At 42.1% G+C, this 69,509-nt stretch overlaps 4 protein-coding genes across 10 annotated transcripts in view; 3 read left to right on the top strand and 1 right to left on the bottom strand.

Moving 5' to 3' along the window:
• Positions 1-13,064: 13,064 nt before the first annotated feature.
• LOC121924243 (oocyte zinc finger protein XlCOF6-like) lies at positions 13,065-26,342 on the bottom strand. Of its 5 annotated transcripts, none has more exons than XM_042455516.1 (6): positions 25,422-26,342; positions 22,861-23,384; positions 19,999-20,092; positions 17,456-17,538; positions 15,748-15,868; positions 13,065-15,266 (listed from the first exon to the last, which is right to left on the bottom strand). In XM_042455516.1, exons 2-6 carry the CDS (start codon positions 23,305-23,307, stop codon positions 13,468-13,470), a joined length of 2,544 nt encoding a protein of 847 aa, XP_042311450.1. In that variant the 5' UTR covers positions 23,308-23,384; positions 25,422-26,342; the 3' UTR covers positions 13,065-13,467. The 5 variants fall into 5 exon arrangements, with proteins under 5 accessions (XP_042311450.1, XP_042311452.1, XP_042311449.1 ...); XM_042455518.1 differs by having other exon boundaries at positions 22,861-23,346; XM_042455515.1 differs by having other exon boundaries at positions 22,861-23,346; positions 25,340-25,435.
• On the top strand, positions 23,174-36,484 carry LOC121924247 (oocyte zinc finger protein XlCOF6-like). Of its 2 annotated transcripts, none has more exons than XM_042455523.1 (6): positions 23,174-23,293; positions 29,744-29,889; positions 30,932-31,460; positions 31,613-31,747; positions 32,410-32,530; positions 33,762-36,484. In XM_042455523.1, exons 2-6 carry the CDS (start codon positions 29,855-29,857, stop codon positions 35,516-35,518), a joined length of 2,577 nt encoding a protein of 858 aa, XP_042311457.1. In that variant the 5' UTR covers positions 23,174-23,293; positions 29,744-29,854; the 3' UTR covers positions 35,519-36,484. The 2 variants fall into 2 exon arrangements, with proteins under 2 accessions (XP_042311457.1, XP_042311456.1); XM_042455522.1 differs by lacking the exon at positions 23,174-23,293 and adding an exon at positions 27,257-27,367.
• Positions 36,485-38,684: 2,200 nt separating this feature from the next.
• LOC121924254 (oocyte zinc finger protein XlCOF6-like) lies at positions 38,685-56,338 on the top strand. 2 transcript variants are annotated; one of them, XM_042455547.1, is made up of 8 exons: positions 38,685-38,812; positions 39,460-39,579; positions 47,532-47,687; positions 48,577-49,608; positions 49,763-49,865; positions 50,969-51,093; positions 51,624-51,744; positions 54,354-56,338. In XM_042455547.1, the coding sequence occupies exons 4-8, from the start codon at positions 49,285-49,287 to the stop codon at positions 55,901-55,903; spliced, it is 2,223 nt and encodes a 740-aa protein (XP_042311481.1). In that variant the 5' UTR covers positions 38,685-38,812; positions 39,460-39,579; positions 47,532-47,687; positions 48,577-49,284; the 3' UTR covers positions 55,904-56,338. The 2 variants fall into 2 exon arrangements, with proteins under 2 accessions (XP_042311481.1, XP_042311482.1); XM_042455548.1 differs by lacking the exons at positions 38,685-38,812; positions 39,460-39,579; positions 47,532-47,687 and adding an exon at positions 48,034-48,064.
• Positions 56,339-56,697: 359 nt separating this feature from the next.
• LOC121923428 (zinc finger protein 420-like) overlaps positions 56,698-69,509 on the top strand; it is a 20,941-nt gene continuing 8,129 nt past the window's right edge. Inside the window, exons 1-5 of the mRNA XM_042453840.1 lie at positions 56,698-59,133; positions 59,287-59,407; positions 62,739-62,824; positions 62,944-63,064; positions 64,396-65,711. Of these exons, the coding sequence (XP_042309774.1) occupies positions 58,810-59,133; positions 59,287-59,407; positions 62,739-62,824; positions 62,944-63,064; positions 64,396-65,711 (1,968 nt within the window). The 5' untranslated portion in view covers positions 56,698-58,809. The remainder of the gene's footprint in view (positions 59,134-59,286; positions 59,408-62,738; positions 62,825-62,943; positions 63,065-64,395; positions 65,712-69,509) is intronic.

The raw sequence follows: 69,509 nt of genomic DNA, 5'->3' as shown, positions 1-69,509 counted from the left end.
GATAAAGCCACAAAAAACTATGGATGCCGGCCATGAAAGCCTTCGATCTCACCATCAAGTAACCCACACAGGAGAAAATAGTGGTTTCATTCACACTGCAGAATTAATGAAGTTTGACACCATTTTAATTGTTGCAGCTCATTGCTATGTAATTCTGGGAATTTGAGTTTGTTGTGATCCCATATCTCTCTGACAAAGAAGGCTAAATGTCCCACCAAACTTCAATTCCCAGAATTCCTTCGCATTGAGCTATGGCGATCAAAGCAGGGTGAAACCAAATTATTTCTGCGTTGCGGATGCAGCCAATTTAAATGTTTAGAATGTGGAAAGAGATTCACTCAGAAGAGAGGTCTTAATTCTCATCAAGCAGCTCACATATTGGAAACACCATTTAAATGTTTGTTGTGTGGAAAGACTTTCAACAGGAAGGTAATCCTCACTTGTCATCACACAATGTACACATGGGAGAAACCCTTTAAATGTTTAGAGAGTGAAAAGAGATTTAGTCAGAAAACAAATCTCCCTCATCATCAGGCAACTCACACGGGGGAGAAACCGTTTAAACGTGTGGAGTGTGGAAACAGCTTCATAGAATCATACAATCATAGAGTTGGAAGAGACCTCAAGGGCCATCCAGTCCAACCCCCTGCCATGCAGGAAATCACAATCAAAGCATCCCCGATAGATGGCCATCCAGCCTCTACTTGAAGACCTCCAAGGAAGGATACTCCACCACACTCCGGGGGAGTTTGTTCCACTGTCGAACAGCCCTTACTGTCAGGAGGTTCCTCCTAATGTTGAGGTGGAATCTCTTTTCCTGTAGTTTACATCCATTGCTTCAGGTCCTAGTCTCTGGAGCATCAGAAAACAAGCTTGCTCCCTCCTCAATATGACATCCCTTCAAATATTTAAACAGAGCTATCATATCACCTCTTAATCTTCTCTTCTCCAGGCTAAACATCCCCAGCTTCCTAAGTCGTTCCTCATAAGGTATGGTTTCCAGACCCTTCACCATTTTAGTCGCCCTCCTTTGGACACGCTCCAGTTTCTCAATGTCCTTTCTGAATTGTGGTGCCCAGAACTGGACACAATATTCCAGGTGGGGCCTGACCAGAGCAGAATATAGTGGCACTATGACTTCCCTTGATCTAGACACTATACTTCTATTGATGCAGCCTAAAATCTCATTCGCCTTGTTAGCTGCCGCATCGCATTGTTGACTCATGTTCAACTTATGGTCTACTTGGACTCCTAGATCCCTTTCACACGTAGTTTCATTCAGCCAGATGTCCTCCATCCTATATCTGTGCTTTTCATTTTTCCGCCCTAAATGCAGTACCTTACATTTCTCCCTGTTGAAGTTCATTTTGTTAGCTATGGCCCAGTTTTCTAGTCTATTCAGATCATTTTGAATCTTGATCCTGTCCTCTCGGGTATTAGCTACTCCCCCTAATTTGGTGTCATCTGCAAATTTGATAAGTATTCCCCCAATTTTGTCCTCCAAGTCATTGATAAAGATGTTGAATAGCACTGGGCCGAGGATAGAGCCCTGTGGGACCCCACTGGTCACTTCTCTCCAGGATGAAAAAGAGCCATTGTTGAGCACTCTTTGGCTTCGGCCAGTCAACCAATTACAAATCCATGTAATAGTTGCCTTGTCTAGCCCACATTTTACAAGCTTGTTTGCAAGAATGTCATGGGGAACTTTGTCAAAGGCCTTACTGAAATCAAGATATACTCTATCCACAGCATTCCCTTCATCTAACAAGTTCGTAATTTTATCAAAAAAAGAGATCAGGTTTGTCTGGCATGACTTCTTTCTTTGAAACCCATGTTGACTTTTTGTGATTATGGAATTGCTTTCTAGATGTTCACAGACTCTCTGTTTAATGATCTGCTCCAGAATCTTTCCTGGTATTGATGTCAGACTAAGTGGACAATAATTGTTGGGATCCTCTTTTTTCCCCTTTTTGAAGATGGGGACAACATTTGCCCTCCTCCAATCTGCTGGCACTTCTCCTGTTCTCCAGGAGTTTTCAAAGATTATTGCCAATGGCTCCGATATTACATTTGCCAGTTCTTTTAATACCCTTGGATGTAGCTCATCTGGTCCTGGAGACTTACATTCATTTAGGTTAAACAGATATTCCTGTACTATCTCTTTGCTTATTCTGTGCTGAAATTCCTCTTTTCTGTCCTCTGCTCCATTATCCTCAGGTTGAGTTCCCTTTGCCTTTTCTGAGAAGACTGAGGCAAAGAAGGTGTTGAGTAATTCTGCCTTTTCTCTGTCCTCTGTTAGCATTTTGCCATCTTCTGCATGCAGTGGCCCTACCGTTTCCATCTTCCTTTTGCTGCGGACAGTCGAAAGATGAGCCTCATTCATCATAAAGTAACATACACAGGGGAGAAGCTGTTCAAAATGCTTGGAGCATAGAAAGAATTTCTGTTGGAAGATGTGCCTCACCCATCACCAAGCAATTAATACAGGAAAATCCCTGTGAGCGTCAGCGAAGCCAGAGATAACCTGTTTGTTAGAGTCATTTAGTAGTGAGCCATCTCAGATAGATGCGATGGCCAGGAGCGCTTGCTATCAGCTTCGGATGATATACCAGCTGCAACCCTACCTGGAGCCGGGGGACCTAGAAGCAGTGGTAAATCACTGGTAACCTCTTGTCTTGATTTCTGCAACACGCTCTATATGGGGCTACCCTTGTGCCCAATCTGGAAGCGTCAATTAGTGCAAAATATGGCAGCAAAATTGGTCGCTGGTAAATCCAGATTTGACCACGTAACACCTATTCTAAAATCCCTCCACTGGCTGCCATTTAGCTTCTGGGCGCTAATTGGTGTTGGTTATCACCTTTAAAGCCCTACATGGCTTGGGCCCAGCTTACTTGCGGGAACGCCTCTCCATATACAATCCACCCCGCACACTCGGATCCTCTGGGAAGAACTTACTGCGGCCACAGAAGATCAGATTGGCTGCAGTTTCCCAGAGGACTTTCTCTGCTGTCATTCCGAAAGTGTGAAGTGACCTGCCAAACGAGATCCATCTTATTACCATCCTTGACGCATTTAAAAAGGCAGTCAAGATGGATCTCTTTCAGCAGGCCTTCTCAGACTGACCTCCCAGAAGAGGGATAGCTCTGTTCGCCTCCAGCTGTGCTCAGCTGTTCTATCTCGTTTCTCCTTGTTTTAAATTGTTTAAATGATTTAACTATTTTAATTGTTACTATGTTTTATTATTATGGAATGGTGGGAAAGTGTAAGGTAATAGTATAATATATTATTGTTTTGTAATCTGTATTTTTATTGTATTATGTATAATGTATTAGTATAATGTATTATTGTTTCCCTGCGGATCAAGGTGGGAAATATAAATAAATCATATTATTATTATTTATGTTGGTGTGTTAAAGAACCCTTTTATTAAATAAACCCTTCTGCTGTTATTTTAAAAATCTCTGCCTAGGTATTATTCATTTATGGTATTTCGTTTCTATATTGGTGGTGCACCCAAACCCACAAGAAACATGCACACATTGGCCCATAGGTATAGTTATCCTAGGGGTCTAAGGCTGCAAACCCAAGGTGTGCCTTGAGAGAAAGAGGCAATGTAGGTCACAGGAACCCGGGTTTAGTTTTGGTGTGGATACGCTGGAAGGTGCACATGAACAGAAAACAATACAGCACACCCATGCCAACTATGAGCTTGCCATCTGCAGTTTGAGACCCCACAGAGTGCAAGCCCTGGCTGTCTTAATGGGCGCACATGCATGCAGCAACACAAGCAGGAGTGTGCATCGAATAAAAAGGGTTGGGCTTAAGGGCCGTTTTTTTTTGCTTTCGGGGGGGGGGGGGTCCAGAATGGATCCCTGCGGATAGCAAGGGCGCCCTGTAATACTTCCTTCTGGTGAAGAAAGGGTGTCATCCAAAGAGATTTGCATTGATTGTCCAGACATTTATAGACTTCCAGTTCTTATCTTGTCTCCTGGGAACTTCTCTTTAATCCCATTTTGCCCCACAATATGTTTTGTTCTGTAAATATACCTGCTCAAGCACTAGCAATTTGGTCTTGTTTTGAGGTCAGACAGACACTCAGTATCTCACCTGACTCCTGAGCAACTGCTGGCCAACTCAAATCCACAAGGAGCGGGCTGAGCCACTTGTCCTTCCTTAGAAACCCTCTATTGGAAGCCCTGCTTCTGGGATCAGGTACAGTATCACCCTCTGCAATCCTGAAAATTACTATCTGTTACCACTTTTCATATTGCTAAATACTTGTATGTGTTTTTGAGTGTATATTGACCTGGCCACCAATTTGAACCCTTTTATGCCTCTGAATTTGCTACAGTTTATTGTCCAATTGTTGATGTTGATTTGTTTTAATGTATGATTTTAAATTGTTAAGGTTTAATTGATGCTTTAAGGGGAGGGTGGGATTGGGGTATGGGATTGCATGAAAATTTTAACTTGTAAGCCACCTCGATTGTCATCGACAGGCGGGATATAAATAAAAGTTTTATTTATTATCATTTATTGCGTTGCCATTGCTGTAGATAATATCCTTTTTTGCTCCTTTGCGGACAGTACTTGAGGCATTTCAGATTTTCTGCTAGAGATCTGTAGTTCCAAAGTCCAAATCCCAGGATTGCACGGGAAATTACATGTTCACACATGGTAATTTAAGTGAGCTATAAGGAGCTATAATTGTGTAGTGTGAAAGACCTTGCTCCATATTGCTGCTAAATATAACACTTTCTTGTTATGTACCTTTGTTTTTGCTAACATGGCAATCCTAAGGTGAACCCATCATGGGTTTTTGTTGCCTTGATTTGTCTTTGCCTTCCTCTGAGGATGAGAGAGCGTGACTTGCCTAAGGGCACCCCTCAGTAGGTTTCCATGGCCAAGCAGGAATTCAAACTCTGATCTCCAGAGCCATAGTCCTACACTTTTTGAGTATGACATGCCCTGCTACTTTCCAGGTTCAGACTTGCTTATGGATGAGACCACTAGCTGTGCTGGCAGGTGCTGCCGCCAAGTCAGATTGACACCCCAAGATCCAGTGAAACAAGCATTACAACAGTCTTCTTTTTTTGGAGGGGGGAATGTCCCTGCTGCATGTCCCTCCGGAAATTCAAGTAGGTAGGAAGAAGCTGCTAGCTGAGGCCCCATTTTGGGGGGGGGTGTCCGGTTTTGGACTCTTTTGACCCAAAGAAGCAGGAAATCATATGTTCTAAAGGCACAGATGGCAAACCTCAAGCATGTGAGTTCTGTTTTAAGACTTCTGCCAATTCCTTCAGGTCTTCAAAGGATAAAGAAGCACAGACTGTTAACTCTTGCTTGAGAGACACCCACAATCCCATAGTATCGAAACCAGGGTTACATCTACACTACAATAATGCAGTTCAGCACTGCTTCTATTGCCAAGGATCAGTGCAATGGAATTCTGGGATTTGTAGTTTTGTGAGATATAAGCCTATTTTGTCAGCACACTCTGGTACCACAACAAACTACAAATCCAAGGATTCCATAGGACAGAGCCATGACAATAAAGACTGTCAGACTGCATTAATTCTGCAATGGGGTGCCAAGCCTGCCTGTCTGCGCACCAAAGCCCCCAGGCCACGCAAAGGTGAACAACGTGGTGCATAACCCGAGTAGCGCAGGCTGCTTGGAGAACAGACACTCACCTCCCTACCTCCTCCCGATTATAGCTGTCCTCCAAACGGCAGCCACAGTTGGGAGGAGGCTTGGAGGACAGGTACTCACCTTCTTTCCTCCTCCCAATCATGGCTGTCCTCCAAAAGGCAGCCAGGATTGGTAAGAGGCGTGGAGGATGGGCATTTGCCTTCTCTCCTGCTCCCCAGCCCCACTTTGCCTTCAGGAGACAGCCAGTCTGGGGAAGTTACTGTATTGACCCATGTATAAGTTGACCCAGGTGTTTTGGAACCATGTTTAGTCTGGAGAAGAGACAATTAAGAGGTGATATGATAACCCTGTTTAAATATTTGAAGGAATGTCATATTGAGAAGGGAGCTTGTTTTCTGCTGCTCCAGAGAATAGGACCTGGAACAATGGATGAAAGCTACAGGAAAGAGATTCCATAGATTTTTGTGGGTTTTTCAGGCTATGTGGCCATGTTCTAGAAGAGTTTCTTCCTGATGTTTTGCCAGCACCTGAAGAAACTCTTCTAGAACATGGCCATAGCCTGAAAAACCCACAAAAATCTATGGATGCCGGCCATGAAAGCCTTCGACTTCACAAAAGAGATTCCAGCTCAACATTAGGCAGAACTTCCTGACAGTAAGGGCTGTTCGATAGTGGAAGACACTCCCTCAGAGGATGATGGAGTTTCCTTCCTTGGAAGTCTTTAAACAGAGGCTGGACTGGGATGGTTTGATTGAGATTTCCTGCATGGCAAGGTGTTGGACTGGATTGCCCTTGTGGTCTCTTCCAACTCTGATTCCATGATTCTATGACTTATACACGAGTATATATGGTAAATGTTTGGAATGTGACAAGAGCTTCATGGGAAAGATGAGCTTTACTCATCCGTTGAGCAATTCATACAGGGAAAAAACTATTTAAATTCCTGGAACGTGGAAGGAGCTTCAGTGGAAAGACAAGCGTCACTGCTCACCAAGCCATTCACCGGGGAGAATCCTTGTGACTGGCAGGCAAGCCAGGGGCCCTGTCCAACCAGCAGAACAAAGTTTGCTCAAACACATTGAACTGCTCTTCTCTTTTGTGGTTTAGGAACCTAATTGTGTTCTTTTCACATTATTTCTGTCTATGGTAGCAAATTTTGTGCTAAAGAGCTCATGCCCAGAGAGACACATACTTCATTAACTGAGAGAGACAAAGGCTTTTGAGCATCTGTGACTACAAGCCAGCTCTTCCACTTAGTGGAAAAGAAAGGCCTCCCAGTAGCACCAGTTCACCCAGCAGGCTTGGAGTTGGAAATGGCTCCCTATCTGCGCAGAGGGAACTCTTTAGGTTTACTGGACCTTTTTTATTCCTTGAAACTGATGGCTTATGATTTTGTGTCATAACCTCAATACTGAGTATGGAAGAGTTCATTCTTTGTGAATCCCTGAACATCTTAGTGTTTTATAAGAGAAAAGATAGGGAAACAAGTCTACAAAATAACTAGCCCCCTCACACTCATACGGACTCCCTACAGCTGTAGCGTTGGACCCCTTTTTTTCACCATTATTCCTCCATCAGGCCTCCAAAAAGTCCAGTTGAATGGCCCCATGAGGTGGGTTTTTTTAATGCAAACGTTTGAAAAAAAAGTCCCCTGAAGGAGAGTGGGGGCACAGCCCTCCAGGATCCCATGGGGAGACCAATACAACCTCTTGCAAAGGTTGCCCTTATTGAAGGCCTTGTTCCTACAGCTAGTCCCAACTGGAGCAGAGCCATAGAAATAACTGGCTATTCCAGCTGGGATAAATAAAGAATCACGATTCTCTCTTTTTTAAAAAAATAAATTATTTATTGCTTAATAAAGGAGGTTTATGATGATACAAAATGTTGGAGGGCTTCTAGAGAGTGAGGTCTTGCACTGGATCCCAATGCAATGCACTGTATTTGCCTATTGTTTCCTCTGCATCTGTTCTTTCCATTTTTTTTTTTTTTTTTTTGCCTGGGAACTGTTTATTGTGATTTCTAGAGTTCTTCCAAAGGTTTTTAAAGCTGGGAGCTTGAAGGGAAAGTCTTCTAATTTACTCAAAATCCTTTATAGAATCATAGGAATTGTAGTGCAAAGTGCTATTCCAGTGATGCAATGTAACCTGAAAATGACAACAACAGATATGGCAATCTCCTGATATATCTGCCCCATCTGGAGGAATCCAAATATGTTAAGCCAATGTAACTCAAAAGTGGGGCACCGCAGACTGATGCCAGTCCAGGAGCCATGAGCTGCCAGTCTTGTCTGCTGCAAATTTCCAGGAAAGACAGTAAGGAAAGTAGCCAATGGTCCTGATCCCTGGAAGATGCAGGAGAGTTGGGGGGAGTGATGGCAATCTTCCACATCAGATAGTTTGAGAAGTACTGCTTTAAGGTGCTAGTGTAAGCATTTTTGGTGTGTCCAATAACATCCAAACAATACCTTTATTGGGCCAACCAAAATGCACAATGACATGTTGCAGGCTTTCAAAGTCACACTGGCTTCATCAGGCAAACAGGAGAAAGACATTGAAGATGTTAGTCAGAGGCCTGCATTTTCTGTTTTTGGTCTTAAACTTTGAAAGCTTGCAACATGTAATTATGCATTTTGGTTGGCCCACTAAATGTATCATTGTTTGGATGTCATTAGATTTGCTATATGGCCAACAGGGCTACTTGTGGACATTTTTGGTATGGTTTGTTTCAAAATTTTGCTTCACAACAAGACTGTCTCGGTTCTATGTAATAAAATTTTCTACAGTGCCTTTGTAGGGTGTCAGTGAGTTTCACATGGGACAGCGTTTAAACATGGCCATTTCCTTATTCCTTGCCCTGAAATACCCTTTTATTTCTCATAATACTCCCCATACTTGTATCCTCATCATAATATTCCTCATAGTCCTTCTGTCATGATGCCTTTCCCTTCCTATTTCTCCTCACTCAATACCCTTTCCATTACTTTCCCTTCACCCCAATGACACTCCAGCCTCTTTTTCCCTCACCTCTCTCATAGTTCTCTCCAGCCCACCTGTTCTGTTTCCTCACCTCATCTGCTCAGTTGGCCATTTCCACACTTCCTATCATGTTACCTTGACATTTTTCCTTCTAAATATGTCTTCACAATCTCCTCACTTCTGCTCATATTCCTTGCTAGAGTTTTCCCCCTCTTACTCTTCCCCTCCTGACAGCCTCCATACATCGTTGTGGTCATGATACCTTCTCCACCAATGGATGCCCATGGATGTTTCGTACATAGCACATTCTGACTCAGGATTTGACCCTGGGTCACTCCAGTCTTAGTGTGGTCTCCTAAGCACATTGCCTCTCAGTAGATCCACATGCAATTGAGGGATAAAACACCCTGCAGGCACTAGATCCCATCTGATCTGTGAAGTTAAGCAGCATCAGCCCTAGTTAGAACTTGATGGTGTAAGCTATATTTCAGAGAAAGGAACTGGCAAAACCATCTCTGGACATTCCTCACCTAAGAAAAATACTAGGGAATACATGACACAAGACAACAGATGATTTGAAGGCACATACACATTTTAAAAAGGTAAAGGTAAAGGACATTGACCATAGAATTGCGCTGGAGGAGCTACTAATGCCTAGTGGGGTATTCTCTTTAGGAATCTCTTGGTTCTTCAGTGCCACTTTGGGTTAAAGTTGATCACAGAGTTGTGCTGGAGGACCTAGATGTTCCTAGAGATACCATATTAATAAAATCTATGAATAATCAAGTCTGCAAAAGTCAAAGCCGTAAATGTTGCAGGAGAAGTGTAGTTGAAAGAGTTGCTTTCTCAGCCTTTACAGGGTCAGCCCAAGACATTTAGCTTGCCTGAGGCAAAAGGCAAAATAGCACACCTCTGGAATAAAGTGTGCAGTTTACACAATTCTGTCTTCTATCAAAAGAGAGGACTAGATGGAAGAAAAGCCCATGATAAATTTGCCTCAGGTGAAGTTTGCCTTCAAATGACTTGAAGGCACACAACAAACTTGAACAACTTCCTTTCATTAGAGAGGTAGATGCTCTCCACACTTAATTCTTTTGAAAATGATTGCAATGAAATATGCAATGATTGTATATTTCAAGTGGACTGAAATCTACCAAAGTTTGTGCTAAAATAAATATCAGTTTTAAATGTGCTGCTCCATTCCTTCTTTTTCCTCCCCTCTCCCCTTTCTTGTTATGTCAAAACAGATGGTCATGGCTATCAGCTTTAAAAAGTTCATAGGCAATTTGTGATTTTAAAGTACAGGATACATCCAGTCTTTGCCACTGTGATTACACTTGTCCCTCCACATTTGCAGATTCGACTTTTGCAGATTTGATTATTCAAGGGGTTTATTATGTTCTCTCTAGGAATATCTAGGCCCTCCAGAGCAACTCTATGGTCAACTTTAACCAAAAGCCAATGGCCGGCTGGCCCAAGGGGACGAGCTCCTCCATCATAGCCCCGTGTGTGGGTGGGAAAGCCCCGTCGTGGGTGGCACGGTGGCGGCGGCGGCGGCGGCAGCGCTGGCGAGGAGGAGGAAGGTGGCGCTGCCCAGGAGCAGGAGGGCAGCACTGCCCAAGAAGAGGAGGAGGAGGTGGGTTGGCGGCCAGTTGCATTAGCGGCCACGGCAATGGCCGCATGAGCGGGGCCAGCCCAGAGGCGGGACAAAGGCTGGGGTTGGGGGGAACCAGACCAGGGCAGGCAGGGGCCCCCCAAAAGCGGGATTGTCCTGGGGGCCACCGGGATATGGCATCCCTATTTAGGATGCTTTAACTGCTATTACTGATACCTACAGAACACTAGGATTTGTAGTTTGCCAGACTCCAGCACACTTTGTCAAAGAAAGCTGAAGACCTTGTAAAACTACGAATCCCAGGATTCCATAGCATGGAGCTACCACACTTGAAATTTCAGATTGCATTGTTTCTTACCCTCAAAAGCAATTTCAGAAAAGGCTCCCAAGCACAATGATCTGATATTCAAGAATTTGTACCAGAACACACCAAAGTACATGGAAAATATCTTCAGGGCATATCCATAAAGGGAAAAATATGGGAGTATCCAGACTTTCTGTTCTGATTTTACCTGCATCTTCTCCAGTTTGCATCCAAACTCAATTGAAATATTTCAAGTGTCCCTCCTTCTTCCCCTTCCCACTCATGCAATATTTCAGATGTCGATTTGAACACATTTCCATATAGCCTTCTTTAGTATAATTGTGGGATTATAGCCAAAGTCTCTTTCTGGGAGAAAAGCGGCATATTAATAAAATTATTGTTTCTATTAATAATCTAGCTAAGTATTAGAATCATTTTAGTGCAAACATTCCTTTTTCTCTTTGCTTGATCTCTGTTTAATCTCTGTCCTTAAAACAGCAGCTATGTTTTACTGGTGGCAGTTACCTTAGCTAATTCTGAAATAATGCAAACAGACTGCAAAATGAGATACATCACATTTTGGAAAATACTGGTTTAATTTAAACTGATCTGGAGTGGGAATTAAAAGTTCTTGTAAGTACTGGGAATTCCCTGAGAATATTTCAGGATGGGAAAAATGTGGTCCCATCTGGATGGACTGGAAAAACCAGAAAGTCCCTGGTATGGTTCCTGTATTTTCTGATTTTTCATTTTAAATCTACATGATGCTTTCCGCATTATGACATATTACCAGTGTGAATTGTTTATGTGAATTGTTGCTAATATGGGGGCTCAACAGACAAGCAGCTCCATGATGCCCGTCTTTGCTCCAAGTTGGTGCTGCAGCAGTTGCACGCTGCAGCACTGATAGGCTGCCAAAAAAGAAGCTGCTAGAGCAACTTCTTTTTTGCAGCACCACAAACAGGAAAGGGCACCGCCATGACATCACTTTCTGTCTGCGACGTGTGGATGCTGCGGCATCATGACAGCCCCTGTGTAGACCGGAGGCTGCCATGATGGCGCCACCATGTGCTAGGGTTCAGGAGCATGTGGTTGCTACACGCTCTCAAACCCTAGTTTTGGCCCGGTTACGGCGCTTCTCACCTATCATTACTGGGCCATGTTCACTGTGTGAGAAACATTTCTAAGTGAAACCAGGAAATTTCTCTAAAGAAAGGACTGAGGAGATCACCAACTAGAGAAGTCAGTGGAAAATAAAAGTGTAGTTCATAATACCCAAAACTCAGTCCTCATACAGCAACAAATTTGAGGCCGGAAAACTGCATCCTACCCTAGAATCTGAGATCTAAGTAGGCCTGTATTGCAGCCATTCACTCAAAACCACAAGGTTGCGAGTTCAAGACCAGCAAAAGGGCCCAAGCTCGACTCAGGCTTGCATCCTTCCGAGGTTGCTGAGTACCCAGACTATTGGGGGAAAATTAGCTTACTTGCTAATTAGCTTACTTGCTGTTCACAGCTATGATCTTTGGAATAGCGGTATATAAATAAAACAAATTATTATTATTATTATTATTATTATTATTATTATTATTATTATTATCTGATTTGTCAGACTCCATTTTACCCTTTTGGTTTGACATGACTTACCCTACCCATTTTTTTCATTTCTTGTTCAATAAATTATTGTCAGCAAATGTTTCATTTGCTTTCATTACCACTTTTATTCCATATTCATACTTTTCTAGCATTGTTTTTGACAGGTACCTGAGCTACTTAAAAGTAAAACTATAGGTAGGTAGATCAAGTAGTTTAGGCAGAACTAGTAACTTTTTTCCAGAGAGTGCAGTCCAAACGAAGCATGTCTGTGAAAATGCCAGTATTTACTTCTGAGTAAGATAGCAGACTTCTTTATGAATACTTGCTTAAATTAAAATTTCAAAAAATCTCAATTATTTATTTCTACAATTTGTTAGTAAAGAAACATGAATAGTTGAACAACAACACAAACAAGAAGGCTATGCATGAAATCAATGTAATGTAGAAGTACTGTATATAGACTGTAAGACAACCTCATGTACAAGTCGCGAGCAGGTTTTGGGACCAAAATACTGGATTTTGATATGACCTGTGGATACATCAAGGGTAAAATTTGGGATTATATAATAAAGGATGTAAAGGAAAATGATGCCAAAGAACTAATAAAATTCTGGCAGGCCTAAGTTTGTGCTCATCCTAAAAGCTGGATGGATGAGAGAGGCCTCTTTTTGGTGCACCCATGATGGACTAAGCTCTCGCCTTTTACCACCCTATTTAGAGAAAGGGGATGGCACCATATACAGTGGACCCTTGTTATATGCTAGGGTTTGGTTCCAAGATCCCCTGTATATAACAAAATCCATGTATGCTCAAGTCCCATTAAATATAATGACATAGAAAAATGGTGTCCCTTATAAAAAATGGAAAATCAAGGTTTAATATTTGAAATGTATACTTTTTTGGAACATTTTCAAACCGTGTATGCTTGAATCCATGTATAAAAAAATCTGTGTATAAGAAGGGCTGACTGTATACATACATATAGTGTATATGGATAAGTCGACCCAGGTTTTTTGGGTCAATTTTTGACTAAAATTTCTATACATGGATATGTACAGTAGATCTAAGGTGTGAACTGTGAGCATAGGTCTTTTCACACACAAAAAAAATTCACATTATTACTAGCAGAGAAGCTACACAAGGTTTAAGACCTCCCTAAAAATCCATAAATGTCCTAAACTTTTAAATGCTCCCCATGTAGAGTAACATCTTTCACATTATTTTCTTTCTTTCTTTCTTTCTTTGCCACACTCCATGAATTAATATGGTTTCTATCTTGTGTGAATATTTGGGTGTCACATAGTGTGGGAATTTAGACTGAAGCTCTATTTAATTGATTTCTCCCCTATGTGGGTTGTGAGATGACGAGTGAGGCGTATTTTCTGATTGAAACCTTTCCCACATTCCAAACATTTAAATGGCTTCTTTCCTATATGAGTTGCTTGGTGATGAGTGAGGCTCACTTTGTGTCTGTAACTCTTTCCACAGTCTGCACACTTATAAGGTTTCTCCCCAGTGTGAATTCTTTGATGTGACACAAGCACTGACTTCCAACTGAACCTGTTCCCACACTCCAAACATTGAAATGGTTTCTCCCCTGTGTGGGTTGCGTGGTGACGACTGAGGTGTGTCTTCTGAGAGAAGCTCTTTCCACAGTCCAAGCACTGGAATGGTTTCTCCCCTGTGTGAGTAGTTTGGTGACAATTGAGACTTACTTTCTGACTAAAACATTTCCCACAGATCGTACATTTAAATGGTTTCTCCCCTGTATGAGTCCTTTCATGTGATAAAAGGACTGACCTCTGCCTGAAGCTATTTCCACACTCCAAGCATTTAAATGGTTTCTCCCCTGTGTGGATTCTTTGGTGGGACATAAGGACTGACTTCTGATTAAAGCTTTTTCCACATTCCAAGCATTTAAATGGTTTCTCACCAGTGTGACTGGCTTGATGACAAGCGTGACGTCCTTTTCCAATAAAATGTTTCCCACACTCCAAGCATTTCAATGATTTCTCCCCAGTGTGAGTTGCTTGATGATATGTGAGGCTTATTTTATACCTGAAATTTTTCCCGCACTCCAAGCAGTTAAACGATTTCTCCCCTGTGTGAGTTGTTTGATGACATGTGAGGCTTATTTTATGCCTGAAACGTTTCCCACACTCCAAGCATTCAAAGGGTTTCTCTCCTGTGTGTATTCTTTGATGTGACCTAAGCGCTGATTTCCCACTGAAGCTGTTTCCACACTCCAAACATTGAAATGGTTTCTCTCCTGTGTGGATTCTGTAATGGCGAGTGAGGTGAGGCTTTTGAGAGAAGCTCTTTCCACACTCCAAGCACCGAAATGGTTTCTCTCCAGTGTGAGTTGCTTGATGAGCCGTGAGACTTATTTTATGAATGAAACTTTTCCCACACTCCAAACATCTAAATGGCTTCTCTCCAGTGTGAGTTGCCAGATGACGACTGAGGCTTATCCTTTGACCAAAACTTTTTCCACATTCCAAGCATTTATATGGTTTCTCCTCTGTGTGAGTTACTAGATGGCAGGTGAGGTATGTCTTCTGATTGAAACTTTTTCCACACTCCAGGCACTTAAAGGGTTTCTCTCCTGTGTGAGTTGCCTGATGGCGAGTGAGGTGTTTCTTCCAAGTAAAGCATTTTCCACACTCCAGACATTTGAATGGTTTCTCCCCTGTGTGAGTTCTTTGATGGGACACAAAGTGTGACCTCCACCTGAAGCTCTTTCCGCACCTCAAGCAGTTAAATGTTTTTTCCTTTGTGTGAATTCTTTCATGGCATTTCCTTACACTGGAGGTCCTTCCGCACTCAACAGCTTTGAAAGAATTCTCCTCTGTGTGAATGTTTCTATGAAGAATAAGGCTTGCTTTATACCTAAAGCTCTTCCCACACAGGAGACAAAGACATTTACTCCTTTCTTTTCCTTTCCTTGTTATTCCCTGGACTGAAATTCCAGAGATGTCACCATCCTGAGAAGTATGATGTGTGTTCTTTCTGTTGCCTTTTTGGTCAGTTTTTCTTTCATTCTCTTTCTTCTGCTTACATCTGGCACTTTGCAGCAGTGCCCTGCTAGGTTGTCCCTCATTCTCACTGTTTTGCTGATCACCACCTGAAAAGAAGAAACACAACTGTTCAGAATCCAAGAAAGAAATAGAGACTGAAGTCTAAGAGGTAACACAGTTTGTAAGCTGATATCTATTGGCATCAAGCTGAAGAAATCTTTGAAGCAAAAGAGGTGAGTCCAGTCTCTGTTGGCTCTCCTGAGAGACCAGATCCACTAAGCCCCTGTCTCATCTTCTTGAAATATTATGAGGAAGTATCTGCTTTTATTCTACCTTAACCACATCATTCCCCCCTCCCCTTTTTAATGGAAACTGGAAGAAGCCACAGCAGCTTTTGGTTGAGGCAAACCAGCCTGGGAAGAGAACAGTTCCTCAAGTGAGGCCTGAAATCCATGCTTAGCATCACCTTGGATCCTCACATTGACCACTCAGCCTGCTATAATATAGAAAGACTGAAGAAGAACACTAAAATGGATAGTTTAGGTCTTGTAAACTGATTTGATCAACCACAAGAGAAAGGAGCCTTACTCAGAGAGGACACAATCCTCAAACTCTCGTCCATAATGTCTCTATGGAGGGCCCTTTGGCCTGGATCCAGTAGGGCCCACTCCTCCTCTGTGAAATTCACAGCCACCTCTTCAAAGGTCACCTGAAGAAAAAAGGCACAATTGATACCCAAGGGTCAGGCCCCTCAATCATCCTTCTCATATTTGATATCAATTTAATATTACAAGGGACTCTGAGGTGGGTAGCCTGAGAGACACTCCCACTGCAGAGACTTGGCCTAAACCATATTTGAAAATCTGGTTGGCTCTAGCAAAGGAGGAAGCAAGAACACCCATCCACATAATGAGATCACCAGAGATATCAGCACAATCCCTTCTTCCTTGGAGGGTGATGAGGGGATTCTGACCTGAGAAGGTGGTTGTGCATACACAAAGAGCTTTTCCTCAGTAGAAGTAGTTTTCCTTTGTCTGAGATACTCACACCAACCGTCTGAACTTTTCTCCAACCTTCCAACAATTCTTACTTGGGAAAACCATTTAGCAATGAAGTAATCCATTCATGCTGATTGCTGCCCTGGAATATGATTTTGAGTATATATATCACTATCAAAGTCACTAGCGATTTAGTCTAGTCTGAAGCAGAACAGAACCTCTGTTTGGCATCTACAGTAGGACCACAGTATCCACAGACTTGCAATCTGCAGATTTGAGCATCTGCAAGCGGCAAGTCCGCGCTGTCCCCAATGGTGCGTGCATGCAGCTGTGCCATCATTGGGGACAATGGGACTGAAGCCCTCTCTCTCTCTCTGAGGTTTCTACCCTGAGCTTGGCTTCGGGGGTGGTTCAGAGGCAGAGGCTGGAGCTCCATTAGCAAGAGGGGGCTTGGGCTTTCACCCCACACACCCCACCCCCAGGCCCAACACCTGGAACAGAAACTCCAAACTCTGAGACTCAAGCCCTGGTCCCGGCTCTGGCTCCCTCTGGCCAATGGGGCTCCAACCTCTGCCCCCAAAGCCAAGCCTGAGTCAGAAGCCTTGGAGGGGGAGGAAGGAAGGAAGGAACTGGGTCAGTGGGACTTGAGCATCTGCGGATTTTGGTATCCATGGAGGGGGGATCTGGAACGGATCCCCGCAGATACCGAGGGCCAACTATATTAGATTCCTCAATAAGCTGGCTACCCCACTTATCGTGGCAGCTATTAAGTCTCCTCCATTACAGACACCCCTCAATTGGAGCAGCACTTCAGGATCAGTACAGTATCTCCATTAGCAAAGCCTCCACTTTTCACTTTCTCCCATCTTTGCTTTGTTAGTTCATGTACGTGTGTCAGAGTGTGTGTGCATGCTTGTGTTGAATCTTTTATTAATCAAGCTTCAAAACCTAATTGGAACTGCCTCTGGAGTCCTGTGTGGTTTGGAACCAGTAAACAAAGGCTGAAATTTGTCACAGCCAAAGATATATTTTAATTGAACTAAATTAATTAAATATTATCTGTGGGCATCCTCCAAGGCCCCCAGCTTTTTGGGTAACACTATCCATGAGAAGAACATGCTATAACTCCACCAGAAAAGAGTCCTTGGTGATGCTATACACATATTTGACAGGAGACAAAAAGGCACACAACAACAACAAAGACAAGACAGAGATTCTGTTAGGAGCAAGGCAGTCTGCAAGGGACATGAACACCAAGCCTACCCTCTTCTCAGCCCAGTGGAAATCCTGCTCCTTACCTGGTCCAGTCTCACAGGAGCTTTTCTGAGTGCATCACTGAGAAGATATGTGTTTGTACTTCTATGCCATCTCGTCCCATTTTCTGTGGGGAAAACAAAAAGGAACAAAGAATATTGTCTATCATACTTTCCCTTTCTGATGAAAATCAAAGTAACAGCAACATTGACAGAGATATGAAAATTATTTTAATAAAGGTATGTGAAGAAAGAACTAACTAAATAGCTACATTTAATTTCAACATACTGAGGAAAAATCACAGAAATTCTGTTGAGAAGCAAACAATACAGTTGCTGAAGTAGAAATGATCAAAGCAGTTTGTATACAGTCAGCCCTCAGTATCCGCCGGGATCCATTCTGGATCCCCCCTCAGATACCAAAACCCATGGATGCTCAAATTCTGTTGTCCATTAGAGACAATGGGGCTTCACCTTTGAAATCTGTCATGGCGGCGGGCTGGTAGGGATGGAAGAGCGGGGGCAACTTGGGTGGGATGATGGAGCAGGCAGGGTTCTAGTGGCATGGCACTTCCCTTTTCTTCCCTCTCTTTCTTCATTTTCCACCAGCCCCTCAGGATGACACTGCAACGGGGGGCCGTGTGCACGCAGCTCTAGAATGGCCACCCCCAGTGGCAGAGGAAGGGAAGGAGGGGAGGCACGTCCTCGCTTAGCTAACTGCCCATCTCAGAGAACGCAGGGCCGGAGGTCCTCATCCCAAAAGTCCCATTGTCCCTAATGGTGGTGCAGCCACATGCATGCACCGCCATAGGAGACAATGTGGGCTTGTCGTCCACGGATACTCAAATCCACAGATGGAAAGTCTGTGGATATCAAGGGCCGACTGTATAAAGAAAAAGATATAGAAAAATCTCTTGTTGGACATTTGCCCATTCACACTGAAAAAAACTATTTTTAAATATCAGAAGAGAGGAAAAGTAGAATTGCATATATCAATACAGGTTGAGTCTCCCTTATCCGGAATTCCAAAATACTCCAGAATTATCCACATGGGTGGCTGAGATAGTGACAGCTTTGCTTTCTGATGGTTCAAGGTATGCAAACTATGGTCCAAAGCACAGCACACAAATAATCCAGTTTGAGTCTACTTTAACTGCCCTGGCTCAATGCTAGGGAATTCTGAGAACTGTAGTTTTGTGAGACATTTAGCCTTCTCTATTAGAGAGTTCTAGCGCCACAATAAACTACAATTCCAGGATTCCCTAGCACTGAGCCAGGGCAGTTAAAGCAGCCTCAAACTGGATTATTTCTGCAGTATGTTTCGAACCTTTGTTTCATGCACAAAATTATTTAAAATATTGTGTATAAAATTACCTTCAGGGTATATAAATAAGGTGTATATGAAATCTAAATAAATTTCATGTTTAGACTTGGGTCCCATTTCCAAGATCTCATTATATATTTGCAAATATCCAAAATCCAAAAATAAATAAATCCAAAATCCCAAACACTTCTAGTCCCTTGCATTTTGGATAAGAGAAGCCCAACCTGTATAAGATTTCATTTTCCCTCTACAATCTATGCGGACATAAAACCCAGAATGGAGAAAATAATTGGTCTAGTCCTCTGTAAACAGGAGATGCTTGGCAGGAAAGAGATGCTCACTGATTTTTCTAGGAGGAAGTGATGGGTGTTGTGAGAGAGAGAAAGGAGAGTGGAAATGAACAGCTGGAAATCTCAACAAATCTGCACAGCCACATTTTTGTTGCAGGTCCTAGTGGCTTCTCATATTTATAGCCAAAATTTTAATCAGGGTCAGCTTTAAAGCAGCCTTCAGTTGAAGCCCACATGAGGGAACAATGCTGCTCTGCAGAAAGTTGGACTAAATGGTTCTTGGGGTCCCTTCTCAGCTCTATGATGCTATGATTCCACCATTAGAGGCCAACCAAGCCTTATGAGGAATATCCTATGCTCTGGTAACCATGCCCTATTAGGAGTGGCTTAGGGAGTTGAGCATGTTTAGCCTGCAAAATGTTAAGAGGTGACATGATAATCATGTTTAAATATTTGAAGGGATATCATAATGGAGCAAGCTTGTTTTCTGTTGCTCCAGAGACTAGGCACAGAGTAATTGATTCAAAGTACAGTACAGGAAAAGAGATTCCACCTAAACATTAGGAAGAACTTTCTGATGGCATCAGCTGTTTGGCAGTGGAACACGCTTAAAAAGAGGCTGAAGGGCCATTTGTTGGGAGTGCACTGATTGTGTATTTCTGCAGGGCAGAATGGGGTCAGACTAGCTGGCCTCTTCCAACTCTGTGATTCTATGACTTAGGGAGCTGGGTGCATTTAGCTTGGAGAAGAGAAGAATGAGAATTGACATGATAGTTTTCCTATAAGTATCATATGGGATGTCATATAATAGATAGAGCAAGCTTGTTTTCTGCTGCTCCAGAGATAAATGTATAAATACAGACTGCTACTGAGGGTCCATAAAACTGCTGAAGTGTGACAAGCCACATAACTGAAATATTTTAGGCATACTTAAGAAGAGAGGATCATGCAGAGAAATGCCTCTTATCACTTACCCATTGAGACAGATGCTTTGTCACAATCCTGCATGTTCCACTCAGTCTCAGGAAGATGCCTCTCCTTCTCATCCGTCTCTGACACAAACAAAGCCTGCACCCAAAGAGGCAGATAGGAAAAGAAAAAAAGAAAGGAAGGAAAGAAAGAAAGAAAGAAAGAATTAGACAAGAATGGAATATTGTATCATCTTGTATATTTTGATTATATGTATTTGTCAATTTGCTTTACAGTCAGTTTTCTGTATCTATGGATTCTTTATCCTCAAATTCAACCGTCCATGGCTTGAAACTATTAAAATTATATAAACACCAAAAAGCAAAGCTTGATTTTGTCCTTTATATAAGGTACACCATTTTACTATGCCATTGTATTTAATGAGCCTTGAGCATCCACAGATTTTGGTATTCACGGGGGTGTCCTGGAACCAAACCCCAGCAGATACCAAGGGCCCACTGTATTACACTGCACTTGTTTTTGTATTTCTGCCTGCTTTACAATTGCATTGCATTGGTTTTGTATTTGTATTATTCCTTCCTTCTTGTACTTGTGTATCTATTTTAGATTTCACATCTTTGGCAGGGCAGGCTGTTATTTCTTCTTGTTTTATTTTATAAATCACCACTTAGGCAGATGGTGCTAATAAATAAATAATAATAAATAAATAAAATCTTTATTTATATCCCGCCCTTCCAAGAGATCAGGGCGGCTTACAATAATGCAACGAGTGCAAACAATTACAAAGTTAAAACACATACACAGCAATAAACAACAATCTAAAAACAACAGCAATAAAAGCCCCTTAGCCCAACCTCATGGCCACGGAAGATAAATAAAGATGCTATATAAATTAATAAATGAGAAGAAGGAAGATAATTAGAATAAAGAATAAGGATAATAATTTTAAAAGTCTGGTTGGACTATTCTTTGTTTAGCATGATGTTCATGATGTTTACCTGAGAGATCACTTCTCTAGGAATCTCTAGGTCCTCCAGGGCAACTCTGTGGTCAACATCTGCCAGACATTGACCATTAAATTGCACTGGATGAGCTACAAATGTCTAGTGGAGTGCTCTCTCTAGGAGTCTCTAGGTCCTTCAGTGAGACTTTTGGTTAAAGTTGACCATATTCCTAGAGAGAACATATTAATAAAATATGCGAATAATCCGTGAAAGTCAAAGCTGCAAATGTGGAGGGATGAGTGTATATACAGCACTATATACACAACAACAGCTCTCTGACAAACCATCCACTACTCAACAATAACCCACATTGTCCATAGGTCATGCCCATATTTATGCATACTGTTCATGCCATGATCTCCCCATACAGGTGCCTGCAATTGTCCCTTGCATCAGACTGTTGAGTCATCCTGGGCATGTCCTCCAAGTGGTGTGATGATGCTACTCCACCATGGAACAACCTTTCTGAACGGTGCGTCATCCAGATGCCTGAGCCAGCTGCCATATTTTGTCCTATAAAATTCTTAATAACAGTTTTATACTGTGGGGCCTCATTATCCATGGGCTTACCATCCACGCATTTAAGCATTCACAGATGGTAAGCTCCCATTGCCCCCAGTGGCGGTGTGTGCATACAGCCATGCTGCCATTAGGAACAATGGGACTTCAGGTAACCTCCCCATTGTCTGGGGACAACGAGGGCTTGCTTGAAGTCCCGCTGTAATGGTGTGCACGCGTCATCATTGAGGACAATGTGACTTGAGGACTTGAGATTTTTTGTATCCATGGGGATAGGGTTGCCATATCCCGCCTGGGGGCGGGACTTTCCAGGTTTGGGGCGTGGCCACATGGTCCCACCCCAGTTTGGCCCCACCCCCGGGACCCCCCACCCCCCCACTGACGCCAAGCAGGGAAAAGAGCCTCGCCTCAGCAAGGCACACCATTACAGCGAGACTTCAAGCAAGCCCTCGTTCCCTGCTTGGCCTCCTCCGCCAGCCAGGGAGGCAAGCTGGGAGGGCCAGGGGAAAGGGTCTCGCCTCGGTAAGGCCCTTTCCCCCTCCCTTGCCGCTTTCCCCGCCGGCCACGGAGGCTTCAAGGCAGGGAGGAAGGGTCTCGCCTCGGGGAGACCCTTTTCTCCCTGCCTTTAACCTTCCTCCGCCAGCCAGGGAGGCTTCAAGGCAGGGGAAAGAGCCTTTCTTCTTCTTTCTCCTCCTCCTCTTCTTCTGTCTCCTCTCCTCCTCCTCTTCTTCCTCCTCTTTTTCCTCTTCTTCCTCCTCCTCCTCTTCTTCTCCACCTCTTCTTCTCCACCTCATCCTTCCCCTCTTCCTCCCCTTTTTCTTCCTCTACTTCCTCTTCTTCCTCCTCCTCCTTTCCCCCTCCTCCTCCTCTTCCTCCTTTTCTTCTTCTCTGCTTCCTCCTCCTCTGCTTCTTCCACTCTTCCTCCTCTTCTGGTTTTTGGCCAGAAAGGGATGCACATTTCTGCCATCTGTCTAGGAATAATGCCAAATGTCCTCCATTTTTATCTTGCCTAAGAAACATGCATTTATATGATTTTTTTTTAAAAAACCACTAATTTTTGAGCGTCCTCCATTTTTGTCAAAATGTGCCCTCCATTTGAAAATTTTGTCCTACGTTTGTCCTACATTTGTCCCAGTTTGGAGGTCCTGACTTATGGCAATCCTACATGGGGAGAAATCCAGAACAGATACCCCATGGATACCAAGGTCCCATTTTACATCCAGACACACACTGACATTATTTCTGCAGTGCAGATGCAACCCAAGTCTCAAGATTCAGTATTTTAACTAGACGTCTAAGATAGGATCAAAATTGAACAAACAGATATTTTATTAAAATATATATCCTGGCCCTTTTAAACGATCAGAATGAAATTTTTCACACCTGCTGCTCTTTTCCCTTTAACTCTTCTGCATGATTCAGGAGGAAGCCTTCGGCCAGGGCCACCGCCTGGGAACTGGTCTCCGCTCCACATTCACTGACCCAGTTTGCCATCTCTGGGGGCAGAACAGCCAGGAACTGCTCCAAAATCACCAAGTCCAGGATCTCAGCTTTGGTGTGTCTCTCTGGCTTCAGCCATTGGGAACAAAGGTTGTGGAGCTGGCTGCAAACGTCTCGGGGGCCTTTGGTCTTATGATAACAAAACTCTCTGAAGTGCTGGCGGCTTATATCCAGAAGGTGCCTATCCTCTCCCAGATGATTCTGGACATTTCTTCTCAAGAACTCTCCTTGGTAGTTAGCCTGAACATTATGAAACCGTCTGGTTAACCTGGAGCCCTCTGAGTCTTGCTTCTTCATTTTGGCTCTGTTCTCCAAGGTAGGTTCCATCATGGCGAAAGGAAGATCTTCCTTTATGGGCAGATTTACAGTCTGGCAAAGATTGGCAAAATGACTGGTAACACCCAAGCCTACAAATACAGTGGTGCCCCGGGTTACGAAATTAATTCGTTCCGCGGCGCCGTTCGTAACCCGAAAAGCATTCGCAAGCCGAATCTCCATAGGCGCTAATGGGGAAAAGCCGCGATTTCGTGGGAAATAGCGCCGAAAAGCACCAAAAGTTTTTTCGTAACCCGAAAAAACTTTCGTAACGCGGAACTATTTTTTTAAATTATTTTTTTTCGTAACCCGGAAATTTCGTAACGCGGCGCATTCGTATCCCAGGGTACCACTGTAAAGGAAGACGTTGTGTGAATGAATTGTACTAGAGAGACTCTGGAGGTACTCAGAGGTTTTACAATCAAAGTGGGAAACTAGCTCATTCCTCCATTAAAAAAAGTCTTTTACCATGACTGAGGCTGCATCCATGCTACAGAACTAATCCAGTTTGACACAACTTTTAACTGCCATGATTCAATGCTATGGAATTCTAGGAACTGTAGTTTATTGTGGCACCCCAGTTAAATAAAGTGGTTGGAATTCTTTGGAGCTGCTGATGTTTCTAAACAGTCTTCAAAGGTAGCCATGCTGATAGAGAAGGCTAAATGTCTCACAAAACTACAAGTCCCAGAAATCCATAGCACTGAGACATGGCAGTTAAAGTGATGTCAGACTGGATTATTTCTGCAGTGCGGATGCAGCCTGAAATAGACATATAATAGGGGGCAGGGGAATGTCTTTCCATCTGCTCTGTTCCTAACCACTGACTGTCTCCTCTCTTTACTTTTCCTTGTGTACTCCTTTCCACTCCTCTCCACACCTTTAGTAGATTTCTTAAACCCAGGGCTTGCTGCTTTAAACCAGTTTTCCAAAGGATGCCTTTTTAAAAAAAACACTCCTTTTAAAATTATTATTATTATTATTATTAAGTCTATCTATTATTACTATTTTCCTCTTACTGGAACAAAGGCTGTTTAAATGTAAACATAACTTTAACAGTCCATTGGCAGGTCTTAATTGTTAGACTGAATAATAAATGCAATTACTTTTTTTTCAGTACCAATGCTTATTTTAAATCACTTTATTTTATAGTGCAAGAAATGCCATTCAGTAACAAATCCTTATCATAAATTTCAGCAGATCAACTCTTGAGTATGTTTTGCATGTTTTATTATGTATAGTCTACATATATATTCAAATTTAATAGGAATAATAAGTGTTTTATTGAAAGATGTAAATCATATCAAAGCCTAACGACTTTGGATTGTTAATGTTAAAAAGATTACAACATGGTTGATCAAACTTTCTAATACATAAAATAATCCTTCATAGTATTAATATAATAAGCAGGATTTACTTTTTTCATTAAAACATTAATGCAACTACTTTAAACAAAACAAACAAACCTGGTGTTTGTTTTTCCAACCCTGCTTAAACCCTGTTTATCTGTAGGCAGAAATGGTCTTCCTTTCTCTTCCTTCTACAAAACCAAAAGAGCATCCACGCTGCAGAAATAATCCAGTTTGACACTGCTTTAACTGTCCTGACTCAGTGCTATGGAAATCTGGGATTCGTAGTTTGTTGTGGCACCAGAGCTTTCCAACAGAGAAAGCTAAATATCTCAAAAAACTACAATCCTCAGAATTCCATAGCACTGAGCCATGGCAGCTAAAGTGATGTCAAACTGGATTATTTCTGCAGTGTGGATGCATCTTATCTGAGGACAAAGTGGCAATCTCCTACCTATGTTTGGTAAACGACCAAGCAACTTTGTGTGTGTGTTTTATGTATATGTATACACACACAGAGAGAGCTCCTCCATGTATGTTGGGTAAACTACCAAGCAACTGTATGAATGTGCATGTGTGTGTATATGTGTGTGTGTATGCATTTGGCTAAAGTATGTTGTTGTATGTTGGGTAAACTACCAAGCAATTGATTAATATATATATTAATAAATAAGGTATAAATAAATAAGGCATGTTACCTTCTTCTCTTTCCACCTGGCACTCAACGTTTTGAAGGCAAGAGAGCATTCCCTTCCCTCCCCCATTGCACAGCAAACTCACCAGATCTGGCCCATAAAAAGATCTCCTTGCTTGTGTATTTTGTTGTGTTTCTCACCAGATCCTTTTGTACAACTATGGCCCTGCCTCCTCGACTGGAAGCAGGGGCTTCCCTAGGAAGCCATACTATCTGATTTTAACCCCTTCCAGTCAAAATCTGTAGTGGAAACTGGAGGGGGCTCTTGTACTTTGAATGGTTGTGTAGAAAAGGTTGTGTACTGCTTGCTATACACAACTTGTATTTGGTTGCAAGGCAAGTCTTGCTTGCTGAAATCCCCTCTTCCATGCAACCTTAATAAATAACCTTCAAAGGTATAGGAGCCTTCTCCAATCTTCAGCCCTGTTTCTCTTCCCCTGTCTTTCCTATAACAAGGGCTGCATTTGCACTGTAGAATTAATGTAGTTTGACACACTGCTTTAACTGCTATGGAATTCTGGGATTGGTTGTTTTGAGCTATTCGGCCTTTTGCACTGTAAATCATAGGATTTCATAGGATGGAGCCATGGTGGTTAAAGCAGTATCAAACTGCATTAATTATGCCATGTGGAAGCAGGTCTTTTAGTGATAGATTATAAGAAATCTGGTGAGACAAAGGAGGAATAACTTTGCTGCCCCAATGAATAATAAATGCAATTATTAAAATAAATTAAAGTAAATTGCATTTATTCTTCAGTGGGGCAGCAAGGGCTATCACTAGGCCTTTCCATGAGGGTATAAACAGCCAGCCTGGCATAGCGGTTTGAGTGTTGCTGCAGGAATAATCCAGTTTGGCCCTGCTTTATCTGCTATGGTTCCCTGCTATGGGATCCTGGGATTTGTAGTCTGTTGTGGCACCAGACCAGCTAAATGTCTCACAAAATTACAGTTCACAAGAGTCCGACGCATTGCACCATGGTTGTTGAAGAGGTGTCAAACAAACTGGATTATTCCTGTAGTATGGATGCAACCTATTCTGCAGACTAGATGTATAGTGATATACATACGTATATATATATATATATATATATATATATATATGGAAGTGATAGTGCCACTATATTCTGCTCTGGTTTGGACCCACCTTGAATACTACAGTATGTCCAATTTTGGGTACCACAATTAAAAAAGGATGTGGAGAAACTGGAGCGTGTCCAAAGGAGAGTGATTAAAATGGTGAAAGGTTTGGAAACCATGTCCTATCAGGAAGGACTCAGGGAGTTGGGGATGTTTAGCCTGGAAAAGAGAAGGTTAAGAGGTGATATGATAGCCCTGTTTAAATATTTGAAGGGATGCCATATTGAGAAGGGAGCAAGCTTGTTTTCTGCTGCTCCAGAGACTAGGACCCAATGGAGCAATGGATGCAAGCTCCAGGAAAAGAGATTCCACCTCAACATTAGGAGGAACTTCCTGACAGTCAGGGCTGTTCAACAGTGGAACAAACTCCCTCGAAGTGTAGTGGAGTCTCCCTCCTTGGAGGTCTTTAAGCAGAGGCTGGATGGCCATCTGTCAAAGGGGATGCTTTGATTGAGAGTTCCTGCATGGCAGAAGGGGGTTGGACTGGATGGCCCTCCTTGGGGTCTCTTCCAATTCTATGAGTCTATGATTCTATCCATCCTATTTGCAGGAAGGGCAGGCTGCCACCTAAAAGCATTTCTCAGAGGAGAACAGAAGATGTGTTAATGTGTTTTTAGTCCTCCTCAAAATGGAGGACAATTTTTGGACAGAAAGCGGGAAAGGAGGCCAGGTCCTCCTGGGAGAATGAATGGAGCTCCTTGGACCTCTAAGGGTTAAAGCCACAGAGATGGATTCCTAGAGAGGAAGGAAGGAAAATGGAGGCCTCTCCCTGTTCATCCATGGTCCCGCCCCTTCCGGCCATCTGTTTCTCCTCCTAGAGCGGCCCTTGGTCCAGAGGGAGGGCTATAAAGACCTGCCCCAGGCAAGGGATGGCAGTTGCCACCGATGGAGTCAGGTGAGTCCTCCTCAGGTGGCTGCTGCTGTTGTGTGCCTCCAAGCCATTTTTGACCATGGGGTTTTCTTGGCATGTTTCTCCAGAGGAGGGTTGCCATTGCCATCCTCTGAGGCTGAGAGAGTGTGACTTTGCCCAAGGTCACCCATTAAGGTTTCCATGGCTGAGCCAGGATTCGAACCCAGAGTCATAGGCTGCAGCCACACTGCAGGAACAATCCAGTTTGACACTGCTTTGACAACCATGGCCCCATGCTCCGGACTCCTGTGATCTGTAGTTCTGTGAGACATTTAGCCGCCACAACAGACTACAAATCCCAGGATCCCGTAGCAATTAAAGCGGGATGAGGCTGGATTAGAGCCTTGGTCTCCAGAGCCATTTTTCCAACACTCAAGACAGACCTCTGCACCATGCTTTGCTCTTTTGGACGATCATTAACTTGGCTTATTTGCTTATTTATTTATTTAGAGTATTTATACCCCACTCTTCAGCCACAAAGACTCTCAGAGCGGCATACAATTATTAATTAATTAATTAATTAATAATATAGAAGATATGCAGGGAGTGGCTGTGTTGGCCATTTAGCAAATTCATACAAAACTCCACCCAACAGTGTTACCTTTATAGGCCAAGTGAAATGCACACTATACAAGCTGCAAGCTTTTGAAAGTCCAGTGGCTTCTTCATCAGGCAAAGTGTTACAAACCAAGCAGGAGAAAACTGGAGATGTTACTCAGATGCCTGCATTTTATTCTTCCTGCCCTTAGTTAAGATGTTTGCTAAAGATACCCTCCCCATACCATCTGGGTTAATAATACAGTTGGCCCCCCACATTTGTCACTTTGATTTTTGTGGCTTTGATATGTTCTCTCTAGGAATCCATAGGTCCTCCAGAGAGATTCTGCTGGAAATTGGCCATAGAGTTACATTGCAAGAGCTAGTAATTACTAGAGAAAACACTTTTCTAGGCATTTGTAGGTCCTCCAATGTGATTCTGTGGTCAACTTTTGGGTTTAACAGTGCTAGGGAATCCTGGGAATCATTGTGGCCACAGAGCTCTCTGACAGAGAAGGCTAAATGTCTCACAGAACTACAGTTCCCAGAATTCCCTAGTACCGAGCCATGATTATTTCTGCAGTGTGTTTTGGACCATTGATAACTGTGCTTTATTTGCACAGTATTGAAAAACTATAAAATAGCGTGTTTTGGACCTGAGTCTATCCATCTGGAATGCCGTCCTCCTCTTTTCCTGTTGCCTTCTACCTTACAAAGCATTATTGCCTTTCCTAGTGAGTCCACTCTTCTCATGATATGTCTCAGTTGACTTGTCTTGGGATCTAGGAAGAGTTCAGGCTTGATTTGCTATAGGATCCATTTATTTGTCTTTTTAGCAGCCCATGATATCTGGAACACAAATGAGTTGATTTTTCCCCCTGTCAGCTTTCTTCACTGTCACCTTTCACAACCATACACAGAAATTATAAATGCATGATATATAATATATATATATATCATATATGTATGTATGTGTATTCAATTTCCCTATATTAGAAGAAAGCCGGATATAAGAAAATAATAATAATAATAATAATAATAATGATAATAATATATCTTGACAGTTCAAGAACGTGTCCGGATACTTCATAGCTTTCCTTCAAAGTCCTAATCTTCTGATTTCCTGACTGTGGTTCCCATTTTGATGAATGACTGAGCCATTTCAATGTCTTCATTTGTCTGCTTTAAAGTTATATAAATTTGAAACAATATAGTATCCATTTATCACATGTGCTTTAAAGTTATATAAATTTGAAACAATATAGTATGTATCCATTTATCACATGTGCTTTGGAAATTAACTTTGCCTGTGGACCTCCATTAAAACATACGTTTTTCCAGACTGACCTCTTGCAACTCCATCTTGATTTTTGTCATTAAATTTAATAGGATTGGCTTTGTACCCAACTGCATTATAGGTCCAAAACACACTGCAGAAATAACCCAGTTTGAGGCCACTTTAACTGCTCTGGTAAATGCTAGGAAATTCTGGGAATTGTAGTTTTGTGAGACATTGAGCTTTCTCTGTCAGAGACCTCTGGTCCCACAATAAACTACAATATCCAGGATTCCCTAGCATTCAGCCAGGGCAGTTAAAGCGGTCTCAAACTGGATTATTCCTGCAGTGTGTCTTGGACCATAGATAACTGCTTTATTTACAGTATTGAAAAACTATAAAATATTCTAAAAGACATTGATTAAAAGAAAGCCACGTAGATTGAAACAACAGGTAGAACAGTGAATAAAGATTTTGCTCTGTGGACAAGGGAAAGAACCCACTACTTATTTCTGCCTTTGATTCATGGTATTTTGTCTCCTGTGCAGGAAAGGGAAGCGTTTTCTCAGCTGAACAAAATGGCTAAACATGTCTTTGCCTCAAGAGAGGGTTCATAATCACACAGCAGGCAGGCCCTGAATGAGCTTGCTGCCTCAGCCATGCAAGAGAACACTACCCCATTTTCAACATCACAGTAAGTTTTGACTGCCAGTCCATCTGATTTCTGTTTAGGGAATGGTGTGTGTGTGTATTGGGGATCTTGTTGTCCAACTCAGGCACTAACATGCCTTGAGCTGGATCAGTAGGAACAATAGAACTTTCTACATTGTTGCTGTTAATTGCTGTCAAGTTGACTTCGACTTATGGCAACTGTACGAATGAGACATCTCTAAGGGATCGTCTGCACTGTAGAAATAATGCAATTTGACACCACTTTAACTTCCATGGCTGCATCCTACAGAATCCTGGGATTTATAGTTTCATGAGGCACCAGCACTCATTGGCAGAGAAAGCTAAAGACCTCATAAAACTACAAATCCCAGGATTCCGTAGGATGGAGCTGCAGCACTTAAAATTGTGTCAAACTGCATTTTCTCTACAGTGTAGATGCACCCCAAGTAACTGTCATCCAGCCCTCCTGAGGTCTTGCAGATCCAGGGTCCTGGCTTCTTTGATTGAGTCTATTCACCTGTAATGCCATCTTACTCTTTTCCTTCTGCCTTCCACATTTCCAAGCATCGTTGCCTTCTCAAATGAATTATGACATCTCATGGTATATTCAAAGTATGACAGTCCCAGTTTATTCATCTTGTCTTATAGGGAAAGTTCAGGTTTGATTTGCTCTAGGGCCTGTTTGTTTGTTTGTTTGGGCAGGCTGTGGTATGTGCATCCTCTTCCAGTACTGTATTGTATTTCAAATCTGAACTTTCTGTATAAAGCGACATAATTTAACATGCAGTATAAAAGGGGGCAGTGGGAGATAAGAAAAAGAGAAGGCAACAAGAGAGGATTTTTAGGGAGAATGCAAGTGGAAGAGATGTGGCATTGTGGGAAGCTTTGGGTCTGTGGCCTGTAAGGAAAGGACATCCTCTCATTCCCAAACATAGGTTCTGGCTTCTTTGGATAATTTTCTTTTGTACAGAAAAATGAGCCAGTTTCCAGCTTGAATCACAGTTTAAAGCATTTCTTTATGTAAAAAGAATGTTTCTTCACAGAAAATCTGGATTTCTTTCTAGATCTTGGTATTCACCAGTAATTTCTCCGGTCTTTTGCCTGAAGATGAATCTGGCAGGAGAGAAAGTAATTTCTTCCCCTATGACAGAATCTGCCTGGGAGCACTACTTCATGATGGAGAAGCAAAAATTAGCTGATTCTGAGCTAACAAAACCTCTTCCTATTGTTCAAGATGAGAGTAGAGGAGGTTTCTGGGAAAGAAGAAGCATGCTGAAGAGCCTGGGGAAAGCCGTGCCCTGTTCAGAGGTACAGCGCCAGCACTTCAGGCAGTTCCGCTATGAGGAAGCTGAGGGACCCCGAGAGCTTTGCAATCGACTCCATGCTCTCTGTTGCCAGTGGTTGAAGCCAGAAGAACGTACAAAGGCTCAGATCCTGGACCTAGTGATCCTGGAGCAATTCATGGCTGTCCTCCCCCCAGAAATAAAAAGCTGGTTGAGAGAATGTAGAGCAGAGAGTACTTCACAGGCAGTAGCCCTGGCAGAAGGTTTCCTCTTGAGCCAGATAGAGGAGAAGATACAGGAAGACCACAGGGTGAGGATCTTTCCTTTTGGTACTTTAAAAAACATTATAGACATCTTTTCCAATTCATTGCATTTTATTTTCTCAAAATGACCCAATCCTCTACCTGTATTATTCCTTTTTTAATAATTCCCTTTGCCATCTTTGCTATCCTTCTGTTTCAGGAGATCTTTGTGGAAGAGTCCACTGGTTTCTGTGATGTAGAGAAGGGTACCTCAGACTCTGGAGAAGGAGTACAATTCAAATGGGTCTCACAAGAACATGGCACAGATACCACCCCCAGCTCCTCTCTAGATAAGGTAGGGGGCAGGATTCCTGGACAGCCAAGAAAGGGGGTATTTGGGGTGCTCTTACCATAGCTGCATCTTCTTTGGCCTGAAATAATCTCTCTCCTCTTTTTTTCTTTTTCATCATATTTGCCTACTATGGCATCTGTAGTGCCTACTTTGTGAAAAATTAAACTGTGTATGACAATGTCAAGATACTGTATATACTCATGTATAGTCTATCCATGTATATAATACATATACATTTTAGTCCAAAAATTGACCCCAAAAACCTGAGTCGACTTACCTATGGGGCAATGTAAGTACTGTACTTAAACTCTTATTTAAAAGGAACCCTGTTAAAAGAACAAAAGTGTATTCTCCCTCGGAATAACTGACACCCCCCCTTGCTTTCTCATCCATCCAGCCTTTAGTGTGAGCATAAACAGTTATGCATGCTGGAATTTTGTTAATTCCTTGGCATTATTTTTCTTTATTTCATCCCTTAGATCCTTTGTTACATGCCCCTAGGTTTTACCCTCGACTTATCCATGGGTCAGATCAAAATCCATAATTTTGGGTCCAAAACCTGCCCTCAACCTACACATGAGGTCGACTTATAGTCAAGTATATATGGTTTTCTAATGTGACTAGGGATGGTATTTTTGGTTTACAGATACTACTTCTTCCCTTAGGTGATGCTTGAGAAGGTGACTGTGTCTTTCAGTGAAGAGGAGTGGGCCCAGCTGCATCTGGACCAAAGGGCCCTGCACAGAGAAGTCATGGAGAAGAACATGGAGATTGTGGCCTCTCTGAGTGAGTCTGTCTCTTTCTCCTGATTGATCCAGTCACGTTGCAGGTGCTCCTGAATCACTGTAACCTCTTCCTGCCATCTTGCTCTTTTTCTACTAGCTACATCATCCTCTTCCCACTGGGCTGGTTTTTGATTTACTCCTGAGGAGAAACCTCAAACATGAAAAGCTGAATTGTTTGCTAGTACAAGACAGTGCAAAGGAGATAACCTTTTCCTCCTTGAAGGAATAGTCTTGTTTCACTCCCTTTCTTCCTAAGTATAGACAAGTCCAGTTCTTCCCAATAAATTGACAATAATGCAGAAAGAGGCAGAGTGTTCCTGACAGAAAGGGGAAACAAGCAATTGGAGGGCACCATTGCCAGGATGTTCTCCATCCTTTGTGCAAAAAGAAGCCAAATGTCAGTGGTTGTATTGAGGCAAGGTACTAAAAGAGGAAACGAGGTGTGTAGCCTGATCTGCCAGCTCCACAGATACTGGGGCTTAGCTCTTTGAAATTAGATTGTATGCCAGAGCCATTAAGCAGTCAGGAACTCATTCAAGTATATCTTTTGGCAAATGTATGTCCCAGGTTTGCAGCCAGTGTTTCAGAGTGAACAGGGAAGTCACAGGGAAACAGATGGGAAGATGGGAGCATCTTCCAGCTGCTCCAGGGGCATGGTGTTTACACAATGGACTCCCCTGGAGTGCCCAAATCCTGTCCCAAAAGCTTCTGTTTGAGGCTGCAGAATGAGGCATCTTTGGGGCTGTGGCGTGTGTTCTCTGCAGCCCCGGGAGCAATCAGGCTAGGAGTGGCTTCTGGCTTCTCCTTCCTACCCATCAGCTTCACCCTACAGTTCCCAAGGGCACAGCAGAACAGGCTTCAGAGCACTGATTCTTCATGAACACTATCCAGCATCATCTGTTCAGCAGATTATTAGCTCTATTCCTCTTCCTTTAGCCTATTTTTTGTCAATAAAGATATATATTTGTTTATTGATTGTGGTATGATGTGGCTGAGAGATAGAAAAAAAACTTACCCAACTGTTCTTCTGGCTTTCAAATCCATATAGCAGCCAAATTTTACTAAAAGCATTGAGGGAGTGATGTGAAGCTGGTCTCACAGGAGAGCAAATGGAGAAGCTCTGAAGCTTCATCTCTTTCTAATCCCCTGCTCCAGATGCTGCAGTGTTGTCAATTATTTCTTTGACGCCAGACTGTTTCTCTCTAAGCCTGTGTTGTTTCTCTTCTTTCAAGGTAATTGGCAGGAGAGGCAGAACCAAGCAAAGCCAAGGATGTCTTTGCTGCAAAGCGTTGAATGTCAAGTTAAGAAAGAGAAGGAAGCCAAAACTGACATTCAGGAGAAGTGGAGGAACAAAGCATTTCCTTCTCAGAATGGAGGCATCCGTGGAATCTCCAGCCAAGAAATAATAGAAAAAAGAAATGGAAGAGGTACATGCATTTCTCCTCAATATGGATGGAACCTTGATTTTAAAGACAGCCTTAACCTTCATAGGAGCACATATGCAGAAAGAATTCTCACACGAAAGAAGAAATGTGTGTTTTCAATGTGTGGAAAGAGCTTTGGGTGGAGATCACAATTTGTGCCACTTCAGTGGTCCCACACAGGGGAGAACCCATTTAAAAGCTTAGAGTGTGCCAGAAGTTTCAGTCCGAAGGGATATTTCATCCATCATCTGGCAACTCACTTTGGGGAGAAACCATTTAATTGTTTGGAATGTGGGAAAAGATTCCGTCGGAAGTCAAACCTCACTGCTCATCAGTTAATTCACACAGAAGAGAAACCATTTAAATGCCAGGAGTGTGGAAAGAACTTTAGATCAAAGCAAAAGCTCACTCAGCATCAAGTAACTCACACAGGGGAGAAACCATTTCATTGCTTGGAGTGTGGAAGGAGTTTCAGTAGGAAGTCAACCCTCATTTCCCATCAGTTAATTCACACAGGGGAGAAACCATTTCAATGCCTGGAGTGTGGAAGGAACTTTAGACTGAAGCAAAAATTCACTCAGCATCAGGTAACTCACACAGGTGAAAAACCATTTCATTGCCTTGAATGTGGAAAGACTTTCAGTCGGAAGTCGAATCTCATTTCTCATCAATTACTTCACACGGGAGAGAAACCATTTAAGTGTCTGGAGTGTGAAAAGACTTTTAGATGGAAGACAGAACTCACTCAGCATAAATCAACTCACACCGGGGAGAAACCGTTTCAGTGCTTGCAGTGTGGAAAGAGCTTCAGTCGGAGGTCAAGCTTCATTTCCCATCAGTTAATTCACACCGGAGAGAAACCATTTCAATGCCTGGAGTGTGGAAAGAGCTTTAGATGGAAGCAAAAGCTCACTCAGCATCAATTAACTCACACAGGGGAGAAACCATTTCCTTGCTTGGAGTGTGGAAAGAGTTTTAATCGGAAGTCAAATCTCCTTTCACATCAGTTACTTCACACAGGGGAGAAACCATTTAAATGCCTGGAGTGTGGAAAGACCTTTAGATGGAAGACAGAGCTCACACAGCATAAATCAACTCACACTGGAGAGAAACCATTTCAGTGCTTGCAGTGTGGAAAAAGCTTCAGTCGGAAGTCAAGCCTCATTTCACACCACTTAATTCACACAGGGGAGAAACCATTTCAATGCCTGGAGTGTGGAAAGAAGTTTAGATGGAAGCAAAAGCTCACCCAGCATCAGTTAATTCACACAGGGGAGAAACCATATCAGTGCATGGAGTGTGGAAGGAGCTTCACTCATAAAATAAGCCTTACTCGTCATCAAGTAAATCACACATTTCAGTGCTGCCAGAAATGTGGAAAGAGCTTCACTCCAAAGATAGGCCTAACTTCCTATCAAACAACTTACACAATGGATAAAGCCTTACTGTGCTTGGAGTGTACGGAGAGTTTATCTCAGAAGCCACAAGTTAAGTCAGAAGAACAGTCTCCTTTGCCATTTAGCAACTCATACAAGGGAGAAGCAATGAAAATGGAAACAATTTGAGAGGGCCACACATCTAAAATTCATGTGTTTACATGTGTCCGTATTTCTACGCTGGAGAACTATTCAGATATTTGGGAAAGGAGCACATGATTCAGTCAAGATGAGCCGCACGTGAATAAGCACTTCATATTAATGGGGGGGGGGGGGGATTAAATAGGAAAGGTTGTCCTTTCTACTCCAGAGCACTTACCGAAGGCCTGAATGTTTGTTGAAGAGAAAATTAACACTGTTTTTAAATTTACACTCAATCTAAGCTTTATGGGATTGTTGTGGTTGCTGACCTCCCAATTTAAAACAATCTTAAGATGTCTTGTGATGAAATGTCAAATTGTAACGGGAAATATTTGCTGTTTTTTAAGATTACAATATTACACTTCAAAACCAAATGTTACCTTTTATTTTCAGTCAATCTGAAGAAATCCTTCATGACTGAAAGCCTTTTTGATAAATCCCTGGTTGTGAAGAATTGGTGTGAAGTTCAACTTTTAACATTTTTGCATGTATTTTTATCAGTTGCTGGTGTAGGTCATCTTCTGCCTTAGTGGCACATTTTTCCAAAATCTCATTTCATTATATGATGGACTATAGCTTAGATGACCTGAATTAATATTTAATTGATAACACTGCAACAAAGTAGTCTGAGTCTTTTTTGCTTTCTATGGCCACATACAGACAGGCCAAAATAAAGCTGCTTCGGGTCACTTTGGAGGTATGCTATTTAAATGATGCATACGTCCTAAGAGTCTGGAAGCCACACCAAAGCCATGCTCCAGTCCTCAGGAGTCCTTCCAGATTCTTAGGACATATGCATCACTTAAACAGCATACCTCCAAAGTGACCCAAAGCAGCTTTATTTTGGCCTGTCTGTATGGGCCCTTTGTAATTTATTTTGAATATAGGTTTTTTCTAGAAAGCGTACTGTCTAAACTCTGTTGTGCCACTTTCTTTGTAATAAACCTTGTGAAGTTTTCCACCAGTTTCCATTCTTGTTCTGACCACAAGATCATTATTTCTTTTTGGGGGTGGGTCTTCCTGCATGGTCCTTGTGGTCTCTTCCAATTCTGTTATTCTTCCTGGGTGCTTGCAGAGGAGGAACGCCTCCGTTGTGGGTGGAGAGTTTAGTTTGTTAATTAAGATAAGAAAGACAAAATTATCCTCCTAAAGGTCTGACAGTGTAGATAATTCTGGGGACAATCTTGTACAGTTGGCCCTCCATATCCACTGACTCTTTATCCAAGCATCCATGGCTTGAAAATGTTCAAAAAAGATATATAATTCCAAAAAGCAAGACTTGATTTTCCTATTTTATATAAGGGGTACAATTTTGCTTTCCTGTTGTGTATAATCAGACTTGAGCATCCATGGATTTTGATATCTATTTTTTGTGGGGGGAATAGCAGAGTTGGAAGAGACCCCAAGGGCCATGTAGGAATACACAATCAAAGCACTTCTGACAAATGGCCATCCAGTCTCTGTTTAAAAACCTCCAATGAAGTAGACTCCACCACACTCAGAAGTGTGTTCCATGATTGAACCAATCTCATATTCTGGAAGTTCTTCCTAATGTTTAGATGAATTCTCTTTTCCTGTAGTTTTAGTTAGATATGGAAAGAAGAACAAAATGTCACATGGGGGGGGGGGGGCACACAAAAAATTTTCCATCCTCCATTTAGTTTCACTTCAGGGCCATAATCCACTAAAAAATGGACTACTCTGAATTTGTGCCTAATATCTTTCCATCTGCCTAGCAAAAGATTGGTACTCCATTCTGGGATTTCACTTGGCGTTCAATGCTACCATTTCCCCACCAGAGAGCTTTTATTCTGTCTGAAGCCAAACTTCTTGTGACCCATATAGATGGAATAAAGAAGCAAAACGCATATTGTTCAACATGGTGTCAGTTAGTAGGCATTCACTGTCGTCTTGGGCTTCTGCTGCCTGTCTGAATGAGGACTCCTTTGTCCTCATATGTGTAGCTATTGGGATTCCTTCAACCTGGTAAATTTCAAATTGTATGAGCTTGTTTTTATAGGGAAAATTCTTGCTCACCCAACATTTCGCAGATGCAAATGGGACACATGCAGCCAAGGAAAGCCAGGATGTGGACAAGGATGCATCTACATTGTAGACATGATGGTGTTTGACACCACTTTTAAGTGCTGTGACGCCATCTTCTGGAAGCTTAAGATCTGTAATTTTACAAGGTCTTCAGCCTTCTTTACTGGTGCCTTACAAAACTACAAATCCCAGGATCAAAATGGTGTCAAACTGCATTATTAAACCACTACGCCACATGACCCTTGTAAAACTGCAAATCCCAGGATCCCATAAGATGGAGCAACAGAATTTAAAAGTGGTGTCAAAACTGCATTATTTCTACCTTGTAGACTCTACAAGATAGACTCTTATTTGTATATCATATGTAATGTATACAATAGAATTATATAGTTATATTTATTTGTATAATTATACAATTCTGTTGTGTGTGTGTTCATACATGTATATAATTTGTACAATTTAATTATATTTATTTGTATATAATATGTAATATATACAATAGAATTATATAGTAATTATATTTATTTGTAGTTATACAATTCTATTGTGTATATATATGTGTGTGTGTGTGTCTGTGTGTGTGCATATGTGTACATATATATAGTTTATTCAATATAATTATATTTATTTGTATATAATATGTAATATATACTATATAATTATATAATTATATTTATTTGTATATTTATACAATTCTTGTGTGTGTGTGTGTGTACACACACAATTTACACAGTGAAGAGGCAGCTTGAGTTTCCCAAAAGGAGAGTGTTTTGCCAGCTTGCCATCATGCCTTTTACACATTTTGGTTGGTCCAATAAAGTTAGAAAGTCCAGCAATGCCCAAACCTTTTTGGTCTACTACTCCAGATGTTTTGGACTTCAACTCCCAGAAGCCCCGGCCAGCTTGGCCAGCAGCCAGGAATTCTGGGAACTGAAGTTTACCAAAATAGCTGGAGGAGGACCCACAGTTTGGAAAACACTGGACTGTTTTGTGGATCTTGGCCTGCTAAGGGTTAAGACCAACGAGTGGAACTCCTAGAGGGGACGAAAGCCCTAGCAGTGAAGGCATTAACGCCCCGCCCCTTCCGGCCATCTGTTTCTAGGTGAATCTTCCTAGAGCGGCTAGGAGGCCAGAGAGACCCCTAAAGGGCTGGGAAAGAGTGGGCTTTGGCCCCTGTTTCCTGGGCCTCTGGCTGAAAGGAGGGAGCCTCTTCCCCTTCTCAGCCAGAGGGAACTGGTGAGCCCCCTCTTCTCCTTATGATCATCATGATAATTATAATTATACACAAATAAATATAATTATCGTCATCATATTATTAACATTATACTTTATTTATATAGTGCTGTAATACAGACAATAAAATATGTTACATATTATATACAAATAAATAATAATTAAATTGTGTAAATTTATATAATATAGTTTATTACAATTTAATTATAGTATATATTTGTATGTAATGTGTTATATGTACAATATAATTATATGATTATATTTATAATTATACAATTCTATGTATATATGTATGTGGATATATGTGTACCTATTATACATATATATATATATATATATATATATATATAATTTATTGCAATTTAATTATAATTATATATATATTTGTATGTAATAAGTAACGTATACAGTTACTGTATATAATTATACAGTTCTGTTGTACATATATATATGTGTGTGTGTATATGTGTATGCAAATATATATATAATGTATACAATTTAATTATGATTATATGTATTTGTACATAATATGTAATACAGTATAGACAAGAAACCGGCTTCCAGCTTTAAATTTGATTTTAAAGCATTTTCTTACCCAAGGAGAGTGTTTCTAACAGGTTCTTCACAAGAACATCTTCGTTCCTTTCCAGAACTTGGCATGTGATAGCAGTTTTACCAGTCTTTTGAAAGAGGGAGAATCTGGCACAACGGAGAGCATTTCATCACTTAAGGCACTGTGTTCCTGGGGACTCCACTCAGTGCTGGAAAAAGTAAGGCTCTGCAGGCATTTTGTTCAGGAAAGCTGCTGTTCTGTCTGGGAATAGCGGAGGATTCTGAAAGGGGGAATCATGTGGAAGAGCTTGGAGAAGGATCTACTCAGTACAGAAGGAAAGCGCCAGCAATTCAGGCAGTTCTGTTATCAGAAATCTGTGAAGCCCCGAGAGGTTTGCAGTCAACTCCATGCTCTTTGTTGTCAATGGCTGAAGCCTGAAGAACATACAAAGGCTCAGATTCTGGACCTGGTGATCCTGGAGCAGTTCCTGGCTGTCTTTTCCCCAGAGATGGCAGCCTGGGTCAGGGAATGTGGGGCAGAGACCAGTTCCCAGGCGGTGGCCCTGGCTGAAGGTTTCCTCTTGAGCCAGGCAGAAAAGAAGAAGCAGGAAGAGCAGCAGGTAGGAGATTTTCCTGTTGGTGCTTTAAAAAAATGTTGTAAAAATCCCTCCCAATTCAGTATCCTATATTTTATTGAAAGAATCAAAGGGGGTAAGATCATAGAATCATAGAGTTGGAAGAGACCATAAAAACCATCCAGCCCAACCCCCTGCTATGCATCCTCGACAGAAGGCCATCCAGCCTCTGTTTAAAGACCTCTAAGGAAGAAGAATCCACTACACTCCAAGGGAGTGTGTTCCACTGTCGAACAGCCCTTACTGTCAGTACGTTCCTCCTAATGTTGAGGTGGAATCTCTTTTCCTGGAGCTTGCATCCATTGTTCTGGGTCCTGTTCTCTGGAGCAGCAGAAAACAAGCTTGCTCCCTCCTCAATATAACATCCCTTTAAGTATTGAAACAAGGTTATCATATCACCTTTTAACCTTCTCTTCTCCAGGCTAAACCTCCCCAGCTCTTTAAGTCGTTCCCCATAGGGCATGGTTTCCAGACCCTTCACCATTTTAGTCACCCTCTTTTGGACATGCACCAGTTTCTCCACATCCTTTTTGAATTGTGGTCCCCAGAACTGGACACAGTATTCCAGGTGGGTGGAATGGCTGTCAGGACTTGTTCTAGCCTGATCTAGCCTACCGCATTGGGACCATGTATACAGAGGCTCAGCTGTGTACAATTAAATTTTATACCAAAGCCACTAGCCTGTCAGGATCTTATTTAATATATTTGTAGTTAAATGAATATGCCAGCTTTACAGAGTTTGTTTCAGAGCTAAGAACTGAGCCACGATCCCTACGGGAAAAACAGCAACAAAGCAGGGATTCTCCATTCATGCCCCCTTGCTCAGATAAGGGCAAGCAGAAAATTTCCATAATATGTGCCTGTGCCTGTTTTCTAACAGCTGCCTAATATGCTATTCCTAAAATAAGTACCATACCTGATAATGCTGGTGACAGGCTATAAGATACTGCATGATAGTGCAATGTCTACTATATCCCTACTAAATCTATGATTCTATAAATTTTCTGATATTAGTTATGTGCTCCTGTGTATGTTTGTGTAGATATACTCACAGATACATATACAGACATTTACAGGTACACACAGCTACTTTCAGAAAATGTATAAAATTATAGATTTGGAAGGAACGCAAAAACAATCTAGTCCAATATCCTGCTATGTACGAATACACAATTAATGCACTCCTAAAAGATATCCATTCAACCTCTGTTTAGAAACCTCCAAAAAAAGGATAGTCAACCATCTTTCAAGGAAGCTGGTTCCACTCTCAGTTCTTAAAGATATTCTTCCTAATATTTGGCTGGAGTCTTCTTCTTCTTTTTTTTGTAAAGTACCTTTTTTTTTTCAAAAGAAGTGCAGTTCTGGTTTTGTGTCTTTCTTTTGGGGGCATTTTTTTTTAATTTGTGCATCCACTAAAGAGTCTCAGGAGGAAAAAAAAATCACTTCCTGGGCCCACCGCAATTGCCCATCCCTTGTCTAAAGGGAGCAGCAAGAAGGCTGTGATGAGTTTGAGAAGTGGTTGTAATGGTGGTGGAATGCAACCCCTCTCCCAAATCCTTATAGCAGCCAGCATTTCAAAAAGGAATTGCAAGGGATACTGAGTGGATATGGTCTCAGCAGACCCCCCACCCCACCCCACAGCCACCTCCCCAATCTCAAATTCATTTGCTGTACGGTGTCGGTTATCTCTTTCATGCCAATTTCTGTTTCTCTTGTTGAGAAATCTTACTAGTTGTTTTGGTCTTTTCAAGGTGAAAGACAGGAGAGTGAAGGAGAACCAAGGGTGTCTTTCCTGCAAAGAGCCCAATATCAACAGAAAGAAGAGAAGAGAACTGAAACTGACACTCAAGAAAAGAGGGAGAACAAAGTTGCTGCTTCTAAGGCTGGTGACATCTGTGGAATCCCAATTCAACAAACAGTAGAAGAAGGAAAGGAATGGAATAAATGTATTTCTCTTCAGTGTGTGAGGAACTCTGCTTCTACGATACACCTGAACCCTCACTGGGGCATGAGTGGAGAAAAAATTCACACAACAAAGAAAAAATGTGAACTTTTAGAGTGTAGGAAGAACATCAAGTGGACGTCCGAGTTTATGTCCCATCAAACAGCCCACACAGGGGAGAAACTCTTTAAATGTCTGGAGTGTGGAAAAAGATTCAGGCAGAAGAGGCATCTCGTCTCCCATCAGGCAACTCACGCAAAGGAGAAACCATTTATATGTTTACAGTGTGGAAAGGGCTTTTGTCGGAAGATAAACCTCATACATCATGAATCCATTCACAAAGGAGAACAACCATTTAAGTGTCTACAATGTGGAAAAAGTCTTTCTTCCAAGATCACCCTGGCCCGTCATCAAGCAATTCACACTGGGCAGAAACCCTTTAAATGCTTGGAATGTGGGAAAAGATTTGGCCGGAAGTCAAGCCTCATTTTACATCAGTTAATTCACATGGGGGAGAAACTATTTAAATGCCTGGACTGTGGAAAGAGCTTCAGATGGAAGCAAAACCTCACTCAGCATCAATTAAGTCACAGAGCAGTGAAACTTTATAATTGCTTGGAGTGTGGAAAGAGTTTCAGTGAGAAGCGTAGCCTAATTTGTCATCAGGCAATTCACACAGGAGAAAAATGTTTTAAATGCTTGGAGTGTGGAAAGAGTTTCTCTTGGAAAAAACACCTCATTTGTCATCAAGCAATTCATATAACTGAGAAACCATTTCAGTGTTTGCAGTGTGGTAGATGCTTCACACAAAAGGGAGGCCTCATTTCTCATCAGTTAACACACACTGAAGAGAAATCCTTCAAATGCTTGGAATGTGGAAGAACCTTTAGTCAGAAAATGTATTTCATTTCTCATCAAGCAAGTCACACGGAGGAGAAACCTTTTAAATGTCTGGATTGTGGAAAGAGCTTCAACTGGAATTGTAGACTGAAAACTCACCAAGCAACTCATACAGGAAAGAAACCCTTTGAATGCTTGGAATGTGGGAAAAGTTTCAGTCAGAAACCACACCTCACACGTCATACATTAAACCATACAGGGGTGAAACCATTTAAATGCTTGGAATGTGGAAAGAGCTTTGTTCGAAAAACAGGCCTCACGAATCATCAGGCAGCTCACACAGGAGTGAAACCATTTAAATGTCCTGAGTGTGGAAAGAGTTTCTCTTACAATACATGCCTCACTCGTCATCAAGCAATCCACACAGGGGAGAAACACTTCAAATGCTTGGAATGTGGAAAGAGCTTCTTTCGGAAGACAGGCCTCACTCGTCATAAAGTAACCCATACAGGGGAGAAACCATTTAAATGCTTAGAGTGTGGAAAGAGCTACTGTCGAAAGACACACCTCAATTCTCATCAGTTGACTCACACCAAAGAGAACCCGATTTAAATGTCTATGGTGTGGAAAGGTTCTCAGTTCCAAGATGGGCCTCACAAATTGTCAACCAGTGTACATGGTGGAGAATCCATTTAATTGCTTGGAGTGTGGAAAGAGCTTTACCTAGCAGACAAATTTCACAAACCATGCAGCTCACATAGGCGAGAAACCACTTCAGTAGCTCAAGTATCAAAGTCACTTTAGTTAGAAGTCAAGCTTTTCTTACCATCACGCACCTCACACAATGAAATATTTGAGTGTGGAAACAGCTTAAGTGACTCCCACTAGAAACCATTTCTATGAATTCAGTGTATAAATAACAGATGTCAGAAAGTATTAGTTTAGTCAGATGGAAACTCTACTTTGTTCTCAGGCAACTTGTACAGGAAAGGAGCCATTAAAATGTTTAGAGTTGCCATTAAAGGGAAATCCTCGCTTATCATCAAGCTATTCATACTGGAGAGAAACCCTCTAAATGGAGGGAATTTAAGTGAGAGGTTAACTGGCAAAATGCATATATTTGTGCAGAAGAGAAACTGATTAACTGCTCTGAATATGAAAAGAGCTTTAGTAGGAAGACACAGCTCGCTTGTTATTACACAACCCAGACCAACAAACTGAAGAACCAATCAGATCTTTGGTGGAGTGACATATATTTCAGTCAAGATGAGCCTCACTTGTCATCAGACACCTTGTGCAAACAATAAACCACTTAAATAGAATGAGAAGCTGCCTTTTTTACTCTAATTTACTTACTGAGGGCCTGATTTTTTCCATAGAGGAAGCCAAAGTAGGGGAGCAGGATTAAACCCAGCAGATTATGAATTATCTTCTCTGCCTCAGAAGCCAGAGTAATGGCAGTCGGAACACGGAGGGAGGGAGACTCACCTTCCACTGGGCCAAAGTATGATGAAATTGTGCCTGGCTTATCTTTGCTCACTCAGAGCAACAATTGTTGGGAAATGGAGAGTGGTCATCTTCTAAAGTAGCAGGCATGTTATTCCAAAATCTCATTTGATTATTTGAAGGTCCTTAACTCAGTTCATCTGAATTAATAAAGGCAAAAAATGGGAACCCATGACTTCAAAATGGTCAGCAGGAATGGCTCCCTTGTGTGTGAAGGTTTGATTTGTCTCCATTTATGTTCTTGCTAACTTAGAGTTTGGTTGGTTAACAAATTTGAAGGACAAAACTGAACATGTGGAAAAATCTAGACAATTCTTCAGGTGACAATCTCATTGAATGTCTACCAGGGTAGGTTTGTTTGGATAGGAACCTTGTAACTACATGGTGACTCTGGGGCACTAAAACATCTAATCCTAGTGGAAGGTGGTGTATTAGGATGGAAGGTTTGCCCACTATATACAGTAGCTTATGAAGAGAGAAGCTTTCACATACTGAAACGGGACAGGACCAATATAATGCTCTTTTCTTGATTAGAGAAAATCACCCAAGAAACATGAATTTCTAAGACCAGGATGGTGTAGATAGGGTTGTTGTTGTTATTGTTGTTGTGTGCCCTCAAGTTGTTTTCTATTTATGGTGACCCTGTATTTTCTTAGAGAAAATCACCCAAGAAACAAGAATTTATAATACCAGAATGGTATAGACAGGATTGTTGTTGTTGTTGTGTGTTCTCAAGTTGTTTTCTATTTATGGTGACCCTATCTTAGGGTTTTCTTGGCAAGATTTGTTTAGAGGGGGTTTGCCTTTCCCTTCCTCTGAGGCTGAGAGAATGTGACTTGTCCAAGATCACTCAATGGTTTTTCCATGGCCGAATTGGGATTCAAAACCTGATCTCCAGAGTCCTAGTCCAACATAAACTTCTATAGACAGGATACAATAGGGAATTGCCTCCATGTGAGGAGAGGGGAGGTCAAGTTGGTCAACTCAAAGTATGGTGATTTGGTGATGGGGACAGTCAGTGGAAAATAAAGATTGAAGGATGGAAAGAATAAACACATCTAAGCATCCTGTTCTTTCCCAGCATCTCGTTCATCATGTGGCCCCCAATAAACAGCAGCCATGAGGACAACTTCAGTCAGCTGAAGGGACACAAGATATATTTGCCTTTGCTTTATGTTTATTGCTGCCCCCCTTCTCCTCTCTTTATGTAATGAATAAACCATATTTTTCATTGAACCTGTAACTTAATTTCACTTTGGCCGGTTACAGACCGGCACTTGGGACGGTATTGTATGGACTCTGTCCGTACAATATGGCACTGGCCGTTCCACATGGCCGGCGCCATCTTTACGTATCGGGCGCTGTGTGTCTGAATGTGTCGCAGCGTCTGTGATGTCGCGAATGCGCCCCTGGCGCCTCGCGACGTCACAGGGGCGCCGCTTAAAGAAGCTCCATTTTGGAGCTTCTTTTTTTGCTCCGTAACGGAGCTGCGCGGTTTGGCTGCAGTGGCTCCCTTACGGAGCAAACAGCAGCGGCGGCAGATCTCCGCAAAGTGGCGGTTTATAACCCGCCTTGGCAGATCCTTGAAGCTGCTTCAGCTGAAACCTTGGATTTAGGAATAGGGAGCATCTTGATTGAATATGCAGATGATACCAAACTAGGAGGAGTTGTTAATTCCCCAGAGGACAGGATTAAAATTCAAAATGACCTTCACAGATTAGAGGATTGAGCTAAAACTAACAAGATGGATTTCTACAGGGAGAAATGGAAGGTCCTACACCTATGCAGAAAAAAATTGAAATGCACAGATATAGGATGGAAGACACCTAGTTGGACAACAGTTCATGTGAAAGGGATCTAGGAGTCCTAGTAGACCACAAGTTGGACATGAGTCAGCAGTGTGATACAGCAGCCAATAAAGCCAATGTGATTCTTGATTGCAGGAATACAGTGTCTAGATCAAGGGATCATAGAATCGTATGTGACAGAACCACTCTATTTTGCTTTGGTCAAGCCTTACCTGAAATATTTTGTCCAGTTCTGGGCACCTTAATTTAAGAAGGACGTTGTCAAGCTGAAAGATTTGGAAGCCATGTCCTATGGGCAGTGGCTTAGGGAGCTGGGAATGTTTGGCTTGATGAAAAGAAGGTTAAGAGGAGATAGGATAGTCATGTTTATTTATCAAGGAGGGAAGAGGCTTCTTTTCCATGGCTCCAGAGACTAGGACAAGAAGCAATGGATTCAAACTACAGGAAATGAGATTCCAACGTTAGGAAGAACTTCTTGACTGTGAGGGCTGTTTGACGGTGGAACAAACTCCCTCAGAGAGTGGTGTAGTCTCTTCCTTTGGGCGTCTTTAAACTGAGGCTGGATGGTCATCTGTCAGGTATGCTTTGATTGAGAGTTCCTGCATGGCAGAATGGGGTTGGATTGGGGTCTCTTCCAACTCTATGATTCTATGATCCTATATACAGGCCATAGCCATCAAATTACAAAAATGATTAAAACCCTTTAAAACTTTTAACAGTCACAGTTGGGTCTATAACATACAAAGCAAAATGTTTACACTAAAATGTTTATACACTATGAAATCTTGGGATTTGTATTTTAACAAGATCTTTAACCTTGTTAATGCTGCCAAAGAGTACTTGTGCCTTGAGAAACTACAAATCCCAGGATTCTGCAGGATGGAGCCATGGCCCATGGCAGTCAAAGTGGTGTCAAACTGCATTATATTTCTGCAGTGCAGATGCACTCTAATAAAGGGTGGCCTGGGATTTGCAGAGGCAGAGATATCACTGGAGCTCAGTGGTTCCCAAACTTTGGTCTTCCAGGTATTTGGACTTCAGCTCCCAGAGTTCTTGACCATTGGCCAAACTGGCTGGGGCTTCTGGGAGCTGAAGTCCCAAATTATCTGGAGGACCAAAGTTTGGAAACCACTGGAGCAACTTTCCTTCCTCTCTCCAGGAATCTGTTTCCTCTTCTTAAACATTTGGGACGCTGGGTCCACCAAAACAATAAATACATTCAGGAACCTCAGCTCCCAGAGTTCCCTGAACTGTCCCATTCTGGCTAGAAACTGTGGGAGCTGAAGCCATAAAACCATAGAGTTGGGGGAACTCTATGGTTCAAGAGCCCTCCAATCCAATCCCCTTCCATGGAGGAAGAAAGGCTTCTCTTCCTAGAGAGGAAAGAGGTTTTGGGAGGCTGGAGCTAGTGTCTTCCTCTTCCGTCCATCTGTTCCTAGGTGAATTTTCCTAGAGAGGAGGAGACTGAAGCTGGCTGCAGGGAACCCAGAGGGAGATGGAGAAGAAGGGGCTCCTACTTTAAGACAAGGACCCCAACCACCCTTTCAGCTCCCTGAGAGTAAAGGATCCTTGTTTTTGTCCCCAAGGAGGATCTGGTGAGTCCCCTTTCCCTCATTCTGGGTATTTGGCCGAAAGGAGAGACTCCAAAAACATGTAATAGTGGTAGTAGTAGTAATAATAGTAATAGTAATAATAATAGTAATAGTAGAGACATAGAATCATAGAGTATTAGTGATAGTTGTTGTTATTATTATTTGATCTTTGCTTTTGCTTCCAAGGAAGATCTGATGAGTCCGCTTTCCCTCATTCTGGATATTTGGGCAAAGGGAGAGATCCCAAAACATATAGTAGTAGTAGTAGTAGTAGTAGTAACAGTAGTCATAGTAGAAATATAGACTCAGAATCATAGAGTACTACTACTAGTTCTAATTGTTATTAGTTGATCCTTGTTTTTGACCGCAAGGTGGATCTGGTGAGTCTCTTTCCACCCTTTTGGATATTTGGGCTAAGAGAGAAAGCCCAAAAATATGTAGTTGTAGTAGTAGCAGCAGCAGCAGCAGCAGCAGCAGCAGCAGAAACATAGACTTTCATCATTTTGGTTGCCCTCCTCTAAAAATGCTCCACATTCTTCTTCAATTGTGCGGCCCAGAACTTGACACAGCATTTTAGGTGAGTCTGACCAAAGCAGAATAAAGCAGCACTATTACTTTCCTGAACCTACACTATACTATTTTTAGGGAGAGACCTAAAAATCTCACCCTGTAGACATTGTAGAAATATAGAAGGTCATGTATCTGCTGCCTATAAACAGCATATGTACTGAAAATATGAAGATGGGAAGCATGGTCAGTGGATAGTCAGCTGCTGGGAATGAAACAAATAGAAGAATGGTGCATAATATGAAGGTTTTTCTGTGTGGGCAAGAAAGGAGGAAGCCCACTATCGATCTTTGCCATTCATTTTTTATGTTTGTTCCCTGTACAGAGAAAGGAGCCAGTTTCCAGCTTGAACTTGGTGGTTAAACATCTCCCTACCTCAAGAGACCTAACTAGCTTGTTGCCTCAGCCATGCAGGAAGACATTTTCCCATCTCTACAACTGTAACTTTCAACTGCTAGTCCAGCCAGCTTCTCTTTATGGAATGGTGTCTGTGTGTCAGGGATGCTGTATTGTGAAGCACCAAAATATCTTGAGCCGGCTCATTAGGCACTGCAGATATTTCTACCTACAAAATTAATATTTTAATAGAACAGCAAAAGAGAAGGCAAAAAAAGAATTGTCAAGGACAGAGCAAATGTTGTGAAGTGCTTTGTTTGTGGCTTTGAAGGGAATGACCCCCCCTCTTTCCCCACCCATAGACACAACCTCTAGGTTTTTTTTAATTAACTCTGTTATGGACAATAAAAGGAGCACATTCTCACCTTTGAAAGTGCTGATAAAATATTTGCTTACTTAAAGAAAGTGTTTTTAATATGTTCTTCACAGAACATCTTGGTTTTTTGGTAGGGTTTGATATTTGTCAGGAATTTTCCCAGTCTTTTTCCTGAGGGAGAATCTTCCAGAAGAGAAAAGAATTTCTTCCCTTCCATGATCACTACTCCGTGGTGGAGAAGCAAGACTCAGCTGGCCTCAAGTTCAGTAAAAGTGTTCCTATTGTTTGAAGTGAGGACAGACGTTAAGGGAAATAAGAGCCATGCAGAAGAACCTGAGAGAGGATACACTCAGTTCAGACATACAGTGCCAATGCTTCAGACAGTTCCACTATAATGAGGCTGTGGGGCCCCGGGAAATTTGTAGTCAGCTCCACAATCTCTGCTGTCTGTGGCTGAAGCCAGAACAACACACCAAGGCTCAGATTCTGGACATGATAATCTTGGAACAGTTCTTGGCTGTCCTTCCCTTGAAGATGGAGAGCTGGGTGAGAGAATGTGGGCCAGAAACTTGTTCCCAGGCTGTAGCCTTGGTGGAAGGTTTCCTCCTGAGTCAGGCAGAAGAGAAGAAACAAGAAGAGCAACAGGTGAGAGTCTTTCTTGTTGGCACTTATAAAATATTGTTTTTTAGAAAATCACTTCCTATTCACCATTACATATTTTCTGGAAATCATCAAAGAAGAACGACCCCAAACCAACTTTAATTTTTTGTCATCTTTGCTTATCTTTATGATGCCACAGGTATTTCTGAAAGAGAGCACCGACAAAGTTCCTTCGGACTCCAGCCAGGAAATTCAGTATAGGTGGATCATGCAAGAAGAGGACAGAGATGTCACCTTGTTAGGTAAGGATGAAGAGGAGAATTCTTCAGTTTCTAAAGTACACATAAAATGTGTAGGATGCACCTATTCTCACCTGAGTTATGTAGAGGAGATTCTGATTTACAGGTATCTTGTTTGAACAATTGAAGCATTTCACTTTTTAAACCAGCACTTAAAAAGAGTTAATGTGTACTGGGCAATGACTGACTTAATATATAGTGGAGTCATATTCTATCAAAGATGTGAAATCTTTAATAAGTATAAAAGATCAGTGGAGGGTTGGTCTAAAGTTAAGATGAATTTGGAGAAATGTAAGGTACTACACCTAGGCAGAAAAATTAAAATGCATAGATATAGGATGGGGGATACTTAGCTTAATGAGACTGCATGTGAAAGGGATCTAGGAGTCCTAGTAAACCACAAGTTGAACATGAGTCAGCAGTGTGATGCAGCAGCCAAAAAGGCCAGTGCGATTTTAGGCTGCATTAGTACAGATATAGTGTCTAAATCAAGGGAAGTAATAGTGCCACTCTATTTTGCCTTGATCAAGCCTCATCTGGAATACTGTGTCCAGTTCTGGGCACCACTTTCAAAAAGGATGTTTACAAATTGGGGCATGTACAAAGGAGGGCCACCAAAATGGTGAAGGGCCTGGAAGCCATGCCTTATGAGGAAGGTTTAGAGAGCTGGGTATGTTTACCCTGGAAAACAGACGATTTGGAGGTGATGTGATAGCCTTGTTTAAATATATGAAGGGATGTCATATTGAGGACAGAGACCAGTACTCAAACCACTACACCAAGCTGGCTCTCGTTGTTTAGTATATGTTTAGGATATTTATTTATTTATTACTGTTTTTAATTTTATATTGTTTGGGCTGAGTTTATTGTTAGCGATCCAGATATACGGTATTTTGTTATTGGGCAGGTTATGAATATTGAAAATAAATAAAAAATTGAAAGGCTTTCCCTAACTCTTTGAACTTTTGGCCACTTTACCATTACTGAGTTTACGAAGACCTTCTAAATGTGTGGCTTTGGCTTTGGTAGTGTAAGTTTGGAAGACGTAAATGAGTAGTAGAGAGAATAATAAAGACTTTTTCCTTTGCTTTTTGTGTCTCCCCCAGGAAATGGAAAACTGCCAGGACCAAAACATAATGGTTCAGGTCTTCATTTTGATGCTTGGAGAACAACTTCCAAGAGCCTGGATCAGATAGGGGGCAGGATCCCTGGAGGACCAAGAAGCGGGCAGGTGGGGTGTCTCTGTCCCTTTTTCTTCTCTTTCAGCCTAAAATCATCTATCTTTCTTTCCATCTGTTAATGTCCTTAGTAATGAAAACAGGTTGCATTGTCCCAACCTGCTGTTTGTGCTTCTGATTGGGGTCAGCATTTTTGACTTACAGATATAGGCATACCTCAGTTAACAAAGCTTCTGACAAAGAAGTTCCTTTAGAGTGCCAACCAGATGTAGTGGTTTGAGCATTGGACAATGACTCTAGAGATCAGGGCTGGAATCCCTGCTGGGCCATGAAAACTGACTGTTTTCATCCTCAGAGGAAGGCAAATCAAACTCTGTGGACAAATTCTCCCAAGTAAACCCAGTGACAGCTCCACCTTCAGGTTGCCATAAGTCAGAAATGACTTTAGCCACAACAGTCAGAATCCTTTCCCCCCCTCCTCCTCACCATCTGGTACCAAATGTTCTGTTAAAGAAGTAAAGCCCAGGAACACATCTACAGTACTTTGTGAACTAAGGCATACCTGCACTGTTTCTTCTCCCAGGTGACCTTTGAGGAATTAGCTGTGTCTTTCAGCAAGGAGGAATGGGCCCTGCTGGATCAAGATCAAAAGGCACTGCACAAGGAAGTCATGGAGAAGAACTTGGCAATCGTGGCTTCTCTGGGTGTGTTTTCCTCTTTCTCCTGGTTGATTCAGTTACTTTGCAGGGGCTCCTGAATCAGTGTAGCTTCTTCTGGCTAGTTTGGTGTACTTCTGAAAGCTGACTTATGCTCTTCCAGCTGGACTGCTATCATATGTCCTTTTGAGGACAAAATAAGTATCAATGGGAGGATTTTGGCTCCCAGTTGTCCATGGGAAGAGATATTCCCACCCCCTTCAATTTTTTCATTTCATTACTGTAGGCTGGGCTGGTTTCTATGGCTCCTTTAAAGGGGGCTCTCCTGTCACCTTTCTCAAGGGTGCAGTGGATAGTGGCAGGTTCAGATGTGCTTCTAAGCATGGCCCAAAGTGTGGGGAGTTGCCCACCAAGGTATCCACCTCTTAAGGACCTGGTTTACCTCTGTGGCTATGTGCACTCACCAGTAAGAATGTAAGACAGAATTGTTTACAGGCAACCAAGAGCAGAAAGGTGGAGAGCGTTTCCTCTTCCGTTGAGGAATTCTCTCCTTTCCCTTTCTGGCTTCCTCTTGGTAACCAAGCCCAGCTCCTTCCATTGAATTGCCTGAAGATGCAGAAAGAGTCAAGAGTATCCAAGAAGGAAAGAGGAAGTGAGCAGTTAGAGGAAATGGATGCCAGGATTTGCTCATACATTCATTGCAAAATGGGTTAGACCTCTGAATGACCATATGGAGTCAATGGTGGTGAGCAGTCATGGAGAGCAGTGGTGTGTAGCCTACTGCAGTCGGTCCTTGGTTCCTAGAGCTCAGTTTTATATCAAATCCTCAAAGGCATTCAGGATCTCAGTTCATTTGATGCTACATACTGTATACAATCAGATCTCTGCTTTTGCTGTTTTCCCTTTTGTAGATTTGATGATTCACAAATTTTTATTAATATGTTCTCTCAAGGAATCTCTGGGTCCTTCAGTGCCATTCTGTGGTCAATTTCTATAGGACCTGGAAATTCCTAGAGATAACACTCAATATATTGCCATATTACAGTCATCCCTCCTAATTTACGGGAGTTAGGGGAACAAGCTGCCCCCCCCCCCCCGGAATATGAAAAATTCTCAAATAGTGCTGGCTCTGCTCACCTTCTGTCTGCCTGCTTGCCTGGGAGAGCTGCTGCCAGCTGTCCCAAGCAAGGGAAGGAGGTCAGTGGCGCTCATGGTGAAATTGCGAATAACCAAATTTGCAAATCCCAAGTCCGTGAATACGGAGGGACAACTGTAGTTTAGTATTTTAACATTTTATAGTCTTAGTTTTGTTTCTGTTTTTGATTATATATGATTGATATTCCACCCTTTGGTAGAAAGGGTGTTATAAATAAATGTTGTTGTTGTTGTTATCCTCCAGAGTAATTCTATGATCAACATATGTAGGAAGCTGTATTAGTCTGTAACCATATTAGTCTGTAGAGTAAGTATATAGAGCAATCTTATAGCACCTTTGAGAGTAACTGAAATAAAAATGTTGTCAGCATGAGCTTTCATAGGCTTAAGTCTACTTCCAAATGTATCTGAGGAAATAGATTTAAGTCTTCTTTAAATATTTGTAAGCTCATGCTGACTTCTTTCCGTTAGTCTCAAAAGTGCTACAAGATCTATCTAGATCTAGATCAAGATACTGGAGAGTGTGGAGATAATTAGAGAAGTGTTATCTCAGGTAAAAAAACCACATTGGTTTTATTTTATACAGTCACCCCTCTTAACACATGGATCTGGGATCCGCAGTCTTGAATACTTACGGAAGGGCAACCTCCGTTGTTTCCAATGAGATGCAGTGCTGTAGCACACGCCTGCACACACTCACAAACACACGCTCCATCCAAGCCTATGGGGCTTGGATATGCGCGAGCCTCCATTTTTGCGAGGGGTCTGGAACGGATGCCCCGCAAAAACAGGGGGGCAACTGTATTCATAGATTTCCCACTTTTCCAGAGGAGAAGAGCTGTGCCTCTAACCTTTGCAAATGTGATTGTGTGGGGGGAGGACACTGTGTATTCCAGATGTACAGAATGTGTTTCTGAGCTGATTGCTTAGCCACAGTTTCCATAGGCCAAGTAGCATAATCTCTTCTGTAGATGGCAAGGTCTCTTCCTCTTCATTTTGTCTATATAGTCACTAACAAAGGCAGACATTCCTTTAGTAACTGGGGCCCTTCATATAGGACTGCAACTTCCATCCTTTCTTACTGTTGGGAATTACATCTGGGGAATCAAAATTAGGAAAGCTAGTTTATTGAAAACAATTATGTATTGCCAAAAATATTCCTTCAAGAGAATACACAAATAAACTAGTGTGTACCTGCCCGTGGACTGACACATTCAGAGCAGCAACAGAAATGCTATGACATGTTTGGAGAATGAGGGGAAAAAAGCTTAACCACCGGTTGTTAAGGTTACCAAATCTTTACAGCAGCCAGGTTTTATCAAAAGGGTTGAGGGAGACATTGAACAGGGCAGGTCTGTTAAGAGAGACAGTGAAGACACTCTGTAGCCACACTTCTCTCAAATTCCTTGCTCCAGTTGCTGGAAATTGCTGTCAATTGTCTCTTTGATTCCAGACTCAATTTCTCTGTTAGCTTGTGTCTAATTTGCTTCCTTTCTTTCAAGGTGATGAGAAGGAGAGCAAGAATGAAGGAGAACCAAGGATGTCTTTGTTACAAAGAGGTGAATGTCAACAGAAGGAAGAGAAGGCAACCAAAAGAGATAATCAGGGGGAGAGGAGGAACAAAGTCCCTGCTTCTCATGCTGATGATATCAGTAGAATCTCATTCGAAGAAATGATAGAAGAAGGAAATGAGAGTAATAAATGTATTTCTCTTGAATGTGTAGGGGACCTCAGTTGTGAAGAAAACATTAACCTTCTTGCAGGAAGAAATCATAAAAAATGTGAGTTCTTGGGGTGTGGAAAAAACTTCAAGTGGAAGTCGCACTTTATTTTACATCAAAGAATACACACAGGGGAGAAACCATTTAAATGCTTGGAGTGTGGGAAAAGATTCAGTTGGAAAAGAAGCTTCATTCATCATGAGAGAACCCACACAGGGGAGAAACCCTTTAAATGCTTGGAGTGTGAAAAGACATTCAATCAGAAGACAGATCTTACTAATCATCAGGCTATCCACACAGGGGATAAACCATTTAAGTGCTCGGAGTGTGGTAAAAATTTTAGTCGGAAAACATACCTCACTTCTCATCAAAAAACCCATACCTGGGAGAAACCATTTAAGTGCCTGGAATGTGGGAAAAGTTTCAGTTGGAAGACAAACCTCATTCGTCATCAAGCAACTCATACGGTAGAGAAACCCTTTAAATGCTTGGAGTGTGAAAAATGTTTCACCCTGAAGACGGGCCTCATTTCTCATCAAGCAACTCACACCAGGGAGAAGCATTTTAAATGCTTGGAGTGTGACAAAAGTTTCAGTCAGAAGATACATCTTACTTTTCATCGGTCAACTCACACAGGGGAAAATCCCTTTAAATGTCAGGAATGTGGAAAGACTTTCAGTTGGAAGAGAAGCCTCATTTATCATCAGGTAACTCATACAGGGGATAAACCCTTTAAATGTTTGGAGTGTGGAAGGAGATTCACTCAGAAGATAAACCTCACTCGTCATCAGGCAACACACACAGGAGAGAGACCTTTTAAATGCTTAGACTGTGGAAAGAGCTTCAATCAAAAGATAAACCTCACTTCTCATCAAACAACACACACAGGAGAGAAACCATTTAAATGTTTGGAATGTGGGAAGAGTTTTACTCAGAAGATAGACCTCAGTTCTCATCAGGTAACTCACACAGGAGAGAAACCGTTCAAATGTCTGGAGTGTGGAAAGAGTTTCAGCTGGAAGAAAAGTCTCACTTGTCATCAAGCAACTCACACAGCAGGTAGACCCTTTAAATGTCTTGAATGTGAGAAAAGCTTCAGTTGGAAAAGGAGCCTTGTTCGTCATCAAGCAACTCACTCAGTGGAGGAACCATTTCAACCATTTAAATGCCTTGAATGTGGAAAAACCTTCAGTTGGAAGACCAGCCTTCTTCGTCATCAAGCAACTCACACACTGCAAAAACAATTTAAATCCCCTAAGTCTGGAAGCAGCTTCCATCAGGAACCGCCACTTATGAAATATGAAAATTCACACAGGGGAGAAACCATATGAATGCTTGGAGTGTGGAAAAGGTATTGGAACAAAAATCTCACCTCCAAGGAGTTCACAGAGGAAGCAAACCATTTAAGTGCTTGGATTGTGGAACGAGGTATAAGAGGACAAAACACCTTATTTTGCATCTAGGAAAGCGGTGGTTTTAAAATGACTCTCTGAAAACAATATAATGTGCTATTTGGTGAAATCATGGAAAGTGTTACAGACAAAATGTTATTGTGTATTTAATTGTCAGTTCAAGTATCATAATTACTAGGTAATACATACTGTTTGTGTGTGTGTATGTATACTGTATAAATGCTGAAAAGCTGATATATGATATTTAGGAAAGCTGACATATTTAGGTTTAAATAATAATAATAATAATTATTATTATTATTATTTATATCCTGCCTTTTCCCCCAAATAGGGACTCAAGGCGGTGAACAGCAGACCTAAAATAATACAATTTAAAAACAGTACAATGATAAAATATATAAATATAAAATTAAAAAACCCAATTAAACCATTTTAAAAGTTTAAACAATTACCAGTTAAAGTCGAATATTACAAAACAAACCTTAAAATTTAAAATTGTGACTTCTGGGTACATTGGGAGCAGCGTAAAAGCTGTATCTTTTTTTTTTTTAATGAGTTAGGCGAATATGAAGTTGTCCCTGATCATGATCGGGGCAAGTTCAGGGGAGGGATTTAGGTCAGATGGAGGGCAGTGGGCAGAACATTCCCTCCCCTTCATTGGGGTGAAGGAGGAGGAGGAGGAGGACGAAGGAGCGGGGGGGGGGGGGGGGGGGGGGGGAGAAGGGATGCCAGGCAATTGGGATGACTGACGGAGCCAAGGAGCCGGAGGAAGGATGCAAAGGGCAATCGGGGTGCCTGAGAAAGGGCCATCCTGCCTCTGTTTAAAAACCTCCAAAGAGGAAGACTCCACTGTACTCCAAGGCAGCATGGTCCACTTTGGGACAGCTTTTCCTGTAGGGAGCTTCTTCTCTTGTTGCTGTGGAATCTCCTTTCCTGTAGTTTGAACCCATTGGTCCGGATCCTGTTCTTTGGAGCTGCAGAAAACAAACACAGTCCTTTGGGAGTCAAGATTGTGGCTAACTGGACCATGCCCAGAAGAAGGGTAGCCAAGATCACGAAAGGTCTGAAAACCAAACAGAAGCCCCAGCCAGATTGGCCTACAGTCAGGAATTCTGGGAGCTGAAGCCCAAAACATCTGGAGGGCCACTGTTTGGGAGCATTGAGACATCCTTTGAAAGGGTTAAAGTGACAGATTGATTCCTAGAGAGGCACCAAAAATGGAGGAATAGTAAGGCTGTGTCTTCCTTCCGGCCATAGGAGACTTTTCCTAGAGTGGCCTGGAAGGTGGAGGAAAGGAGAGGCAGCCAAGGGGCTTGAAGGCTTCTTCTTTGCTCCTTCCAAGACAGAGCAGCCTGGAGAGCCAGCTGGGTGAGTCCCCTCTTCGCCCTTCTCTGTGCATTTGGGGGAAGCTGTCTTTCTATGGGGGAAGACCATTGGAAGGCAAAAAGGAAGAAAGGGAGAGGTGGGTTGGTGGGAGAAATAGAAACCAGTAGAGCAGTGATGCTCAACCTTTGGTCCTCCAGATATTGTGGGCTTCAATTCCCAGAGGTCCCAGTCAGTATTCTCGTTGTTCAGGAATTCTGAGAGTTGAAGTCTCAAAAGTCTAGAGGACCAAAGGTTGAGAACCACAGTAGTAGACCAGGACATTTTTTAGTTTTATTGAGCTATGTAGCCTCCTCTCTCAGGGAACTCTGGTGCCACAACAAGCTGCAAAGCCCAGTTAATGACAGTTAATTCTTAATTAAATAATTTAACAAACTCCTAGTTAATGACAGTTATTCCCAGCAATGACAGTTCATTCTGCAGTGTGGCAGCAGTTCAGGGTTCAAATTCCTTCCATGGAAATCCACTGGGATTCCTTGGGTGAGTCCGATTCTCTCAGCCTGAGAAAAAGACAGTGGCAGCCCCACTCTGAGGAAACCTGCCAAGAAAACCCTGTGATGGGGTTGCCATAATTCAGAAATGACTTGAAGGCACACAGTAACACTTTAATGAGAACCAGTGTGGCATAGTGGTTTGAGCACTAGGACTCTGGAGACTATGGTTTGAATCCCTGTTTGGCCATGTGGGTTGATGTGCACCTGCAAACAACCTCACTTGTGTGCACTCTTTCTGTTTCACAAAGCAGGAACATTGTGGCAATATATCTAGGCTGCCAAGGCTGGGATGTCTGGAGCAGAGCACATACTGTCTGTGGAGGGGCCATTTAGACAGTAGTGTACCTAAGTGCACCTCTTACAGGTTGCACTCTGGGAGGACCATCCCCACTCCCCCAGTCTCAGGACGCCAGTGCTTCTACCACAGTGTTTTCTTGGCAGAATTTGTTCAGAAGGGCTTTGCCTTTGCTTTCTTCTGAAGCTGAGGGAATGTGGACTGTCCAGGGTCACCCAGTGTGTTTCCATGATTGAACAGGGATTCGAACTGTGGTCTCCCAGTGTCCTCTTCCAACCCTCAAGTCACTACACCATGCTGGTTCTCAGATTCTTTTGAGCCATGGTAATTTTCTTTGATACAGAAAAAGGAGCAACATTTCGCCTTGAATTTGATAGTTAAATATTTATTTACTGAAAGAGATTGTTCATAATAGCTTCACAAGTCATCTTGGTTTTCTTTCAAGGGCTTGGGACTTTCCAGTAATTTGGCCAGTTTTTTTTTTTCCTGAGGGAAAATCTGGTGGAAGAAATGATAACAATTTCACCTAAGACAGAATCTGCCTGGCAGCTCTTCTGAGTGATGGAAAAACAAGATTAGGCTGGTCCTGAGTTAAGAAAAGCCCCCCGACTGATCAGGTTTGGAGCAGAGGAGAATTCTGGGAAAGAGGAGTCATGCAGAAGGACCTGGAAGAGGATCTGCTCAGTTCAGGGGCACAGTACCAGCACTTCAGGCAACTCCACTGTGGGGAGGCTGAGGGCCCCCGAGAGCTTTGCAAGCGACTCCATACTCTCTGTTGCCAGTGGCTGAAGCCAGAACAACACACCAAAGCTCAGATGCTGGATCTGGTGATCCTGGAGCAGTTCCTGTCTGTCCTTCCTCCAGAAATGGAGAGCTGGGTGAGAGAGTGTGGGCCAGAGACCAGTTCCCAGGCGGTGGCCCTGGCTGAAGGCTTCCTCCTGAGTCAGGCAGAGGAGAAGAAGGAGGAAGAGCAGCAGGTAAGAGGTTTTCATCCGTATAATTTTAAATAGCATCCAATCCAATTCATTGCCTTGTATTGTCTGGCAAAAAAACAAAGGAAGATCTTAGCCCTTCTCCTGCCCTGTTCTAGTTCTAATAATTGGTCAATCTTTCATGATCTTGCGGTGCAGGAGTTATTTCTGGAAGAGACCACTGATTTTCTTGAGCCAGAGAAGAGTTCCTCAGATTCTGGATGGGGAGTGCAATCCAGGTGGATCATGGAAGAAGATCGCAAATATGGCATCTCATTGGGTAAGGATAAAAGGGGGAAATTCTTCAGTCTTACATTCCGAATATGTGAGTTTCAGATAGGGTTCCTTTGTAGGCAAACTTCTGATCTCCTCCAAATGTCTTGTTTGGGTAGTTTAAGCATTTATAAGGACCCCGTGTGAGTTTCATGTGAAAGGTGGTTTGGCAGCCAGTCTTTCCTGACCTGTGCAGGATGGGAGGATGAAACATAATGTTACAATGCTACCTACAGGGCAGGGTTCCAGAGAGTGCCACTGGAGGGGATTCCTGCTCCTATCCATAGCTGTTAAGCTGTAGGGTTCCATTCTGTTCCATCATGCTGTGTAATATCTATATGATTTTTGCTAGGTGAGGATATGAGGAGTTTAGGGGTAGACAGCCATCAGTGTTTCACCTTGCACTTGGAGTCAGCTTGAGCTATGCAGATGCTGGACTGGTGCCTGGATAGTATAGTAGACTAGATGAGGGCTAATAAACTGACATGAAATCTAGTAAGATACAGATTCTGTGGGCTGGAGGATCCTGATTTGGAAATTGGATAAGCAACTTGCTGTGGTTGTTGCTGTACTACTTGTGAAGAAGAAAGTGTGTCTCCTTGACAATACCCCTAGACCCACTGCTATAATGTAATTGGTTGGAGTGTGAAAGAAGTCAGAAAATAAGTACAGGTTGAGTCTCCCTTATCTCATATTCCAAAATCCAAAATGTTCCAAAATTGCCCACATGCGTGGCTGAGATGTTGTCACCGTTGTTTCCTGATCATTCACTGTACACAATCTTAGTTTCATGCACATAAATATTAAAAAATATTTTAACAATGTCTCTTCCCAGAGCCAACTGGAGGGTGGGAGGGATGAAGAGAAGCTGGCACATGCCTGCTTCTCGTCATCTCTCCTTTCTTCAATCCCTTCCCAGCACTGGCTGATGAGACTGAAGGGCGAGAAGAAGAGGAGAAGCAGGCACACACCTGTTTCTCCTCATCCTCCCTTCTTTCAGTTCCTTCCCAATGCTGGCTGAAGGCCCTGAAGGGTGAGAGAAAGAGGAGAAGCAGGCACATGCCTGTTTCTCCTCATCCTCCCATCCTTCGATCCCTTTCCAGTGCGGGCTGAAGGGCGAGGAGATAAGCAGGCATGCACCTGTTTCTCTTCATCCCCCTGTCCTTCCGTTCCTTCCCAGCGCTGGCAGAAGGAATTGAAGGGAGGAGGAGGAAATGCACCTTTTTCTTGGCTGCTCCCTCCCTCCTGGGCTTTTTTTCTTCTTCAGGGAGAATAGCCTGAGGGGGGGAGGAGTGCATGTTAGTGAGCGTACCATTCGTGAATAATCAAAACCGTGAATGCTAAGTCCGCGAATCTGGAAGGACAACTGTATATCTGAGATTCAAAACATTTCTAGTCCCAAGCTTTTCAGATAAGGGAAAGTTAACCTGTATCATTAGTTATCAAGCAACCCATACAGAGAAGAATCAATGTCATTACTTGCAGTGTTAAAAGTATTACAGCCAGAAAGTGTGTCTCACTCATCAGGCAATTCAAACAGGGGAAGGAGAGCAAATGTGTAGCTTGGGAGTATTCCTAGAGCCACCTCTGTCACTTGTGTTCAGCTGGACTCAGTGGTTCTAAGGGCTTGGGGCCAGCTTTGCTTTATCCTCAAGCAACTGCATTGTATAATCTGGCCCCGGTAGTTAATGTACTTGGCAACTTCTCAGTTTGACTGATGTGGTGCATACTATATGCTGCTGAGCAGTTTATCGGTTGTGAGCAATGATACTTAAAGCCCTAAGACAGTGGTGCTCAATGTGGTCACTGGAGTGGTGGTGGTCTCTAAATGATGGGCTGCTGGTCCCTAGGAAGTTTCCAGGAAAGAAAGAAGCCCTTGTACCCAATGGGCACAAATTTATAACTGATACCTGACACACTGGGGGGGGAGGGGGGATTGCCAGTCCTTCACATCAAATAGCTTGGGAAGCACTGTAGTATGTGTCAGCAACCTCAACGTTTGAAGGACCATGTGGGACAGGGCCTTCTTGCCTGTGGTGCCCTGGCTGTGAAATTCTCAATTCCTCCTCTTGGAGGACTGGTTGGCCCTGGTATTGATTTCATTCCAGTGTCAAGTTAAATCCCAGCTTGTGGTTGAAGCCTTGAGAGGCCTTGTGATTTTTTCCAAATTCGCATGCATACTTGTTTGGTTTGGGACTATTTTATCTTTTCAGAATTATTTGGTTGTTTAATTTGCCTCAGAATTTTTAAAATTATTTTTACTATTTACATTTCTGAATGGTTCAAACTGGTTTTGTTGTAAGCCATCCAGAGATCTTTTGACAACTCTTTACATGTGCCCCCATCCCTGCTTATTTGACAGGCTGGAGGTCAGAGAACTGTCAAAAATTGGAAATGGTCAAAATGTGGAACCATTATGTGCATCTGGTCGCTAACGCATCAGATAAGTGGGGAATGCCTGTACTATTCCTCCTTTGCCACCTTTCCCTACCTGTAGCTGCTGGGAAAACAGGGAGAGAAGAAAACTGTCAGAGTGGGAAGACTTACAATTGCTGTAGGCACTCATTGGTTGCAAATAGTGCTGAATGAAGTGAACTGAGCTGATACTGCCACCTCTGCTATCACCCAGCCAGCACCTTTTACTGGACTCTGCTTCCTGCCATTCAATGGCAATAGTGGGAGGTACTTGGTTCATTCCTCTCAGCTATCCAGTTGAAGGAGGGCAGCCTGCCACTAGTCCACACATACGTCAAGCCTGCGAGTGCCTTCCAACAGTCCCTCAACTGTTCTCTTCAGTCCATGCTGCTGCATATTTGAAATGCTCTCCTGCATACAAAAACAATAAATTTACTTTAAAGTGGTATCTCTCCCTCATTCAATCATTCCTAGAGCCGTAAAAGCTTCAACATTCCTTCAGGAAAAATAAAATCCTATTTGTATTGATTCCCCTGGCCAGTCCATAATCATCTCAACCAGAGAAGCATTACCCATCCCCTCAAAAGTAAAAACCCTCTCTTCCAAGTCCATTTGAACCAAACAATGAACTGCTCATTTGACCCTTTTAAATTACTGTATAACCAGAACCATTAATTCAATGTGTGGTTGAAAGAGTAAGACCATGCATCAAATATACTGGTTCTGGGTATAATTTAGAATGGTCGAAAAAGTGGTTGTTGAAAAATGAGTTGTTGAAAAGCAGGGGACCCCTATATTTCTTCCAGTCATACAGATTTCCCAAACATTTGGATTTGGCTTTAGGAGTGTGAGTTTGGAAAGATACAAATGAGCAATTTAGGGGATGATGTAACTTTCCCTTTTGCTTGTTGTATCCTTCACAGGAGACTGGACACAACCGGCACTGAAATGTACTGTCTCAGCATTTCCTTCTGATGCCCCAAGAACAACTTATTTGAGCCTGGATCAGGTAGGGGGCAGGACCCAAGAAATGGGTAGTCAGGATATGTCTTACCCAATCTTCCCCATGGAAGTTTTCTGTCTAATTGCAGACAGTAATTTTGGCTGACATTCTCTTTCTTCCCCCAGGTGACCTTTGAGGAGGTGTCTGTGTATTTCACTGAGGAGGAGTGGGCCCTTCTGGATCCAGACCAAAAGGCCCTGCACAGACAAGTCATGGAGGAGAACTTGGAGGTCATGGCCTCTCTGGGTGAGGCTCCCTCTTTCTGCTGACTGATCCTATCACTTTGCAGGGACTCCTGGATGTCTACCAGCTAGCCTGGCTGAAAATATTCTCTTGAGGACAACCCAGCTTGTGGTGAACTGGGGACGGTATCCAGAAATAACTCCCACCTCAATCTTTTTTGTTTCAATGCAGCAGGCTGGGCTGCTTTTTCTGGTGTCTTCAAGAGAGGCTTGTCTCTATAACTGAGAAGTGGGGAAAGTGTGGCCCTGTTTCTTTGGGGGGGAAATGAAAAATGGAATTGTTTCCAGACAAATGAGAGAAAAAAGTGGAGATATTTCCATTTCTCTTCTAAGGAATTACCTTCTTTCGTTTCTTTGCTTGTGCTAAATAGTGAAGTCTAGGCCTTTTGTCAAAAGCTGCAGAGAGGCAGTTTCACAGAAGGAAAGAGAAAATGAGCAGTTAGCAGGAATGGCTGCCAGGCCTTCCTCTGCCGTTTTGTGAAAAGAGTAAGCAACTGTTATAACTTGCTCAGACTGAATGATTGTATGGAGGCACTGCTGAAGAACAATAAGAACTGAGGTTGTGAAGGTTTCTATTTTGGGTTCCTGGCTATCAGGGCTCAGCTGCCTTTAGTCATGTTTTGTGCTGAACCTACCAACTATTCAGCATAACATTCATTTAATTTTATACTTTGTATATATCCTGGTTGTACAGTGTATTTCAGAGCTGAAAGCTGAACCATAATCCTGATGGACACAACATAGCAATCTGCCCAGCTGTGAATCTTCAGTAATGTCATTAACTCTTCAGTAGGTGGCCAGATTCACTTCTCTTCATTTTCTTGGTATTGTCACTGACAAAGGCAAATATTTCTTTACTCATTATGCCTCTCCAATCTGGGACTGTAATTCCTATAGTTCCCCACTGTTGTCAGCTCATGGGAGATGCATCTGTGGGTGATGGTACTTGCAATCCAGCAACATCTGGAGAGTCACAAGTAGCCTTTCCGATTTCTAGAAGCAGTAAGATATGGCTCTGTTGCCAAAAAATGCTACTCGGAATGTTACATGAGAAATAAATTTCTATGAATTCATGAACAAGTCTAAATAGAATAGAAAAGGGGTACAGTGTAATTGAGTAGAGAAAAAGAAGTTTAGCAAGCAGTTGTGAAGGTTGCCAAATCCTTACAGCACGAGTTTAGAGATATGTTCAGAACTTGTCTCTGAGCATAGCTAGTGGACCCCCGAGTACCGCTTCTCTGAAATCCCCTGCTCCAAATACTGTACATTGATATCAGTAATCTCTTTCACTCCTCTGTCTGTTGGGTTCTGACTAGTTGTTTCTCTACTTTCAAGGTGATGTGCACCACACTGAGGGTGAAGGAGAATCAAGGATGTCTTTGTTGCAAAGAGATGGATATCAACATAAGGGAGAGAATAAAACCAAAACTGACATTCATGAGCAGAGGATGAAGGAAGTCTCTACCTCCCAAGCTCAAGATATCTGTGGAATTTCACTCCAAGAAAGGATAGAAAAAGGAAAAGAAAGTTATAAATGTAATCTTCTTGAATTTGAAAAAAACAGTTGTAAAGGAGACCTTAAAATACACAAGAGAACTCATGCAGAAAGACTGTACACAAGAAAACAAAAATGTGAGTTCTTGGGGTGTGGAAAGAGCTTCTGGTGTAGGTCACACTTTATGTTACATCGAAGAACCCACACAGGAGAGAGGCCATTTAAGTGTTTGGAGTGTGGAAAGAAATTCAATTGGAAGAAAAGCTTCATTCTTCATCAAAGAATACATTCAGGGGAGAAACCATTTAAGTGCTTGACATGTGGAAAGAGATTCTGTTGGAAGAAAAGCTTCATTCAACATCAAAGAATCCACACAGGGGAGAGACCATTTAAGTGCTTGAAATGTGGAAAGAAATTCAGGTGGAAGAGAAGTTTCATTCGCCATGAAAGAATCCACACAGGTGAAAAACCATTCAAATGCTTGAAATGTGAGAAGTCCTTCAATCAGGGAACAGATCTTACTAAACATCAGATAATCCACACAGGAGAAAAACCATTTAAATGCTTGGAGTGTGGAAAAGGTTTCCGCTGGAAGACAAGCCTCACCGCTCATGAAAGATCCCACACAGGAGAAAAGCCATATAAATGCTTAAAGTGTGAAAAGAGCTTCAGTTGGAAGGGGACATTTATTTATCATCAAGTGACTCACACAGGTGAGAAGCCATTTAAATGCTTTGAATGTGGAAAGAGCTTTGGTCGGAAGATAACCTTCATTCATCATCAAAGAACCCATACAGGAGAGAAACCATATAAATGCTTGGAGTGTGACAAATGCTTTAGTCAGAGGACACACCTCACACGACATCAAGCCACTCACACAGGGGAGAAACCATTTAAATGTTTGGAGTGTGGAAAGAGTTTCATTGAGAAGACAAACCTCACTCGTCATCAAGTAATTCACACAAGGGAGAAACCATTTAAATGCTTGGAGTGTGGAAAGAGTTTCATTGAGAAGACAAACCTCACTCGTCATCAAGTAATTCACACAAGGGAGAAACCATTTAAATGCTTGGAGTGTGGAAAGAGCTTCAGTTGGAAGTCAGCACTTACCAGGCATGAGAAATCTCATGGGGGTAAATCTGTATCAGTTCTTGGAGTGTGAAAAAAAAGGTTTTGTAAGAAGCAAAACTTCAATAGTCTCAAAGGAGTTAATGGAGGAGAGAAACCATTTAAATGCTTGGAATTCGGAAGGACCTGTAGGAGGAGGCCATACTTTATTTTACACCAAGATATTTACAAAGAGCTTGATTTGTTTGATGAAAAAACATAACAGTCATTTTAAGGTGATCGTACATTTTAGCTTAAGTGGAACTTCTCAGATACAATATGTATCTCAGCAAAAGCTCAAAGGAGGGATCCAAGCAGAATATTTTTACAGTTAAGTTTGTGTACTCAAATTTGTGGGGCAGACACTAATTATTAAATTATTTTCCCTCCATCAGTTACCCTTCACATATGGAGGGAGACTGTCTGGAGAGCCTCTTGTTTCTGCAGAGACTGTCCACATATTTTACAATAAACAGCCTAAGCTTAAGATGAAAAACTATAGATTGGTAACTGTGGTGGGTCTAAGGGCCAATATTCTGTCCATGTGATCTCTTGAGGAAGTATGGGCTGCTTAATATGCCCCCAAATTTTGAAAAACTTATTTTTTATAATAAATAACGGAGGGAATATATGTAGAATATTAAAAGGTGAATTCAAACTCCTGGTTGCTTCCAGAAAGACAATTCATTTTTGGTGGGAAAGGGGAAGTGCAGGAGAATGCAGGGAATCTGGAGGCATCAAGATTTGCCAGCCAGGCTCTATGAGACACCTGTGGGCCTCAGGTTGCAGCTTCCCACTTCATAATTTTCAAAAAGCTTAAATACTAACTACTACAAGAACTGCAGGATTTAAATTCTTTAATTTCCATACTTGCCCAGTTTTCAAAACAGCTACTGCATCATTGTCAGCAATGTTTTAAACTGCATCCATCGTTCTTCACCAGTCTGATGTCATCCTCTGTGTCGAGGATCCAAAAGCATTGCTGCAAGACGAACTAGATGAGTGCAGTTCTTTGATTGATTAACAAACATTTATTTTATTGCTACTTCTTCTTTGCACAGAGAAGCTGTTGTGTGAATGTCTCTAGAATATTTGAAAGATTTCATAGAATCATAGAATCGTAGAGTTGGAAGAGACCATCCAGTCCAACCCCCTTCTGCCATGCAGGAACTCTCAATCAAAGCATCCCCGACAGATGGCCCTCCAGCTTCTGTTTAAAGACCTCCAAAGAAGGAGACTCCTCTTCACTTTGAAGGAGTGTGTTTCGCTTTCTAACAGCCCTTACTGTCAGGAAGTTCCTCCTAATGTTCAGGTGGAATCTCTTTTCCTGCAGCTTGCATCCATTGTTCCGGGTTCTGTTCTCTGGAGCAACAGAAAATAAGCTTGCTCCCTCGTCAACATAACATCCTTTCAAATATTTAAACAGGGCTATCATATCACCTCTTAACCTTCTTTTCTCCAGGCTAAACATACCCAGCTCCCTAAGTCGTTCCTCATAGGGCACGGTTTCCAGACCCTTCACCATTTTTGTCTCCCTCCTTTGGACACGCTCCAGTTTCTCAATGTCCTTTTTGAATTGTGGTGCCCAGAACTGGACACAATATTCCAGGTGGGGCCTGACCAAAGCAGAATACAGTGGAACTATTACTTCCCTTGATCTAGACACTATACTTCTATTGATGCAGCCTAAAATTGCATTGGCCTTTTGGTGTGTCTCCTTCAAGTTTCTTAATAGCCACATAAACTGATAGTGGCAAATTGTTTATTTTTTAAAAAAACTTGAACCCAGAACATGTCATTGTACAGATCTTGCTTTGGAACATGTGCAGAAATAACTTCTTGCTTTGGAACATGTGCGGAAATAATCATCACCTGAAGCACACTGCCAGGTCTTTGTGTGCAGCAAACTGTAGATAGATTATATCTGAGCTGAGCCCCATCTCGCCTGTTGCTCTTGCTGTAATTTCTTACATATAGGATGTTACAGAAAGTCTGATTAGCAGCATGATGAATGTTGACTGCCTTCACAACCACTGTGCAGCTTGTTAATATTGTCTTCATTGTACTCACACACACTATGTTCTTGGCTAGAAGATTCAGTCCATGAGCAAGGCAGCCAAATATTATTAAATGAGGATTCTTCTCCTTTAATATTTGCCATTCAGCTTTCTTGTTACTTGCATTTGCCTGTTACAAGCACTTGAACACTGGAGGTACTTACCCTTTGTCTGTGTATTCTGTGCATTCGCCTTTGTGCTGAGATTTAGTAGCAATCGCTATCAGGAATATTGGGTTAAATTTCTGAAACATAATATTCAATAATTGGTTCCCAGCCTGTCAGTTGCCACCAGTGATTCTACTTGACCAGTCCTTGGAACAAGCAGTGTTTGAACTCCATCATACTATTTATCTAAGAGAAGAAGGGATAAATAACAATGGGAGGATAATTTATATCTTGTCCTTATTTGTTTTTGTCATATTCTTGCCACTATTGGGTTTTGGTTATTTGAAAGAGATGTTTGTTGTTAATTGCTATTGGAAATATATTGCTTCCACCTTTTAATTTTTTCTTGATCGTATAATGTATTGCCATCTTGGTCATATCACAGCCAAGCTCTTCATTTAAATTTCTTTTGATTTTTTAGATCTTGAGAAAGACTTCATGTTCTGCTTTCTCCCTGCTGTTCTTCTATTTCTTACATTCATTATTCTAACCCTATTTTAGTCATATTTTATGTTTATTTCACACTGTTCTTAACTGACAGGAAAGAGGCGTACCAGTTCCCAGTATATCTTGAGCCAATGTCTTGTCTGCCTTCTCTTGTTCTTCATTTGACATTTTGTCTGCAAAGCTTGAGAAAGAGCTTGACACTCTTGAACTGCAGCTCACGGACTGCAAGTTGATTACACGGGTCTTGTTTTTCCTTTTCCATGGCTTGATGGCTCAGTAGTTTTATCTTCTGGTTCTAGCAGCACTATTACATTTGACCTGCCAAGTTTCTGCAACAAGAAAGTTAAATATTTTAATTGTACCAGATACAAACACCTCTGTAGGCTCAGGCAAAAGGAAACGGGTGTAACCTCCCCTAGCTTGTGTTTCCTCATTAATCATTCTTGCCATCTTGACCGCACTCTTATGCTTCTTGGCCACATGTACCCTAGTTTTCATCTGTGAAATGTTGGAGGAGATGCAGGGAAGAAACAAAGGGCTTGTCAGAAACAAAACTATAATCACATTCTTAGTTTCAGTTTCCCTGCAGTTATTACTGAGTAATATTAGCAAAATATACTATGTGTAAGTCTGGTCCACACTCGGTCACAAGCCAACTGCATTGTGCATAGGAAATTGTCAAATGTTATTTTTTCGTTCCCACTGTGGGCAACAGAATGTTAGTGTCAATGCTTATCTTCTAAAAATAATATAGAAGTTCATATCCTATATGTAGCTCCTCTATTATGATTGATTGCAGTACAGATGAGTGGATATATTCAGTGTGCAGAAGTTTCCACATTTCTACCAGCTGCCCTGGGTCCAAGAAGACTTGGCAGGAGCCGCATCCCGTCCTGCAGGCTCCGGTTGCTACTGCACAGGGGTAGCATTGCCACCTTATTCCTCCATTCCTTCCCCCCTTTCCACGATGGGCCCAGAAGGCACAAAAGGAAAGGAGAGAGCAGAGATAGCCTTGCGTTATGTGGTGATTGTCAGTGGCTTGGGCCTAGGGCTAGTCAGCACACCTTTACTTCCAAACAACCCTAAGAAAGTAAAGGGAATCCCTTTATTCTCTGGGGTTGCTCAGAAGCCTCCCATCTCTTCACACCAGCTGGGGAGAAAAAGAAGACCAGAGCG

This window comes from Sceloporus undulatus, chromosome 2, assembly GCF_019175285.1.
Source record: "Sceloporus undulatus isolate JIND9_A2432 ecotype Alabama chromosome 2, SceUnd_v1.1, whole genome shotgun sequence".
NCBI lineage: Eukaryota > Metazoa > Chordata > Lepidosauria > Squamata > Phrynosomatidae > Sceloporus > Sceloporus undulatus.
This window is presented reverse-complemented; position numbering and strand designations above follow the sequence as displayed.

Bases quoted from the DNA above. Each gene is read 5' to 3' on its own strand.
- LOC121924243 (XM_042455514.1), bottom strand. From the start codon at position 25,388: ATGCTCTCTTGCCTTCAAAACGTTGAGTGCCAGGTGGAAAGAGAAGAA. The intron at 20,093-22,860 runs GTGTGAAAAATT...CTTTGGGTGCAG, and splicing joins TAAAGGGAAAAGAGCAGCAG to GCTTTGTTTGTGTCAGAGAC. The intron at 15,267-15,747 runs GTAAGGCTCCTT...TCTTCTTTTCAG, and splicing joins GAGGATTGTGTCCTCTCTGA to GTGGTGATCAGCAAAACAGT.
- LOC121924247 (XM_042455523.1), top strand. From the start codon at position 29,855: ATGCAAGAGAACACTACCCCATTTTCAACATCACA. The intron at 29,890-30,931 runs GTAAGTTTTGAC...ATTTCTTTCTAG, and splicing joins ACCCCATTTTCAACATCACA to ATCTTGGTATTCACCAGTAA. The intron at 31,748-32,409 runs GTAGGGGGCAGG...TTCTTCCCTTAG, and splicing joins CCAGCTCCTCTCTAGATAAG to GTGATGCTTGAGAAGGTGAC.
- LOC121924254 (XM_042455547.1), top strand. From the start codon at position 49,285: ATGCAGAAGAACCTGAGAGAGGATACACTCAGTTCAGACATACAGTGC. The intron at 49,609-49,762 runs GTGAGAGTCTTT...ATGATGCCACAG, and splicing joins AGAAACAAGAAGAGCAACAG to GTATTTCTGAAAGAGAGCAC. The intron at 49,866-50,968 runs GTAAGGATGAAG...TGTCTCCCCCAG, and splicing joins CAGAGATGTCACCTTGTTAG to GAAATGGAAAACTGCCAGGA.